The sequence below is a fragment of the Macaca mulatta genome, chromosome 2 (assembly GCF_049350105.2).
Source record: "Macaca mulatta isolate MMU2019108-1 chromosome 2, T2T-MMU8v2.0, whole genome shotgun sequence".
Lineage (NCBI taxonomy): Eukaryota > Metazoa > Chordata > Mammalia > Primates > Cercopithecidae > Macaca > Macaca mulatta.
The window spans coordinates 135,720,482-135,792,082 of record NC_133407.1 but is presented as its reverse complement, the minus strand read 5'-3'; the positions used below and the strand labels follow the sequence as shown (position 1 = coordinate 135,792,082).

Below are 71,601 nucleotides of genomic sequence, written 5' to 3'. Positions count from 1 at the left end.
ACATAGACATGGACTCTGATACCCTCAGGGCTAGCCTGGGGCTTGACTTTTCTCAGTACATCAGAGGTGCTAAACCCAGGCTGCACATTAGAATCCTCTAGTGAATTTTTAAAAATCTTGACGGCCAGGCATCACCCCAAATCAAGTCAGTCAGTATCTCCCAGGGGAGATCCAAGCATCATTACTTTTAAAAGTTCCTCAGTCAATTACTATGAGCAGCCAAGGTGGAGAACCAGTGCCTCACACTTTGCTGCCTTCTGAATTAATTAAACTGTAAGAAGGCTCAGCTTTGAACAAAAGGGTCTGCTTTGAACACTTTTGGGTGGCTGGTTACAAACCCAAGGGTGATGGTTCCTGTCTTCAAACACTGAGCATGTGCTCTGACATGGCTGTGCCTGGTAACACAGAGGAGTGCCTGGTAACACAGAAGAATCTGTGCTGACTGGCTCCAGCTTGCACTTCTCAGATAGCTGGTAGAGGTTCAGCTTCTGAGCCAGGGAACCAATAGGCATGGACCCATAGCCCAGACTCCAGGGATTCGGCAGGGCAGGTGGGGGGCAATGATCACCTCTGCAATTCTGCACCCCCAGGTCCCCAGATGCATACTCAGAAGTCCTGGACCCCTGGGCATCTGGTGAAAACTCTGGACTCTTCTCAGAAAAAAAAAAAAGTTTTTGTTTTACATAATAAGACTAAGGAGACTAGGCATGGTGGCTCACACCTGTAATCCCAGCACTTTGGAAGGCTGAGGCAGGAGGATGGCTTGATCCCAGTTGGAGACCAGCCTGGGCAACAGAGTGAGACATCGTCTCTATTAAAAATTAAAAATAAAATTAGCCAGGTGTGGTGGTGCACACCTGTAGTCCCAGCTACTTGGGAGGCTGAGGTGGGAGGATCACTTGAGCCCAGGAGGTCAAAGCTGCAGTGAGCCATGATCATGCCACTGCACTCCAGCCTGGGTGACAGAGCAAGGCTCTGTCTCTGTCCTCTCTCTCTCTCTCTCTCTCTCTCTATATATATATATATATATATATAGTATTTGTCATTCATTATTACAGAAACCCTTGAAGCAGGCTTTAGGGGTCCCATTTTATAGATTAAGAAACTGAAGTCTGAAGAGGTTAGGCAGCATGCTTGGGTTACAGAACCAGTGTCGAAGAGAGCTTCAGTACTGTACAAGAAATACAGTATATGTATATACACTAAGGAAAGAAATAGTTTTGAAATACAATTATCACCTGGGCCTGGTTGCTCACAACCTGTAATCCTAGCACTTTGGAAAGCTGAAGTGGACAGATCGCTTGAGGCCAGAAGTTCAAGACCAACCGTGCCAACATGGTGAAACCCTGTCTCTACTAAAAATACAAAAAATAGCCGGTGTGGTGGCACATGTCTGTAATCCCAGCTACTCAGGGGACTGAGGCACAAGAATCGCTTGAGCCTGGGAGGTGGAGTTTGCATGAGATGAGATTACACCTTCCACTCCAGCCTAGGTGACAGAGGGAAATTCTGTCTCAAAAAAAAAAAAAAAAAAAAAAAAAGAAAAAGAAAGAAAGAAATGCAATTATCAAGATATTAAAAATATATATATATACATATGTGCTTCTTTATGAATGGATTAAATTAGAAGGTCTGGCAGTGTGTCTCACAGCTACCAGAAGCTTGAAGTGGTGGTGACTATGCATAGTGTGCTGAGATGTCTGCAGCAACTGTCCTTCCATAGGCAATTATCTGTGATTTCTACTGGTGACAGTCACAGGTGCTGCTAATCTGACTGTAGTTTGTCACTTACATTTACAATGGAGACAAATGCTGAAATTTGGTTAGAAGTTAGTGAAAATAATGATTTCACCCAAGTCTATTGACCCTCTGAATTCTATCCACAGATCCTTGAATTTCGTGGTCCCAGGCTAAGAACCCTTGGGGTAGAGAAATAGAGCTGAGGGCAAATCGCAGGCTGCAGCTGTGCTGTGGAAGGCGAGTGCCACCGGGCACAGCATGTCTCCATCAGAAGATCCAATCCGTTTTTCTCCTAGGTCCTGGATGCTGAGGTTTAAAGGGGGGAAGAGATGTGTGTCCTGGGGTTAGTGGCGTGTAGGGAAGGGATTCAGAGCTTCTGAGAGGAGCATGCCAAGGTTCTCATCCTAGCTCTCTTTGACACTGGTTCTGTAACCCAAGCTTGCTGCCTAACCTCTTCAGACTTCAATTTCTTACTATAAAACGGGACTCCTAAAGTCTGCTTCAAGGGTTTCTGTAATAATGAATGACAAATACTTAGAACAGTAGCAGTGAAACTTACTAGTTAGGTGTGCCGTCTGTGTAATCTTGCATAAGCTCTTGACTTCTCCCGGATTTGGTTTCCTCATCTGTAAAATAGGCTACAAGTACCTGCCTTATTGTGAGGATGCAGTGCCTGGCACCAAGAGACAGCCCCATACACAGTGGCTGGACAGCTGAGGGTCCCAGGCAGCCCACAGGACTCCACACACAGCAGCTTTGGAGACTGCTTCCTTGGCCAGACTGTGCAGGTGACTAGTTGCAGGGGCCAGTCCTGGAGGGTTCTCAGTTACCTTAACTCCTCAGGTGCACCAGCCTGTCCCTGCAGTGAGGGCCCTGGCCAGGTATGTGGGGTCAGGTGGGGAGGAATACACCTGGGGAAGGGTGGTGAGCTGCTGTTGCTGGCTCCCACTCCCCTGGGCTGGGTGTCTCGGGACTCTGTACCTAGAGCCCCAGCCTCTCCCACTGTGTTGGCTCTGACTCAGCCGTGCCTGTAGGGACACCTGGAGACCAGCCAAGCCAGACCCCAGCTAGCAGGCACTGGAGCCCTGGATGTTTTTTAAAAAAGAACTCAGCTGGGGTGTCACCCTCCAAGCCTCTGCCCCTTTCAGTCTGGAGTCTCTCATTTTCCCTCTGTTTCTTTCTCTGTGAATGAGGCTGTGCCTTGTTTCTGTTTTTGTCTCTCAGTCTCTCTACCTGTCTGCCTCTGCCTCTCTCTCTCTCCATCTCTCTGCATTTATCTGTTTTTCTCTCCCATCCTCACTTTCCCGGTCTTCTCTTTATTTGGTCAGTTTCTCCCCACTGTCTGACTGTCTTTCTATCTGTTTCTGTTCATATCTTTGCTTCTCTCTGTCTCAATGTCTGTCTGTCTGTTTCTGTCTCTTCCTTTCTCCATCTCCCTGTCCCCTCTCCACCACGCATTTGACACAGGGCACTGAGTGACTGTGGAAGACAAATGTGTCCCAAAGTTTCCCTCCACTCCCACTTAGAAGGCAGAGCCTGCAGAGGAACAAATGGGACAGGGCACGTGAGCTCCTGGGACATCTGAGTGTACGAACAACCTTAGCGACGACTTCTGTTTCTGTTAGACTGTGAACTCCTTGAAGACAAGAGCACATCTGAATTACCTTTGAATCACCAATAACTAGCACAGGGCCTGGTGTGTTGCTGATGTTCAGTAAACATTTATTTACATGAGTAAGTGATAGAATGAAAAAAAGCACTTACACATTTTTTTCTATCAAGTAAAATTTACTCATGACCATTTTGGGCTATTGGTACCTTTTTTTTTTTTGAGGTAGGGTCTTGCTCTGTTGCTAGAGTACGTGATCATGGCTCACTGCAACCTTGACCTTCAGGGTTCAAGTGATCCTCCTACCTCAGCCTCCCAAGTAGCTGGGACCACAGGTGCATGCCACTATGCCCACTAATCATTAAAAGTTTTTAGAGACAGGGTTTCGCCATATTGGCGAGGCTGATCTCAAACCCCCGGGGCTCAGGAGATCTTCCCGCCTTGGCCTCCCAAAGTGTTGGAATTGCAGGTGTAAGCCACCAAGCCCAGCCTCTCTTTATCATTTTAAGTGAGTGCCCCCCAGATAGAGAAATCAAAGTCAGTTTTTAAACCTTATTTGCTTCTTTAATCCTCCTGGTGCCATCACCGCCCCTCAAACCTCCCATTCCAGAATATTCCAGAATGTGCCAGGCTGTTCTTAGTTGTAGGGTCTTTGCACTTTTGATTCTCCCTGCTAACCCCTGTTTATTCTTTCCATTTCCTCGTGGATATCCCATTCTCCCGGGAGCTTCCCTGACTGCCAGGCTGGATTTGGTTTTCCCCTTCTGTTCTTCCACAGTAGGCCATACACACACATACGTGATTCTCATCCGCTGACTTGCCCCCTCCCTCTGGACTGTAGGCTTCTTGAAGGAAGGGAGTGGGGCTTTCCTCACCTTATCTAGGACCTAGCATGGGCCTTGTAGTTCCTACAAGTTTGCCAATACGTCCTGAGCATCGTAACTCCTGGGGAATGGCTAGGAAGTGCCAGTGGCTAAGTGATAGCGCCTAGCTCTATCTCTAGTTTTTAGCAGTTAAAAGACAATCTCGTCCAAGAATGAGAAGACCACACAAAATGCAGGCGGAGGAGACCAGCCTGGGAAAGCCACTTCCAGGCACCCAGGAACACCTTGCTGGCTGTACCTGGGCTGGGGCAGGAGCCTGCACAATAGTTACTTGCCCTTCAGCTTCCACGTTAGACAGGTAGGTTCTCAGCCAGGCTGAGCCCCAGGCACAGAAATAACTACCTGCTCAGACTGGTGGTTCCACCCCCCCATCTCCTGCAATGTTTTTTCAACAGGAGGAAGTGAAATGAATTAATTATGAGCCGTGTGTGTTCACATGCATGCATTCTGTTGCCGAGCTGCCGAGCTCCCGTTCTTGAAATGTGCAATCCCAATTGCAAATGAAACACTCCCATCCTACCCCGTGCTCCAGAGGGTTTTCATAACAGCGCCTTTGTGGGCTCCCTTGAATGTCTGCCATGCCAAGGAGGCCGCACATTCCTCTGGCGGCTGCCTCGCTGGGCTTTGAGGAAATCTGCTGGCGGCGGCCCCAGTTTGCAGGAGGTGGGAGGGCATGTCGGAAACGTTGCTCTTAATCTGCCCATCTCCCCTTGAGCCCCCAGCAGCCCAGAAAGGAGGGGTTGAGATAAAGCCACATGCAGCAGGCAGGAGATTAAGAGCTGCTGTTTTTATCGCTGTTTTCAGAGTCTCATGTCACATGGGCATTAGCAAGCCGGGGCAAGCAGGGGGGCGCGCAGGGATGGGGGGAGAAGGGCTGGCACTGCCCAGCCCAGCAGCCGTCATGGCCCTGCCTGGAATCACTCGTGGGCAGCTGTGGTAAGGAGTGAAAGACAAAAATGATCCTGGATTGTGGCCTGGAAATATGAGCTTTGTGTAGAGGCTCGTGGTGTTTAACGTTCAGAATATTAAATGTAACTGTGATGATAATGACAGCAACTGACATTCACTGTATACGTACTAAATACTTTTCATATATGACTTAAACTGATCTTCATCATAAGTCTGTGGTGCAGGCACAGATCTGATTCCCATTTTTCAGAGGGAGCCTTAAAGGAGGTGAGGAATGTGTGGGGGGTCTCATGGTAGTCAGCAGTGGAGGTGGGACATGAACTCGAGGTGCCTGACCTCAGAGCCTGTGCATTGGTTTGCTCCTCCTTAAAGTCAGCATGGGCTATAGTGGACAGTACTGTTTGGAAGAGCACACGGGGGACTTCAGCCTGACACAGAACAGTGTCAGCTTCCAGCTCTGCAGCTTCCTAGCTGGGGGCCCTCGACAGGGTTGCTTCACCTCTCAGGGCCTCAGTTTCTTCCGTGTGATACTTGGAGAAGCACACCTGTCTCACAGGCTGCTGTCAGGATTGAAGAATATAGCGTGGATAAGGTGCCTGGTGGGCATCGAATTGCATCCCTCCAAAAAGATATGTTGAAGCCTTAATCCCCAGTTCCTGAGAATGGGACCTTATTTGGGAACAGGGTTGTTGCAGATGTAATTGGTTGAGGTCACTGGGTGAGGAGGGTCCTTTCCAGTGTGGTTGGTGTTCTTCTTAAAGGGGGAAACTGGGACACAGAGCCAGATACACACAGAGCTAAGACTCAGAGAAGATGGTCCTGTGAGGGCAGAGGTAAGTTATGCGGCCATAAGCCAAGGAACACTGACGATTATCAAGAACTGCCTCTGCAAGGTGGATTCTTCCCCAGAGCCTTCAGAGGCAGCACGGCCCAGCTGAAGCCTTGATTTTGGACTAGCCTCCAGGACTGGGAGAGAATGCACTGTTGTTTGAAGCCACCCAGTTTTTGGTACAGTCATCACTTGGTATCCATGGGGGATTGGTTTCAGAACCTCTGTGCACCCAAAATCCAAGGATACTCAAGTCCCTGATATAAAATGGCATAGTATTTGCATACAAACTATGCCCTTCTTCCTGTATACCTTAAATCATCTCCAGATTCCTGATAATATCTAATACAATATAAATGCTATGTAAGTACTTATTATATCATATTGTTTAGGGAATAATGACAGGGGGAAAAAAAGTCTGTGCCTGTTCAGTACAGATATAATTTCCCCCCCCCCCGAATATTCTTGGTTCCATGGATGTGGAACCCACAGATGCAGAGGACTGACAGTACTTCGCTATGGCAGCCTGAGCAAACAAAGACAGTGCCTGATGATCATAGAGGCCATCAATGCCTGCACTTTTTCTCCAGGCCACCCTGTAGTCACCGGAAGCTTGGTGTGCACACCATGGCTCTTACCTCAAGCACCGGTGTCTCCCTGCCCGAAGGTTCTCTCTGAATGCAGAGCAAGCCCAGCAGGGCACAGAGGAGGCTGCAGCTGCCAAGAATGAATGCCCTGTGAACAGCCCTCGGTCAGTGAGGACTGGGAGCTGTGGGGTGGATCCCCAGCCTCCCTATCTCTGGACAGGATGATTCTGAGTTAGAATCTCTGCAGCCTCTCAGAGAGGGTCCAGGGTGATTGAGCCCCAGTTGCTCACAGTGGTAACTCATTTATTAATGCCACCTTCCATCCTTATTTCCCTTCCCTTCTCTCCTATTGGTGCTTCCTAATATCACCTCCTAATGAACTGTTTGAACTCCAACCCTTGTCTCGGGGTCTGCTTTGGGGGAGAACCAAGAGAAAGACAGGTATGGGATGATACTCAGTCAAACGGCCCCTGCTTTCTCTTCCTGATTACAGTTTAAAGCCAGAGGCTGGCATCCTTGAGCTAAATGGACCAGTAGCTAGTCTTTGACCAACTGGGAAACTTTGAAGACCATAAAGGCCCCCCGCCCAACAGCTCTGACATCTTAGGGAGATGAAGATGACATCAACGATGATGGAGACAGCAATTTACAGGAGTGGGGGAAATGACAATCAGAATAATCTTGGGCACAGCCCTTGGGAGGCTGCTGTTTGGTGGGACTACTCCCCACAGAATCCCAGGGAAGGCTAAGCTGTTCCTTCTTAGGGGCCATTTGAGGCAGAGGGTCACCGGTGGGGAGCCTGGGCTTTCAGAAGGGAGCAGAGGCCAGGGGAGAGATGATGGGAGATTCTGGGGGAGAAGCTGTGGGCAGGATAATCTCTCCTGGTGACTCCTCAAGCCTTCTGGAAAGTTACTAAGCTGTGCAATTCATGCAGGTGGTGGGATTCTTGTAAAGCAAGTGACAGGGCCAAGGTACAGTCCAAAATGAGCAGGCACAGCAGACACAAGGGTAGAGAAGTAAGGTGGGCAACCTGTTGCGATTGTGGGATCATGCGTCATGCAGGTGGGGTGCAGGGGTCTGAGCCGAGTTTACCTGAATCCCAAGGGACAGAGTAGCACGGAGCAGACATTGGTCGTTTGTGGCTGCCCATCACTCAGAAACCCTCTTCCTCCATTTTAGGCAATTTCCCTTGTTTTGAGTCCAGCCTTAACAGGATGGAAGGAAGCAGACACACATTGCTGGACTCTGGCATTTCACAACATGACCTGCAGGGGCCTGCACATTGGAGGCCCCTACAGGAGCCCAGTGTTCAGAAGTAAGCACTCCGAGGACATGGCCACACAAAGGGAACCCCATCATCTGGCAAGAACAGCGGCCAAGGAATTCTGCCCTTCAGGGGCAGTCGAGAGGGGCCCCGGATAGTGGTTCTGTGTGCCCGAGGAGCTTTCTGCAATGACAGAAGACTAGTGTTTTCTCAGAAGTCCCCATGGTGTGGCCGAACATGGCTCCTGGCTGTGAAGCTTCAGAGTGGCCTTCCATGCATAGTCCTCCTGGGGGTGCTGTGCAGAGAGTGAGCTTATCTCCTCTAATATATTTTTTTTTTTCTGGTTAAGCAATCCTGAGTAGATTCTGTTATTTGTCCTTAACAATCCTGCCCAATATGGGTCTGAGTGACTTCTAGATCTCAAAAATAACAGTCAACATTTACTGAGGGTTTAGTAGGAGGCTGGCTGTGTCTTATATAGCTTGCATGCATTATTTCAATAGATTATCCCAACAGCCACATATGACAGAGTGGGGAGCCTGTGTGGGGAACTGAATGGCAGGCTCAGGGCTGTATAGATCCAAAGCTTGTTTTTTTCACTGTCTCTTGGAACCATTGGGCCTACAACTTTCTTCACTTGCCGTGATGGCTGATGGCCTTTTTCTGTGTACTGGGGCCCAGATAAAAATTCTCCTCCTTCCTTTTAATCCCTTTCCACTGCCCTAATGATGAACACCCATTGCTAAAAGAAAAGAAAGCTCACGTCTTAGGCTTAATGCATCAAACTATGGTAAAAAGGAGGGTTGGAAGTTGGGAAGAGAATCTTTATCTTTCCCACATTTAGCTGAGTAGTAACGATATCAAGTCAAGTCCTGCTATCAAATAGGAATCGCTCCTACCCAATACTCCAAAAATAGGCCATAATCCACACTGGTGGTCACCAAAGATTGAGCTCCATAGTCATTGCTCTTGAGCTCTTTCTGAGGCTGACGGTACTGCAGACGTACTGAAGAGGATTTTTAGACCCACCAGCAATTTAATAACAGCATGCAGAAGATAAACAAGAAGAAACAATAGCTAACGTATGTTGGGATCTTACTACCTGCCAGACACTGCACTCAAACCTTCTTTTATTTATTATTGATTGGGTGCTATTATTAATAGCCTCAATTTACAGAGAAGGTGCAGTTTGCCTGGGGCCGCCCAGTTGGCAAATGGCAGAGCCAGGGTCCAGCTGGGAGCAAGTCTCTTAGCCATCGTTCTGTGACACCTCCCAAAAAGTACTGCCTTAAATCCCCCCATTGATTTTAACTCACGTCTTGATTTCCGAAATGTTACAAAATGAAGGGGCATGTGTCTTGGAGGTGAGGAAATATGGAGGCTCTAAACTCATGGGGGAGCCCTGGGAAGGCTTCCATAATTTACCACCGCCTCTCCCTCCTCCTTATCAGGGAGGGAAGGGAGGTAAGGATGAGATGTCTTGGGGACTGATGGCTCAGCAGAACCGAATTCACCTCCATCTCTCTCTGAGGCTTCCGTTAGCCTGGACTGTGCCTGTCCTGGTGGTGAAGCTGGCCTTAGAGTAGAGACTGAACTGGACCCTGCTGGTCAGTGCAGAACTTTTCCTTAGCTGATGTAATCCTGGGTCTGTGCTGATTCTAAAACCCTAGAAAGCCTCCTCAAGGGGCTGAATCACACTCCCCTTCTCTTTTAATTATTCAGGACCTGACACGCTGACTGGGAATACATCACTCAGAGTACATGGCTGGTAAGATTAAATATTAGAGGAAACTCTTTTAATTAATTTTTAATGCGTTCTTTAGAACAATTCTTCATACCTAACCACACACCGAAACAGAATACTTAAAAGAAAAATTAACGTTTAGGATCTCAGGGGCTTGTAGGTCTAGACAGCCCCTATTTAGGTTGCCTCTAAGCTACATATCAGGGTGCACCAGGGACCACATCCATGGCATGGGATGAGCAGGTGTCCTGATTTTATTGGGACAGTCCCAGTTTATGCCTGTTGTCCCAGCGTACTTATTAATAGTGCCCCTTTCCTCTTAAAAGTCTTCCAGTTTGAATGGTAAAGCACGTGGTCACCCTACTTAAAGGCCATCACTCTCTCTTTCCTTGCCAGTGGCAGACATCACTAGTTGATCACAGCACCATTTCTGTGCTCAGTCCACGTGCAGCCCCACAACACATTCTCTATACAACGCTCTAGGCAGTCACTCTGAGCAATCAAAGTTGGCTTTGAGATGAATCATATTTTTCTTTCCTTAGAAAGCAGTTTACACTATTTTTTTTAATTAAAAAAAATTTAGCCACAAGGTTTGTACTCTGTTGCCCAGGCTGGAGTGCAGTGGCACAGTTACAGCTCACTGCAACCTCGAATTCTTGGACTCAAGAGATCCTCCTGCCTCAGCCTCTTGAGTAGCTAGGACTACAGCTGTGTACCATCAGACCTGGATACTTTTTTAATGTTTAATTTTGTATGGGTCTTGCATATTGCCCAGGATGGTCTCAAACTCATGCCCTTAAGCAATTATCCCACCTTGGCCTCCCAAAGCACTGAGATTATAAGCATGAGACATTGCACCTGGCTTGAATTATTATAGTTTTATTTCATCTTTATCTTTAAACCCTTTTTCCATTCAGGGCCTTACTTTTTTTCTATGGGACCATTATTGTCATTTTATGTGGTGCAATTCATTGTGGGTGACTATCTGAAGCATTGTAGAACATTCAATATCCCTGGTCCTGTTGGCACTAAATGCCAGTAGCACAATCTCTCCCACTCCACAAACCTGGTCTTTCTGACAAACAAAAAACAAAAATATGTCCACCCTGTCCTATTCTCATTTTCAAAACACCCCCAGGAGAACAGTACTGCCCTGGGTTGGAAATAAAGGCAAGTAATAAGAACTATACAAGTCCAAAGAATGTTGCTTTGGTTATCTACTGCTGCACAGTAAACCCCATTTTCTCCCTCCTCTCCAAAGAATTTGGTGATTTAAAACAACAATTTTTTTTTTAATCTATCTGCTCACAGTTTTGCAACTTTGGCAGGGCTTGATGGGCAGCTCAATTGGCACTAGAGGCTTTTCCATGAGAGCTCACTCACATAGCAGGCAAAGCCGTGCTGGTTGCCAGCTGTGAGCTCAGCTGGGGCTGCTTCAGTTTTCCTTCATGTGGGCTCCTCCACAAGGCTGCTTGGGCTTCCTCACAGCAAGGTGGCTAGGTTTCAAAGAGGAAGTGGGAGCTACTGTTCTCTTAAAAGTGAGGCCTGGAGCTGGCATGTAGTCATTTCTTCCATATTCCATTTGTGAAAGCAGTCACAGGGGTAGCCCATGTTCAGAGGATGAAGAAAATAGACCCCACTTCTCAGTGGGGGAATAGAAATGATTTTAATTTGTTTCATGTTTCTTTATATTATCTAATTTTGAGAATCATGATAATCTCAAAAAAAGTAGACTGGCAGATCCCTTGGATTCTCCCACTTTATAGGTGGTAAAACTGGGGCTCTGAGGTGTGACTTGCCCAGAGCAGATAGTAGTTAACAGGCCATGAATTTGGAATGGAAGGGAGAGCCATGGCAGGCTCTGAGGCATTCTTCTGATTTCCTTAGAACCAGTGTAGTGCAGGCCAAGTCAGACAGAGACAGAGGGTGTAACTTGTATGAGGATCTGTTTCTTGGTAGCTTAACCCTGACATTGCTGTTGGCTGCCTTAGCCTCATCAACTGTGCCTGGGTCCCCCAACAGTCCCAGGGTCTCTGTTTTAGTCTGTCTTTTGTTGCTTTTAACAGACTATCTGAAACTGGGTAGTATATAAAGAAAAAAAATATTTCTCATATATATGGAGGCTGAGAAGTCCAAGATCCAGGGGCCACATCTGGTGAGGACCTTCTTGCTGATGGGGACTCTGTAGAGTCTGGGGATGGCTCAGGGCATCACAGGGCGAGGGGACTGAGCTTGCCAGTCCAAATCTCTCTTCCTCTTCCTATAAACCCACCGGTCCCACTCCCATGATAATCCATTAACCCATTCATCCATTCCTGAGGGCAGAGCTCTCATGACCTCTTAAAGGCTCCACCTCCCAATCCTGCCACACTGGAGATTAAATTTCAACGTGCATTTCGGAGGGGACAAACATTCAAACCATAGCCGCCTCTTTCATTTACTTATTTGCCAAATATTTATCGAGTACCATCAGGTGCCAGACACTGTGTCAGACCTGGGGTATTGCGAGGTGAATGAGAAGTAAATGGCTTTGATGTCCCCATAGTCTTGAAGGGAGACAATAATGACTTGATGACACAAACCAGGGAGAAGCAACATCTGCGAGGAGAGCCATAAGGGGAGAGAACATGGGGGCTGCAGGCATGCATATTGTGGGAGCTGGCCTGTCAGGGGTGGGGGGAGGTGTCCCCGAGGAAGTGACACTTCAGCTAAGATCTGAAGGCCAGGGAACAAACAAGGAGGTGAAGCGAGAGAGGTTGGGGAGGCTGTTCCAGGCTGAGAGGCGCCATATGCCCTGGTGGGGGTTTCAGGGAGCTCGAGTGTGTTTGGTGGCTAATCACAGAGAGTGTTGAAAGAGGTCCGTGGAGGAAGGAAGGGACCAGATGGGGCAGGACCTGGTGGGCCAGTGAGGGACACTCTTCTGCTTGTTATTCTTGTGTGTTATTTTGAGAACAATGGAAAACATCTTGTTTTGGAAAGATTCTCCCAGCTGTAGCTTGGAGAATGGATTGGAGGGACAAAAATGCATTTGGGGAGCATGGGCCCCTCAGTCCCTGCTGAGGAAGCAACTGGAGATTGTGCAAAACATGCTGACCAAAGTAGTCTCTTCTCCACTCTCCATAATGCTTCCTGCCCACCCACCCCATCTTCTGCCCCACTGAGTTGTTAGTGGTTGAGATGGGGCTCTGCTCCACAATGCAGGGGCTCCCACATTCCGAGCATCTTGCTCTTTCCATATGCTCCAAAATACAAGGCCAGGAAGAGGATGAAGTGAGTAAGGTACAGGGAACAACATTCACCCAGACCTTCCTTCTTGGTCTGCATTGTGCAACCCAAAGAGTGAGCGCCTCCATAAATTCTGTACTTTAGGTGCCTCCCTGACCTCCCTCTGGTCCTGGCCCTACGAAGATAGTTTATCACCAGACTCACATTGTGCGGGCAGGAAGGGGAGAGCGGGTAGGGGAAGAGTGTACCTTCCTTTTTGGGGCATGACCCATGGTTGTACATTTCACTTCCCTACACATCCCGTTGGCCAGAACAGTCAACGGCCATATGTAGCTGCCAGAGAGTTGCAAACGTTGTTTTGATTCTGGGCAGCCATGTGCCTGGCTAACGTTTGGGCTTCTGGAAGGGTAGAAGGAGAAACAGATAGGTCTGCCCACGCTTCTGGATTAGAGAGGCTTTCCAGAGGTGGTTAGGGAGACAGGTGAGCCTTAAGGCTGCACAGATTGGATTCAAACTTCTTGCCAGCTCCTGGACAAATAGTCTTGGACAAGTTAATTTAGCTGCAAACCTCCTCTCTTCATCTGTAAAATGGGGATGGCCATAGAACTTATTACATACCATACTAGGAAAAGTTGATTCTGGTTATTAAATGTCAAACAAATTCCAGAAGCACAAGCTGAGAGAAAGTTAGGAACTCATCTAGCCCAGCCCCTACCCCACACTTTAAAAATGAGGCAATTGGGGATGGTGGTCCCAGCTACTGGAGAGGCTGGGGTGGGAGGATCACTTGAGCCCAAGAGGTCGAGGCTTCAATGAGCTATGATTGTGCCACTGCACTGAAGCCTGGGCAACAGAGCGAGACTCCATGCCAAAAGGAAAGGGAGGGAGGGAGGGAGGGAGGGAGGAAGGAAGGAAGGAAGGAAGGAAGGAAGGAAGGAAGGAAGAAAGGAAAGAAGGGAGGGAGGGAAGGAAGGAAAGAAGCGTGAGGAAATTGGGCCTCAGAGTGGAGCAGAGCTTCCCAAGATTACACAGTGAATGGGGGAAACTGGAGCCCCAGCTCCATGAGAAACCTACTTTCCTGAATGCCTGTTCTACAGCAGCTCCTTCTTGAAGGAGAGGGTGCTCAGGATTCATGTGGGAAATGAGTGGGTGGATGGGGACAGACTAGGGAGGAGCCAGGAGAGAGACTTGGAAACTTCTGGGCTCCAGCTACATTCAGAGGTAGCTCTTCCTCCCCTCCCCTCCACACCCTCTCCCTGTTGTACCTCGCCTCCTTCCTCCCTGCTCCTTTCTTCTTTCTCTCCCTCCTGCTCCTTCCTTCTTTCTCTCCCTCCTGCTCCTTCCCTCCTCCTCCTTCCTCCCCACTCTCCACCCTTCTCTCCTGCTGCCCTCTCCCTCCTCCTCTTCCTTCCCCACTACTGCCTCCTCCTTCCCGCTAGCTCCTCCTTCCCTTCCCCCATGTGCCCTTCTGTCCCTCCCTCTACCTACGGCTCATGATGGAAAGCCCCTGGTGTAGCACCTTGAGTGAAAAGATCCCCATAAATCCTATGCCCCAGCTCTTGGAGCGTTTGGAGTTTTGGCAAGTAGACAAACACTGGCGGCCTCTCCTACCCAGCATCCTGGAAGGAGGCCCTGTTGGCCACTGACAGGGCTCAGGCTGCAGGTTTCTGATGGGCCCCTTCTCTGCACACCTTCCCCTCCTATTCCTCAGCACCCTCCCAGATCCCTCCCACATTTTTTTTTAACCCCTGCCCACCCTTCACCTCTCTCTCAGAAGCTCTCTGGTGAGTAAGGGGGAAGACAGAGGCGGTGAAAATGCTTTCTGTTACTAGAGGAGATGAGAAGCTCTGTGCAGGGGAATCCAGGATGCTGGAAAGCTGGGGAATTTAATACAGAGCTGGTTTGGCTCCACCCTGGATCTTCTTTATGTTCTTTGAGTGAGTAAACATTGTAAACCCTGTTTGGATTTTGCTTTGCCTCCTTGGACAAAGTTGAAGCTGTTTCAGTGGGAAGATCCTTTCTCCCTCCCTCCCCTCACTTTCCCTCCCTCCCTCCCTCCCTCCCTCCCTCCCTCCCTCCCTCCCTCCTTCCTTCCTTCCTTCCCTCCTTCCTTCCTTCCTTCCTTCCTTCCTTCCTTCCTTCTTTCCTTCCTTCCTTCCTTCCTTCCTTCCTTCCTTCCTTCCTTCCTTCCTTCCTTCTTTCCTTCCTTCCTTCCCTCCTTCCTTCCCTCCTTCCTTCTCTCCTCCTTCCTTTTCTCTCCTTTCCACTCTCCTCCCATTCTCTTCTTGCTGTGTCCCAGCATATCAGCTTGTTTACTTTTTAGCTTTCTTTCTTCCCCCTCTTTTAAAAAATAACAAAATACTAGTAAACATTATGTAACATGCACTGCACTAAGCACCTTGAATGCACTAACACACCTAATCCTCTTCAGAATTCTATTATGTGGATACTATCAATATGCCCATCATATGGATGAGAAAACTGAGGCACCAGAACTTAAGTCACTTTGCTCCCCGCCCTCATGGCTGCCTTTTCTCCATGATCCCACGGCAGGGTATGCCCTCTAGCTTTCTCCTACTCCTTGTCCCCTTCCCTTTGTTGTCTTCCTGGGGCATCTGCATGTATAATGATTTCTGACACCACCTCCTTTTTGCCCTGTCTTACTGGGTGCTCCTTATGGGCCAAGAGAAGCCACAACTGTCTTTGCATGAGCTCTGCGGGCTGAGCAAAGCACATGGCTCATATGTGGAAATAGAAAGAAGGCAGGGGAACTCAGGCTGCAGTGGAGAGTCCTTGCCATGGCTTTCAGGTCAGTGTCTCAAATCCTGGGACACTCCATGGAGGGATTAAAGAGAGGAGTAAAAGACAGGAGAAAGATGGTGCAGGATGTCAGTTTGGGCTGGTAGCTAAGAACCACACGTGGCTATTAAGCTCTTGAAATGCTGCCCGTTGGAACTGAGATGTGCCGTGAGTATAAACTATGCACTGATTTCAAAGACTCGGTTGGAAAGAAAAGAGCACTGTACAAAATTCTAACTCATTAATACTTTTTGTATTGATTTTATGTTGAAATAAAAATAATAGGATACATTGGGTTAAATAAAATACATTAAAATGAATTCTACCCTTTTCCTCTATGGCTGCTAGAAAATTGAACATTAGGCCAGGCACAGTGGCTCATGCCTGTGATCCCAGCACTTTGGGAGGCTGAGGCGGGCAGATCACTTGAGATCAGGAGTTCGAGATCAGCCTGGCCAACTTGGTGAAACTGCATCTCTACTAAAAATATAAAAATCAGCCAGGTACGGTGGCACGTACCTGTAGTTCCAGCTACTCAGGAGGCTGAAACAGGAGGATTGCTTGAGCCAGGGAGGTGGACGTTGCAGTGAGCCGAGAGCACACCACTACATTCTAGCCTGGGGTGATAGGAGAGAAACCCATCAAAAAAAAAAAAAAAAAAAAAGAAAGAAAGAAAGAAAAAGAAAGAAAATTGAACATTATATGCATGGCTTGCATTTGTGGCTTTTGCTAGTTTTCTATGGGATGGCACTCTCTTAGAATGTTTCGAGCTACAAGAAGCAGCTGACTAGACTGCTAGACCTGACTAGCTGACTAGACCTGACTAGAGTCAAGTGCCATGAACAATAAGGAATTCATTATTTCACTGAAGTAGAAGTCTAGAGGTAGGGTGGGCTTCAGCATTGGTTAATTTAGCAGCTTGCTACACAGCAAGACCCATGGTTTTGCCATCTTTCTACTTCGCCAACCTCAGTGAGTTGACTGCCTCCTCCTCACAGTGTGGCTGCCATAGCTCCAGGAAACGTATGTAGACATGACAACAGCCAGTGGAAGGAGAGAGAGGGGTTCTTCCTGTGTATTTCTGCTGCCCATCAGCAGACATCCCCTGTCACATGTCATCAGCCTGAATGGAGTCACAGGCCCATGCTTAGACTGATCCCCAGCAAGGGGATGGGACAACCATGAGTGGCCAAGACTAATCATGGTGCACTCTGGTGCTGGGGTTCCAGATGAATCTTAGGGAGCAGCTGCCTTCTGGAAGGAAGGTAGACACCAGAACATCAGGGCTCCATGAACAGGAAAAGGAAGGGCTTCTCCACTAGGGATGTTGTAGGCAATTGGGAGAAGCATCTTATTGCCTTTGCCAGGTTGACTGTCTCATTTTGAAGGCGGCACGGGGATGTTCTTATGTAAAATGATGTTGAGTCGATGAGCCAAGAGCACATCTGTTATTTCTGTTTGCCCAACAGCTTTGCATCTCTCCCTTTTGGAAACTGTCCTTCTCCCACTTGGCAGGGCTGTCAGTGACAGAGCCTCAGAAATGACCCAGAATTGCCAGTCAGAGTACCCCATTAGCCAAAAGAGTGTGCTTATTTCCTTAAAGGGCCAGCAAAGATCTCGGGGAAGGCTCTGACTGGCCCAGCTTGAGTCATGGGCCCCGACCCTGACAGGGAAAGCCTGAGTCTAATGTCGCACATCTTCATTATGAGAAACTGTGATTTGTGAAGATGGCCTGGAAGCCTGGCCAGACCCTACAACAACTTCTCTCTTGCTGGCGAGGAGTTGTGTTCCTTTGGAGGAGAAGAAGCGTTCTGGTTTTTGGAATTTTCAGCCTTTCTGCTCTGGTTTCTCCCCATGTTTGTGGTTTTGTCAACCTTTGGCCTTTGATGTTGGTGACTTACGGATGGAATTTTGGAGTGGATGTCCTTTTTGTTGATGTTGATGCTATTCTTTTCTGTTTGTTAGTTTTCCTTCTAACCGACAGGCTCTTCAACTGCAGGTCTGTTGGAGTTTGCTGGAGGTCCACTCCAGACCCTGTTTGCCTGGGTATCACCAGCAGAGGCTCAGTTGGGAATAAAGAAATACCCGTCTTCTGCATCAGTTTCGCTGGGAGCTGTAGACCACAGCTGTTCCTATTCGGCCATCTTGGAAGCCTCCTGACTCTTTCACAACTTCTCAATAAATAAGAGATGACTGACTGTCTTTTTAAGTCCATTTGTCAGGAGCCAGAGGCCTGGACTAGAAACTTCACCTGATATCTGCCCCTCCTTGTGCCATAGCAAGTCACAGATTTTTCTAAGAGCAAATCAACCAAAAGTAAAAATAGAACCTGTTGATTTTCCTAAGAGGAAATCAACCAAAAATAAAAATAAAACCCGCTGCTTGAGGTGTTTGACTTAGGAATTCTTTCCTGGGCCTCAGAAGCATTGGAACTTTCAGTTTTACTCTTCTCACCAGCACCTGTTAGTTTGGAGACAAAGCTAGACTTCAGCTCTTGGAGGCAGGTGAGTGTAACAGTCAAACACATGGTCCCTGGAGCCTAATTGCTTGGGTTCAAATCCTGGTCTTGTCCCTTGCTAGCTGTGGGCCCCTGGGCAGTTTGCTCAACCTGTTTGTGTCTTCATTCCCTCTTCTGTAAAATGGGGAGAGTAATCAAAGTGCCTGTCTCACAATGTGGCTGTGAGAATGAAGTTAGCTAATAAATATCAAGGTCTTAGAACTCCATAAGTTAGATTCTGGGACCTCATATAAGCTTCTGTGCCTGGGTTCTGAGCTCATAGATGGTGGCAAGGATTAGATGACGTTCTGTGTGAAGCACGTCCTGCCCATAGTAGGGGCTGGGTAAAATGGAGCAACATAGTCTCCTCCTCACACCCTATGTAAGCACCTTTTCAAAGCGGCCCCGTGTTCCTTTACCCACTCAGTTCTTTTTCCTCCCAAAGACGATGACTTGCTTACTGAAAGAGCCTTGCCGAGCGCACACACATGTGACGGCATTCCATTAAAAATCTCTTTGCATAGCTCTAATGCAGTGAGAGACATTTGTGGTAGGTTGGACAGGGAAGCACTGATTTTGAAAGGAAAAGGGAACAAAGTGCTTTTATTCCCCGTTGAATGAAAAAATACTTCCAAGGCTCTGATGTCAAATCGTTTCCTCACTTTCTCCCGCAGCAATGTGCCAGAAACTCTGACAATGAACCGCTGTCTCCGACTAATTGTTCTAGTGGCGATGTCTCCTGTTTGACTTGATTTTAAACCGTGGAGCACGTCAAGAGGAAGCTCATTGATCTGCCGAGGGTTTGCGCGTTTCTGTCTTCGTGCATCTGTTGTGGGTGAAGAGAGCAAAGATTCTTCATTCAATCAAAGGCCCCCTTTGGAGATGCTGAGAAGGAAATTTCCTTTGGAAATTCCCAAAGGCTGGTTCTTTGGGGAAGTGAGAACTCTGCTGCTTCAACCTTAGCCTAGCCTGCCCTCCTGGTGGGAGAGACCAGCAGTGCCTTGGCTTCCAAAGAAACAGGAGACAGAGGGAATTTGTGGCCAGAAGCCCAGCCTGGTCATGTCCCCTGGGCCCAGTTGTTCCCCTCTCTTGTTTCCATATCTGTGTGTTAAGAAAAAGCATCTGAAACTTTGAAATAAGGGAGAAGATGACTGCGTGTCCTTTGAATGCCACATTAAAGCACTGTCAGACAGGCCCTGCCCAATGGTAATCTAATTCTTCAGGGCACGGGCCAAATCTGGCTGCTGCCTGTTTTTGTAAATAAAGTTCTATTGGAACACAGCCACACCCCTTTGCGTACAGATTGTCTGTGCTGCTTTCATTTTGCAACCACGGCTGCATTTGAGTGGTTGCAACAGAGACCATATGGCCCACAAAGCTGATGATTATTTACTGTCTGCCCCTTTATCGAGCATTTTTGCTGACCCTGCTCAAGGGAGGGGAATGTACTTTTGTGTGATTTACTCTTTACTACCGGTTCGGGCCCAGACTCTGGAAAGTGTGATGCTAATTTCTGGAAGATTGATAACTTGCAAATGATTTCAGTCCAGTAGTCATGAAAATGATTTCTGTCCAGTGTGAAGGATACCCTCGAAGAATACGATTTTATTGACCCGCAGGACATTCATCATTTCTAAATCTGACTTTGCCGTCTTAGTCCAGTGGTCTTTCTGTCCTCTGATGCAGTTACTTTGGTCTTTCCCGTAAGGCTTTGAACTGGCTTTCTTGTCCTGCTGGTCCCCTGACTCATAGGTTAAAGAAATCCTTGACATGTGCTCATTTACTATTTGTGTAAGAGTCACGTTTTTACTTTTTTGAGAATTATACATTGACATGAAGACATGGGAGCAGATCAGGGGTTAGCAAACTGTGCCCTCGGGAACCCTGAGTGTCTTGGGGAAACCCGAAGTCCCTTAGGTGAACTATAAGGAGATAGGGAGGAGAGAAGTTAGGGTCCCTTACTTCTCCATCAACAAGAAAAGCTCCACTTACAAACCTGCCTTCTATTTTGTGGTTTTAAACATAAAATTCCTTGAAAAAAAAAAAAAGAAAAAGCGTTTTGCTGCAAAGAAAAATGTGTTGCACCACCAGACAAGGTGCTCGGGAAGTTTTGGAGTTTCTGAGAACTGCGTGTGGAGCCAGCAGGGCTGTGCTCGGCTCTGTTGGCTGTTGGGGGCTGTGCATTCCCGGGCCGGGTCTGTAACAGGGCCCTGGTCTGTCTGTGGCTGGCTGGAATGCAGTGTATTTATGTTCCTTCAGAGGAGGAAGAGGCCTCCAGAGAGCCGGCTTGAATACCAACAATTCCCTCAGGTCTTAACAAGGAAAAAAAAGTGTGCTTTTCCTTCCTAATTGTGTTTCTTAAACAAATCTGAGTGCAGTTGCACGAAGCATGGTCTGTGGCATCCGAGTATTGACAATTTCTCATGAGAATATTCCGGAAACCGGCAGGTCTTCATGCATGCCAGAGAACTGCAGGACTCACCAGGTGCTGGGAGGGTGCCTGGCAGGTCAGGTGGGAGTAGGAAGAGAGGAAACTCCTCAGAGCTCTGTGTGTGTGAGTGTCCTTGTTTAATTTTGGGCTTATCCATTTATTTAAGATTTTGTTTTATTGTGGTGAGAACACTTACCATGAGATTTACCTGTTGCACTCTGGTGGTGGGGAGTCTTAGGGCTCAGTTTGGCCATTGCCTTGCTGGGAGCAAGCCTGTCTACCCGCTGGGTCTCTGGGGTCTCCTGAGAGCAGGGCCTGGATGGATGGGAGACAGGGGAGCAGCTCTCAGATTCTGAGACACGCTTGCTGGTATTTGCTTGGGTTAGGTGGATCTGTGGTATAGGCCTCTCCATTCTTGACAGATTGATCTTTTTTTCTTTTTAATTGATATATGTTAGTTTCACATAACAGAAAATTAACTGTTGCAAAGCATACAGGTCAGTGGCATTGAGTGCATTCACCTTGTTGAGAAACCATCACCTCTGTCTAGTTCCAGAACAGTTCCAATCACCCTAAAAGTCAGTCTCTATGAAGCAGTCACCCCCTTCCTCCATCCCTCTACTCTTCAACCCTGGCAACTAATCTGCTTTCCAGGTCTATGGATTTTCCTATTCTGGATATTTCATGTAAATTGAACCCTACAGTATGTAACCTTTTATGCCTCAGCATCATGTTTTTGAGGTCCATCCTTGTTGCAGCAGAATCAGTACTTCATTCCATTTCATGGCTGAATAATATTTCATTGTATGGATAGACTGCAACCTGTTCATTCATTCCCTTGTTGATGGGCATTTGGGTTGATTCCAAATGTCGGCTACTGTGAGGAGTGCTGCCAGCTTGTTCTTGTCCCACATAAGCCCTTGCTCTCTTGCCAGCCTTGTCACTGAGCACTCACACAGTGACACCCCCACCAAAGAGTCTCCTCTATTTCTGGGCATCCGTGGGGATGTTTCACACAATGGATGCTCTGTCCCAGGTGCCTGGAGGCAGCCTCTGCTGCCGATGCCCTCTGTGGGCAGACAGCTCTGCCACACCCAGCTGGCATTGCCAGGGGCCTTGTGCCCCGACCCACCAGGCTCATGCTGTGATCTACTGAGTGGAAGGCCTGTGTGTGGGGCAGGACCTGGTCGTGGGTGGTCTTGTTATAGGATGAGGACCTTGTCGTCTTGTGAGGGCTTTTGCTTCTTGCCTCTTACTCTGCAGATCTTTTCACTTTGGCTGGTCATGTTCCCCAGAAAGACATCTTCTAGTCTCAGAGGGATAGAAGAAGGGTGACAATTCATTCTGATTTACCTAGGACGTCCCTGGCTTTAGCACTGAAAATCCATCACCCTGGGAATGCATCAGTCTCAGGAAAATCAGGACAGTTGGTCATCCAAGATAAGAGCCTGCTTTTTTGGGAGGGGGGATGATATCTCATCATTCAATGTGTTGAGTTCATTTAATCCCCCTTCTTTGAATTAGATGGCTGAGTCTTACCTTCTGTTGTGCCCCTAAGCCCGGAATCCAGAGCCTATTTTCCTGATGCTGGCTAGAAGTTAAACTTCTTTTCTTCTGTGGGATTGGAGGAGAGGTAGTCACTTTGCTGCCTGGGGTTGAGGAAGGAACTTGGAGATCTAGATTCTATTTTTAAAGATTTTTGAAGCAATCCTCTTGCTTCCAGCCCCTCCCAACACTTTTTATTCAGAGCTGATGAATTCTTGATGTTTCCTGGGGTTCTGGGACCCAGGGCACTTTGCTTCCCATTGTTTCCCCTTTGTCTTGGTTCAGCTTTCAGCTCTGATACATTAGTTCATCCAACCTGCTTTGCAGCTTCCAAATACATATATACATACATACACACACACGTATGTATTTGGACATGTCTTCTTGCATTTCTCCCTTCTCTTTTTTACCTTGCAGGCTTATTTATGACTTTTTAGAAATTTATTTGCTGGCATGTGAGTGATTCTCAGGAAGGAGCAGAGAACAGCACATGTTTTCTCTGCCATGCCTTGCTAGAAGTCTCATTTCCTCAACGCATGAGATGAGAGTTGGGTCAGGCAGACGTGGTTTCCCATCTTGGCTCGGCTCCTGTCAGCTAAGTGGCCTTGGACAAGCACATTGACCCCATCTAAGCCTGGTTTCCTTTCTAGCCTGGCCTCCCTTCAAAGTAAGAAGAGTAAAGTGAAGAGTAAAGTGGGATGATAATGATAATAGACCACAGAACTTGTGGGCAGCGCCAAGCTTGGGCCAGACATGGGTGGCTGGGGTTAGGCTCTTTGAAGAAGCCCCTCAAGTCCGCATCTCCCAGGGTGTTCTACAACTTCCTCAGCTCCTTGTCTCCCTGCCTCCCTCTCTCACAGGACCTCAGAGCCCATCCAGCAGTCCCAAAGGGGCCACACTTTATTCCATCCCTGCTTTCAGCAATTCATTTTCTCTAGGACTTCAGAGCAAAAACTTCCTCTTCTTTCTGCCAAAGGGCTCACCAGCCCACCCTTTCCTCCAATAGCTGGATTTTATTTAATTTTTACTTTTTTTTTTTGCCCAGGCTGGAGGGCAGTGGCGTAATCTCGGCTCACTGCAACCTCTGGGTTCAAGTGGGTCTCATGTCTCAGCCTCCCGAGTAGCTGGGATTACAGGCACCTCCCACCATGCCCAGCTACGAATACCTGGATTTTAAATCCTAGATTGCGCTCAGTTTTGATACTTGTTGCTCCCCATCCCCAGCCTCACCTCTGCCCCGCACATCTACTCTTCTTTGACCCATTCTGGCCAAGCTCAAAGAAAGGCATCTTCTCCCAGGAAGCCTTTCCTAAGTCTGTCGGCCTTCACAGAGGTCCCCCTCACTCTGTGCTTCCTGTTTCTAGGCAAGAGCGGTGGAGCACAGTGCTTAGGTGTTTGGGCTCTTGAATTTGAGTTTGCGTCTCAGCTCTGCTATCATACGTACAAGCCGTGCTACCTTGGGCAAATGACTGCACCACTCTGAGCCTCAGTGTCCTTATGAGTAAAATAGGGGCTAATAATAGGACCTAACAATCTCTCTTGAGACTGTTCCAGAGATGAAATACACGTAAAAAAAATGCAGTGTGGTTAGAATACACACGTAAGCACTTGAGACAAGTTTATTACGACGTCTGTGTCTGCTGTACTTTGATTTTGACTTGCTTTAACTGCCAGGCTATATCTAGGGGTGGGAAACTTCTCTTCTTCCTTTTTTTTTAAAATACTTTGCAGCCCCACCCCAGTGGCCCGGGATGTCGTCATGCCCTGGAGCAGGAATCCAAAGATATTCTTGCCTGCTAGTCTCGCATCATCCACGGAGTGACCTTGAGCAGGTCATGTCACTTCTCTGAGTCATTTTGCTTTTGGCAGCTGGGAGACAAATTCCTGCTGAAGCAAGCAGAAAAGAAAGTGAAAAAGAGACTGAAGCTTTTCACAAATGTTTCTTCCCTTCTCTCACAAGTTTATTCCCCACCAGCCTAGCCAGAGATTCTTGTTATCTCAGTTAGATGGAACCCTTGGGGTCTCTGGCTCTCTCCGGCTTTCAATCCTGGCTTTACATGAGAATAAATTGGGGAGATTTTAAGGGTGCTTATGCCAGGGCCCAACCTTGAATCAAGGTGGCTGGAATTTTAGGACATGACGTTGATGTCAGAGGTCTTTAAAAGCTCCTAGTGAGACTCATGCTGCTGGCCTGTGGTCCACACTTCGAGTAGGGAGGCTCTAAACAACCCTCTTGTCCTTCCAGGAAGCATCTATCAGACATCTGAGTCAAGTAAAATGTATAGTTTCCTTTTACAAAGCTCACCCTTTGGTCATTGGATTTCTCCAAGGATGGGGAACTCCCTTCCTCCCAAGGGCCACATTCTGTCGTTGGACAGTGGCTCTGATGGTCAGAAAGTTCTGCTTTCCACGTGGCTACAGCCAGCATCCTGGAATTTCCATTCCTTCGTTCATGCTGAGGGTGGCTTAGGCTGGCCCAGGGAGGTCACCATATCTGCACTATCCCTCATCTGAATGGCTCTGTCAGGAGTCAAACCTCAGGGTCACTCAGAGAGCAGGGCTGTGAGGCAGCCTCTTGGGTTTCAAAGAGCCCCACCATTCAAATGCCCTGGATCCAGAAAAGAGGCCATCCCGCTAAGTGGCATTAGTCTAGTGTCTTCCCAATACACCTCCACTAGAATTTTCTGGACGATGTGTTCAGAATAACCCACTGAATCAGAATCTCCAGGGGAGGATCCAGGAAGCTTGCTTATTTTAACACTGCTCAGGTGAGGGTTATGATCAGGCGTATGCAAAACGCCTTTAAACTGATTGGATTAGCTAACTCTGGCTGCTGAATGTTCCAGGGAGCAGACTATAAGATGGGAAAGAGCCTGTGAGGCTTAGTGAGGGTGAGCAGGTGGGAGTAGGGGGGTCCAGGCCTGGGAAGAGCTCACATCTGGGCCTGGGCCATCAGCAGGTGGTCTCCCAGGATGACGCTGGTATGTGGCTGTTGTAGCAGAATCCTTTACTCCCTCTCTCCCTGAATGGGTTCTTTTCTTTCAACCTTATCAGTTCTTGGGAAGAAGAGGAGGCAGAAAACACTATTTGTATCTCACTCATGCCTAGAGAGTCCTGTTCTCTGGGAAAAGATTTACTCTTTCAGGGTCAGTTCCCTGATTGGTTGGTTTGTTTCTCAACTACTGCAACAAGAAAATTCACCCTCAATTAAACAATACAGTCCTCTGTATTAGTTTGCTAGGGCTACCATCACAAAATGCCATCGACTGGGTGGCTGACACAACAGAAATGTATTTCTCATGATTCTGGTGGCCAGAAGCCCAAGCAAGGTGCCTGCAGGTTTGGTTTCATTTTGAGGCCTTTCACCTTGGCTTGCATTCAGCCACCTTCTCACTGTGTCCTCACATCGTCTTCCCTCTGTGCGCATGCACCCCTGCCTTCACATCCTGCATTCAATTTTCCTTTTCTTATAAGGACACTGGTCACATTGGATTAGGTGGATTAGGGCCTGCCCTACTTTGAAGGCCCTGTCTCCAAGTATGGACAGTCACGTGCTTTAGGGCCTACTTATTTGACCTCATTTAATCTTACGACCTCTTTAAAGACCCTATGTCTGAATACAGGAACATTCTGAAGTGCTGGTAGTTAGGACTCCACCATGTGAATTTTTGGAGAAAAATTCAGCCCATAGCATTTTCCTAGGGCTTTGTAAGTGGGTGACTGATGGCAACGTTGAGAGGGAGCCTGGGAGGAGCAGTTGTTAAGCAGGAGCAGGGAAGAAACAAAGAAACAGGGGCTGGAATGCATAACCCCATCACTGTCTTGCTTTGGTTACCTACTTGTTTTTATTTGTTTATTTATTTTTGTTATTTTTTTTGAGATGGCGTCTTGCTCTGTTGCCCAGGTTGGAGTGCAGTGGCACAATCTCGGCTTACTGCAACCTCCGCTTCCCAGGTTCAATTGATTCTCTTGCCTCAGTCTTCCGAGTAGCTAGGATCATAGGATTATGCCACCATGCCTAGCTAATTTTTGTATTTTTAGTAGAGATGGGTTTCACCATGTTGGTCAGGCTGATCTCCAACTCCTGATCTCAGGTGATCTGCCCGCCTTAGCCTCCCAAAGTGCTGGGATTACAGGTGTGAGCCACCGCACCCAGCACCTACTTGTTTTTAATTTCTAGACTCTCCTGCTCAGTTCTATTAGTCTCTAAGAGTATCCTACTCTTGTTTAAAGGATATGTTATCTTTTCTTTCTGAGGATTTTATTATTTATTTTTTTTTGTAAGATGGAGTCTCGCTCTATCATCAGGTTGGAGTGCAGTGGCACTATCTCGGATCACAGCAACCTCCACCTCCTGGGTCCAAGTGATTCTCCTGCCTCAGCCTCCTGAGTAGCTGGGACTACAGGTGCCCACCACCATGCCCAGCTAATTTTTGTATTTTTTGTAGAGACGGGGTTTCACCATGTTGGCCAGGCTGGTCTCGATCTCTTGACTTTGTGATACACCTACCTCAGCCTTCCAAAGTGCTGGGATTACAGGCATGAGCCACCATACCTGCCTGGCCTGAGGATGTTTTTGAAAACCTTCTTCTGCTTCTCTGTTTCTCCCTTTCAGTCTGTTTTGGGTTCTGTGAAACTGGAAATACTGTTCATATGTCTAGCGGGATGCAGTTGTCTAATTGAAAATCCTGTGGGTGGGCATTTTTTTCCAAAGTGTCCCTGATATGGTTTGGCTATTTTCCTACCCGAGTCTCATCTTCAGTTGTAGCTCCCATAATTCCCACGTGTTGTGGGAGGAACCTAGTGGGAGGTAATTGAATCGTGGGGGCAGTTTCCCCCATAGTGTTCTCATGGTAGTGAATAAGTCTCACAAGATCTGATGGTTTTATAAGGGGAAACCCCTTTTGCTTGATTCTCTTTCCCTCTTTGTCTGCCACTATGTAAGATGTGGCTTTCACCTTCCGCCATAATTGTGAGGCCTCTCCAGCCATGTGGAACTGAGTCCATGAAACCTCTTTTTTCTTAATAAATTACCCAGTCTCAGGTATGCCTTTATCAGCAGCATAAGAAAGACTAATACAGTCCCCAAATATCAAATTCCTTGGGTCTTTGCTTTTGGCTCAGCCAGCCTCCCTGGGGAAGAAGCACCTAAGGGTCTGCTTGGGGGTTGAGTGTGTATGTGTGTGTGTTTGTGGATTGGGGGCCATATTTGCAGGATGCTGAGGAACTAGATGATGGCACTCTGGAGCTGAGATGGAGACAAGGGTCTGAGCCTCACTCTTCAATGGACAGATACTCACTTACTCCCCTGTTTTCAGTACAGTTCCTCATTCCTACCCTTAGTAGGGTCTGGTGTCCCCTAAACCAGCATCCTTGGCATAGCATCTGCTGAGAGTCAGCTACCCACTTGCAGCTGCAGAGCTGGGGCACTTGCCTGGTAATGTGGGCCTGGGAAGAAGATAGGGAAAGGGAGAGTTTAAGCTTGTAATGACTTTCAACCACCCTCCCCAGCCTGCCTCCCGAGGTACCTGGTACCTCCAGTTCCAGAAGCTTCCAAGATTCAGCAGTGCATGATCTCTGCTTATTTGCTCCTGTCTTTGCAGGCACTTATCAGAGAGGAGAAAGCCAAGATCCAAATTGGCTGTCCTTGTCTGTCCATTCTCCATCCCCCTAAACTTCTTGACATTTCCTATTTGCTGTTGTTCCCTCTCCTGTTTATGTCTTATTTGTTTATAGCTTTTTCATTCCTTCCCCCTGACTCTAGTGAGTTTTGAAGACTGAGCAGAGATCACCATCTATGTGGTTAGCTGGAAGTTCGCTTCCTCTCTTAGCCTTAGTCTCCTCCTCTAGAAAATGGGGCTAGTAATAGTTTCCACCTCAAAGTCTGTGGGAGTTAAGTGAGAGAGTGCATGGAGAATGCTTAGCATGGGATCTGGCAAAAAAAAAAAAAAAAAAAAAAAAAAAATTCCAATAAATACTAGAAAAAACAACCAAACACAATTATTGGCCTTACTCTTGGATCCTTGGAAATTCCCAGAAACAGTGACATAGCTCAAACCACAGAGCAGAGCTTCTAGCTCAACATTCTGCTTGCCCACTTCTGATGCTTGTCTTTCCCCCAATACTAAAAAAAGAAGCAAAACTTGGCATTTACCCACAAAGAAAGGTAGACCAAAGCAACACTCTTCAAACTTTACTGTGTATTCCTATCACTCAGGCTGTTATTAAAATGCTGATTGTGACTCTGTTGCTTTGGGGTGGCTGAAGAATTTGCATTGGTACTGATGCTTCCAGTCCTGCTGGTACACAGATCACACTATGAGTAGCAAGGGACTAACTGGTAGAAACTTATCCAGTTGGCCAAGAAGGAGCAAGAAAAGGGAAGATGTCCTCCTGGGACTCCATTGGCTGGTCTTTTAATGGGGGATTTTGTCCTTCAGGATTGAAACCTAGCGGGAATATTGTGGGTTCCTCTAAGTGGCCACAAGATGTCATAATGTCATTACATGAATTCTCCCAGAAAGGTTCAAGTCTGGGTGTCAAGTTACATCCCTTAAAGCAGAAAATGGAAAGTGGCAGCTATCTAATCAGTGCTGCTTCTGGGATCATCCTCAGTCAAACCTTCCTCCCCTAGGCCCAAGGCAGATGTCAGGCTGATGGCAGAATCTTTGTCTTACCACCTTTCCCAATCCGACTTTGTTAATAGAGTCATGGGAGAATCACGTGGTTCCTAGAGACAGGATCTGCCATGAGAGAAGACTGGCCTCTTTAGAAACATGAAGTTCAGAATTTCCTATGGTAGAGTTCACAGAACCACAATCTGGAGGGATGCTTTTCATAACCAAAGGTCTTCTTGAACAAATCAGTTGGGGAAATGCTTCTGTTCCATCTCCGTCTTTAGATGTCCTAGATTCTGAAGATGATCATGTCAAAGGTTTTGGTAAGACCTGCAAGAAACCAACCTGGTTGATATCAGTTACTCCTGTGCTTCTCAAACATCTTCAGCCATGTCACTCCTCCCTGCCATGAATACCATTAAAACCTACAAAGTATTTTAGGTTTTAATGCAACTTTAGCAGAACAAGTGGTTGTACTTTCACATTGGAAATGAAGGCCCCCGTGGTGCACTAAGGGTAGGGTAGTAAAGAGAGATGAGTTTGAGGCCACCTGGCTAGAAATATGAGCTTTCTGCATTTCGGAAGCATCAGACAAACAACATCATCTCTACCATGATCATGGCCTTGTTACTTTCTTCTTCCTGTTACAGCTGTCTGACTTTATTTATTCTCCCCAACCATTAGGTGAAACCGTAAGAAATTGCTGTTTATGGAGGTAGGGAAAAATCAAATGTCAACAATTTCACATGGCTCCAGCTGGACTAGGGCTTGGCACACTATGGTCTGTGGACCAGTCTGCCCCAGCCCTGTGTTTGTGAATTAAGTTTGATTGAAACATAGGCATCCTCTTTTGTTCATGTGTTGTCTATGACTGCTTTCATGCTTTGCTGGCAGAATTGGGGAGTTGCCACAGAGACCTCCAGGCCAGTAAAGCCACATTATTTACTATCTGCCCTTTTACAGAAAAGTTGCTGCCCCCAGTGTAACTGGTAGGTAGCTCCTTGAGGAGAGAATCCACAGATGAGAATCATTTTTGTAGTTTTTCTGCTCCCTGCAGCAACACTGCAGCCTGTAAATAGTAGGCGCTTAATAAGTATCACAGTCCATTTTCTGCTGCTGTAACAGAATACCACAGACTGGGTAATTTATAAAGAAAAGAGGTTTATTTGGCTCATGGTTCTAGAGGCTGGAAGTAAAAGGGCATGGTGCTGTCCCCTGCTTGGCCATCTGATGAGGTCCTTCTTGTGGCATCATAATGTGGCAGAAAGCCTCACATGGTGAGGAAGGGTGTGATAGAGAGAAAACTCATCCTTTTATTGGGAGAACGCTTCTGTGAGAACTAACCCACTCCTGTGTTAACAGCATTAATCCATCCGTGAGGGCACAGGCCTCAAGACCTATCACCTCTTAAAGGTTCTAACTCTTAATACTGTTGGAATGGCAATTCAATTTTGACATGAGTTTCGGAGGGGACATTTGAACCACAGCAATCAGTACTAGATATAGAAAAAAGCCATGAGTCTTCTTCCTGGAGAAGGATGATACCTGATCTTTCATCTTCTTCTCCAGACCTTTGGCTTCTGTATCTTGACTCACTCCCACATGTTTGGCAGGCAAGCTCCTACTGCTGCCAGTGAAGTCAGCTTCCTCCTTTTTGAGTAAAAAAATTATCCAAAAAGTCTCTAAGAGCCCTTGGACATCAATCAGCTTGCTCTTAGAGCTGTGTGGATGAGGATGTATAAATGAAGCAAACATATGGATTATATTTCCATTGAAATACACCCAGGCCCCGAAATTAAATGGGAAAGAGCTTGGCAAGGTCATTCCATTACTTGACCATTTCCAAAACTGTTTGAGGAAAGTCTGATATGTTTGATAAACCTCAATCACAGTGTGGAATTAACCTTTCTCTCCCCAGACTAGGCCGGAAGCTCAGAGGGAGTGGGGAGAAGGCCACTAGATTGAACTACTCCTTCCAAAGCTTCTTGACTCTGACTCAACGAATGATTGGCAGCTACTTGTGTCCTTTAGGGATTACATTTTTTTAGTCCGCCATGGATGGGCAAAATGGGGGCAACGGTATAATTTGCTGGAGGGGTATTCTCTTTTCCCTTCTGATAGATGCCTAGTGTTGTTTAAAAGAAAAAAACTAAATTAAAAAAATTGATTACACACCATCCATGTTTATTGTCAAGAAAATGAGAAGAGATAGATGAGCAGAAAGAAGAAAATAACAACCAGTCTGGTGTCATTTGACAGTGATGAGGCAGCCAAACGGTCATTGTATGCTTACATATTTGAGCAGAGCTGGGGGAAAAATTGGGGAATAAGAATGATCTTGCTTAAAGTGCAAAGTACATTTGGAGGCTGAGAAGACATGAGCGCATTCTTAGGGCGGAGATGAGGAACTAGGGGGGTGGGAGGCATCGTTCCCTGATTTGAATTCTGTTTGCAGCCTTTCAGGTTGGTAATTTGGAGGATTCTGCCCTTTGCCCTAAGCCACTGTGCCTTGCAACTCTGGGGCGAGTCAGGAATTTGTCTGTCTGCACCAGGAAAACCGGAATTCCTGTAACTTTTTGTGGGCCAATTAGACTTTGAAAAAACTAGTATTTTTGGCAACACAATTGAAGGGACAGGGCTGCTGGTAGAATAGGATCATTTACTGCCTTGACTAGCAAAAGTCTCACTCGTGCTTACCGGTAAACACAGGAAATGGGAGATGGGGAGGCTGACTTGCCCCTCACCTGTGCTTCTTACTTTGTACCGATTGCAAGGTGTACCTCTGTTACATTTTGGTGCAATGGAAGACCCTGCTGAAGAGTTACCTTACCCTCAAACGGTTTCCAGACTCTCTTTCCCTTTATACCTCCCCCTCCAGAGGATTGAATGCTGTATAATTCTCTTCCCGTTTTCCTTGCAGCCAGAGTGGCTGGGCTACCCAGGTATAGCCTGTGAGTCTTCTTGGTGCAGCATTTGGGAAATCTTCCTTTTTCCTGCACAGAAGTGATTGATGCTTTTATGCTAGTGCAAAAGTAATTGCGGTTTTTGCCATAAGGCCAACTTATTCCCAGCTTGAGCATGGATGAGTTGCCTGGAGCTGAAGCAGCTGTCTTGTGTCCACAAGAGAAAGGCCTAGAGAATCACAGAGGTTGATCCTGAAATCAATGAAATCAGTGTCAGCGACTGCCTTCCTTCAGACCTTCTGTTAGGTGAGAAAATACCCCATTTTCTATTTAAAGCAGCATGAATCAGGGTTTCTGTTATTTGCAACCAAATGGCGTCTTGGCAGATGCACCACATGACCCGCTCAGCTTGGCACAGAGACAGATGCCCATCATGGTTTATAAGCTTAGTTGTGGCAAAAATATACTTTATATTTTGTTCCAAGTTTGGTGACTGTATCTGGGTCTCAGCAGGGAATTGACGATATACTCAAATAGTGTAATTAAAGAAAGTTTAATGAAGGCACCAGTGGAAGGGTATTGGAAGATTTAGGGAAACCACAAGAGATTGGTTACTGCCCTGGGGCTACCAGCTGGGAGCTGTTCTCACCCTTAGGCTAACAGGGCAAGGAAAGGAGCCAGAAAGAGGAGCGAGAGAAGGCTGCCTGACAGGAGTGTGCCCTGGGGTGGAGGGATGCTGCCAACTTGCAATGCAATAAGCACCCTGGCCTCTCTCTTTCCACCCACCAGTCTCCTGCCAGTAGTCCCCTCTTCTCCATGGGGAGTATGTTCCCAGATCTCTAGTGCATGCCTAAAACCGTAGAATAGTACTGAACCCTACATATATATATACACATATATGTACACACATATATGCACATATATGTACACACATATGTACATAAATACACATATATATACACACATCTGTATACATATATATATAAAATGCACGATTTCTTTTTCATTCTTCACAGTTTCATAGATGCAAGATTCATTCTTACCATAGATCTTAGCAGCCTCACCATTCATTTTTTTTCTCTCCTTATGAAATCATGAACTTTCATCTTTTCACTTGAAGGAAGCACTTTATAGTTTCTCTTTGGCATACCTGAATTGCCAGCATCAATACTCTTGCACTTTGGGGTCATCATTAACTAAAATAAGGGTTCCTTGAACACAAGCACTGGGATAGCGTGAGAGTCGATCTGATCACCAAGAGGGCTACTAAGTGACTAGAGGGTGGGGATTGTAGACGGCGTGGATCCAATGGACAAAGGAAGGATTCATGTCCCAGGTAGGCTGGAGTGGGAGAGCACAAGATTTCATCATTCTACTTGGAATGGTGCACAATGGAAAACATATGAATTTTTTATTTCTGGGATTTTTTTCCATTTAATATTTTGGGACCATGGTTGACTGTGGGTAACTAAAATCATGGGTAAGAGGTGACCACTGTACTAAGAAGAAGCCAGAGGACTCCGTACAGGGCGGCCTCCCAGAACACAGAGCAGGGTAGAGAAAAATGGCAGGTGAATCTGGAGGGGCACGCTGGAGACTCCTGTCTCATGAAGGGTCTGAGGCCCACTCATGAAGGGTCTCAGGCATTCCAGGGAGCTGTGCTCCACCAGTTCAGAACCGCTGCTCCAGCTCCAAAAGCTTCGCCTTGAACTTGGAGTGCTCTTTGCTCTGTGTCTTCTCTCCAAGAAGTGGCCTCCACCCTCTGGCCAGTGCCCCATGACTGCGCCTCCAGCTTTGCCTGGCCTGCGGCTAGGGAGGCTTTTTCTGAAGCTGTTCATGGCTGGAGATCCACTGAGCTGACTGCCTGGCACAGTTCAGGATGCTAATCCAGCTGCGTGGAGTGCTCTGGAATCAGGTTGATTTTTAAAATTCTGATTCTATTTAAATATCTCTGGGGACTTAGATCAAGCCTGTTAAACACAAATCCTTGATACAAGACCAGAAAGGAAGGAGCAGTTCTGTCCTATGGACGAGAGTCTCACTTTCATGGTCTCATGTCATCAGTGACACAACACACACCCATTTCACCCATGTGGGGAAAGGGGAAAGGGAAAGCAGCTTGCCCAAACCTAACTGAAGCTGGTTCCAAGGACACCTCCCTGGCTGGCCCTGTCCTGCCTACACTACTTCCCTCTCTCTCACAGGTGCTCATGCCATTGGGAACTTACTCCTTGGATTTTCTACCTCACCAGGGAGCCTCTGTATCCTCACTTTACTGAGAAGGAAACTCAGGTGCAGAGAGGTTAAGTGACTCACCAAGGCCATAGACTCCTAAGTAGCATCTTCAGAAGGAAAACCCAGGTCTTCTGATGTCAAAGCTTGTCTTCTTAACCAGTTGTGTCTAGCTCCAGTTTGCTCAGGAGACCCCAGAATAGCATGCCAGAAGCCCCTCTCAATGGGGGTGTGAGCTTTGGGCTTTTTCTGGCCTGAACAAAAGTTTACTTTGCACTCAAAAGACTCAACAAAAATCATCGTAACTGTGGTAGAGAATAGTCGTTAAGAGCACTTGGGGTCAGGCGGACCAGGCTGAGTTCTTAACACCCTTTGAGCCTTGACATTCTTGCCTCTAAAATGGAGCCATACCTCCCTCAGGTTGGATTCCCTCAGAAGCTGATCCTGGGACAAGGATTCCAGTGCGAGTAGTTTATTTGGAAGATGACCCCAGGAACACTAGAAGGGGCATGGGGAAGTGAGTTGGGGAGGAGAAGGTAGCCAATACTAGGCATATTATCAAGCAAGTCACCACAATGGGCGACTGGAGCTTAATACCCTTGGGTACACTGGGGGTTCCTGAAGATCCCACAGAGAGTTATCCCACTCAAAAAGCAGAGGAGCTAGGGTATTGATCTTGCATCACCCATTGGCTGAGGGCTGCTCTGGAGTGATATTAATTCTTGGGGACCGCTGGCCTGCTAGGTGAGGCAGCAGAGCCAGTGAGAAGAAAGCCTTAGGCAAAGCAATGCAGGTGTTAGCAAGTGAAGTTGGGCCAGAGTGCACATGTTGGCAGGGGAAGTCGGGCCAGAATGCACCGTGTTTAAGGAGCCAGGCGCTGTTAGTGTTTTGGATACCTGCCCCATAGAGTTGTGAGGGGGCCATAAAATAATGCCTGGCACCTCATACATGCTCACTACACCAGGCCCTTAGATTACTCTTATTATTATTGCCATTACCATTCCTGTGACTGCTACCAACTCAGGGCACACTGAGCAGCCAATTTGGTGCTTGCCATGTGTCTCCTGCTGATGACTTTTGACATCAGAGTCTTTTGCTTTAGCCACACATTTTATTTTCCCTAGTGACCATCCACTGGGCAGAAAGCTCTGAGCTCCTGGCCCATGGGATGAGAATTCTAGCCAGGTGTGTTTCCCAAGCACAGGAAAGAATTTGCCTGGTGGGAGGAAATTGGGCCTGGCCGTGTTCATGGGCCGGGCTCTGTTTTCTCCAACTCTTTAGAGAAAAGAGAAAAGCACCACCCCCTCCCTTACACAGCCAGGGCAGCCTCCAGCTGGCAGCCAGTGCCCGCGTGCACAGCCAGGACCTGCGTGCAGCTGCCCCCTCCTTGGGCTGCCTGCCCTCCTGTTGTTTCCCCGAGGGCCCCAATAGAGCAAGGCCCTCTTTGGGAGCTGCCAGAGGGTGGGGTGCTTCCTCCAAGCCCTCCTCCCTTCCTGTGTACCTTCTGCTACTTCCTCTTCCCACCCCACACCCCCCACCTTCCTATTTCTTTGTCATCCTTTCTCCTCTGGGCTCCTTGGGGAGGGGTGGGGTTTCGGTCAGGATTATTCCCACTTCTCCCCTCAGAACCACTGGCTGGGTTTGCAGGGTGTTGAGGGGGGCTTTTCCCTCCTCCTTCCTTTGGGTCTGTTCCCTCTTGTGTTTGCTTTGATCTCCAATGGATGCCGACAAGTGGACGGGCCCACCCACTGATGTCTTTCAGTGTGACTGAAAAGAAGCGTTTTCATGTTCTTGGGGCTCGTTGCTCTTGCTGCCTGCAGAAGGGAGCAATGCTGGCTGGTGATGGAGCTGCTGGAACCGTGCAGATGGAAAGAGCTGGCAGTGCTGGCTGAGTTGTTATGAGGGAGCTGATGGTGGGGATGTGGGTTTGCTGTGGACCGAGGGTTGGAGGCAGGCAGGGTGCCGGGGTGGGGTGGCAGCCGGTGAAATTGGACAGATCCCCAAGAAAATGTAGCAGGCTGTCTCAGGAGGGATTTCCAGGAGCTGCTGTCTGGAAGCTTCCCAAGTACCTGCCATTTAGGAGGAGATGCAAATGAGGAACAGGCCAGTGGAGCACTTGGGTTCAAGTTCTGAATATATTACTACCTGACTAGGCCTTGAGTAAATAAATGAATAAATAAATAAAACACTCAGTCCTTCTGTGCCAGCACTTTCTGGGTCTTAACTGGCTAAGTGGACACCCCTTCCACTTAGTTTGGGAGTTCATGGTATCAGCTCTTGCTGCATAAAAAGAACCACCCAAACTTAGTGGCTTGTAACAACCACCATTTATTTAGCTCATGATGCTGTGTGTGACTCACAGTTTGAGCTGGGTTCTGCTGGGTGGTTCTTCAGCATTGACTAGGCTCACTCATGCATCTCTGGTTAACTGCTGGGGCTGCTGAGGGCTGGCTGGTCCAGGCTGACTCAGCCGAGACAGTGTCTGTTCCATGAGCTTTTCATCTTTTAACAGGCTACCCCAGGTAGTTTCTGGAGTCCAGGATAGAAGGACACAAAACCTTTTCAGACCTAGACCTAGGCCTGTCATGGTGCCACTGCTGCATCATTCTGTAGGTCAAAGCAAGTTACAAGGCCAGCCCAGACTCAAGGAGTGGAGAAACAAATTTTACCTTTTGATGGGAAAAGCAGCAAAGTCACATTGCAAAGGCTTACTGCAGATACAGAGGGTAGAATAGTTCTGGCCACTTTTGCAAACAGTCTGCTACACTTATGAAATAACAGGCTCAAGATCACTTGGAAGAGCAGAAAGTCTTTAGTGCAAAGAAAGATGCAAAGGGCAGAAAATCAGCTTAATCCCACAATCCCAAGGAACACATTGAGAATATATTTGTCTGCGTAATCCAGTCATTTCCCAGACTCATGTGATGGTGCTTTGGGTGGAGTAGGAACCAGAATTTGAATGACCAGATGAACAGAATTAGATGAGAATCCTTTTTCTGGTTGTCTATTTGCAGCTTCTAAGAAGTGAAGTCTCCTGACTCATCCACATTTGAGTTTGGACATATGCTAATGGGACTAATGAATTTTGATAGCTTGGATGGTGGTCCAGTTTTGGGGACCCCCATGATGGGGGATGGTGTCTTGCATGGTAAACCAGATGTCTGACAGCATCAACATCACAGGGAGAAGGAGCTCTGGGTACTGTATATTGAATACTAGAACCTACCCTACCTCACAGTAGGGCTTTTTAAAAATATGTGTTTTCTGGAAAGTCATAGCTGTCAATTGAAGGGGAGACATCTCTAAACTCGAATGCTTTAGGGGCTTAAGCAGCTTTGCTGTGTGACCCCTCTAAGTGAGTGTGATGCAGAAAGCATGTCATTCATTTCTTCTAGTTGATGATAGGACTTGCTGGCCACCAGGAGCTGGTGCCAGGAGAGATTTGGAGCTCTGGAGGATGGTGGATTTTCAGCTCCAGCAGCATCAGTAAGGAAGCAGCACAGTTTCAGTGCAAAGAGCTGCAAAATTCCAGCCTTCCTAGCCTCATGGCACCTGGGTCTCTTTCACAGATGCACACAAACAGTCTTGGAGCCGGAACTGGCCTCCAGAAATGTCGACCAGTTGTCATCCTCACTAGCAGTCTACCGGTGTTTATTTCTCTTCCGCTTTTGCCAGCTCTGGACATTCTCACTAAAAAATAAAACAGCAAATCCTGCATGGTTTTACGAAGTCTCTTTACGCATGCATACGTAGAAGCCGAAGGGTCCCGAAGCCGTTCTGATTGGGCAACAATGTGGAAGACAAATGATGTCAGTCACATTATGGGGCGTGGCCAACCGACTGCCATCCTGCTTGAGAGGGCCAAGCAAGCTGCACACATTTTAATGTTCACTTGGGAGAGCGCTCCTCTCTTCCTCTTCAATTACCCAGCATGGCTACGTGGTGCTTTTCACTCACCAAGGCCTGGAGGTTAATTACTCCACAGGGTGCCTTTTACCAGCAGGAGGTGTGCCTTGGCAGTCCTCAGCCCTGCACGTGGCCTGCCCAGATGGGTGGCACATCCCGCCCTCGCTGGCTGCTGGGTTTCAGTTTGTTTTTGTTTATGTTGGCTCTGTTTCAACAGAGCCTACAGATGTGGTCAAACTGGAAAGGGGGTGGGGGACTAGAAGCAAAGGGGGGAAATAAAGGCGCCAATCATTTCTGATATCATCTGATCTGACCAGAACTTTTTGAAGGGGGCAGTGAGAAAAGCCATGCTTGGTCTGGGCCTCTGCAGCTTTCTGTTTTTGGTCTTGTCCCCATTCCAGCCAAAGAGTGGGAAGCCCGGGCACTGGGGCTCACCTTAAAGAGCCCCCACAGAGCTTGCTTGAAGCAGCTCTGATTTCCAGGCCACAGGCAGGAATGGCTTGGTTCATTGGCCTCTTCTCCTCTTGGGGCTCCGTGGGACTGGCTTAGTCCTAATGAGAGCTGGCAGACAGAAAGGGAGCAGGGTTAACAGAGAGCTGACTGCCCCTCTCCACGCAGACTTTTCACCTGGCTGGTAAAACCCGTCCCAATTAGCTGCCACAGCAAGACTGAGCCTGGAGCTCACAGCCCGTCCTGTCACCTGCCTTCCCTGGTGGTGGAAGCAGAAGCAAGACTGGGGGGGAATGACGAGTGGGTGGGGGGCTGTAGGCTGGGGGTGTGTGGGAGGACCCAGTTCCGGGAAGAGGCTGCACATTCTCTGGGGTTTCCACAAAGCCCTGGGGATCTCTTGTGGGACAAACCCTTGCCCCAGCAGGCTTGGGGAGGAGCAATGAAAGAGTTAAGTCCCCCACTTCTTCACCCACCTCCCTGCTCCCCTATGACTGTTCCAATGGCTCCCCTCTTCCTTGTGGGGCTCCTGCGGCTTCCACAGGGAGCCAGGCAGGGCCCTGCCCCTGGCTACATCTGTCAAATGCAAATAGTTGCTAAAGTTATTTAGTGTGTCCTCACGGCTCCTTTTTGTCACTGGTGTTCCCTAGGCAACCGCTGCTGGAATGCAGTCAACTTCTAGAGGTTCTTCACAGGCAGGAATAGAAAATGGCTCTTGCTCACTTCTTGTTTGGGGTCTTCTCTGAGTGGGATCCTTACACTGGGAACTAGAGTCCTTGTTTTCTTATTTGAAAAGAGGACAGAGAGAGAAACCTGAGCAAATTGCCCTCTAGAAGTGGAGGAGGTGGAAATTCAGGATCCCTTTGCTACTTTCTCTGGATGGAGGTGACCAGGGCTACAGAGAATGGCCTTCAACATGTTTATTTCCTTCTGCCAAGACCTTCCCACAGGAGCGACCTTCCCACAGAGCAAGAGAGGTTTCTCTTTTCTTTCTAAAGATTATACAGATCAGTCAACTTTATCTTAAAGCTGTATTTCTCATATAAGCAAAACATTTCTTATAAAAATTTAGAAAATACAGATAAAGTATAAAAAAGGGAAAAATCCCTATACACATTTCCCATAATCCCATCATCCAGAGATGATCACTCTTAACATTTTGATTACATGCTTATATTTGTATAAAAGTCTTATACAATTTACCCCCGAACTCAATGGTTTTACAGTGGTTCTCAGAAATTTTTGGTCTCAGGACTCTTTTACACTTATACAGTCATTAAGGACCTCAAAGAGCTTTTGTTAGGTCAGCTATATCTATCAATATTTACTGTATAGGAAATTAAAGCTGAGACAATTTTAAAATGAAGAATGCACACACATGTATTCTATTAACTTTCAAAGCAATAATGGTATTACACATCATATAACCTATGGGAAAGTCCACTGTACACTCATGAGAGTGAACAAGGCAAATAGCATGCTAGTAGTATTACCAAAAGAGTTTGGACTTTGCAGACCCTCTACTAGGGCCTTAGGGACTCCCCAGGAGTTCCCAGACCCCACACCATGCTTTGAGAACTGCTGATTTTAAAATATTTAGAATTTACTATTGCTTATGAGACCTCTGGTCAGCTGGAGGGCTATTTTGATCTTGACTGAGCTCACTGGTGTGTCTATAATCAAGTGTGGCAGGTGGGTGGCTCTGCTGAACTTGGTGACTCCCTTATGTATTTGAGGGTTAGCTGGTTAGAGTCAGATCGAAGATGGCCTCAGCTGAGACTGCTAAGCTCTCCTCCATGGGGTCTCTCATCCTCCAGTGGGCTAGCCTGGGCTTGTGCACACGTCAGTGTCAAGATTTTGAGAGCTGGAACAAGAGCGAGAGCAAGAAGGCTAGGAGGGTGGGGAGGGGGAAGAGAGAGACAGAGAGAGTGCAGGAGTGCTCATGGCTTCTTGAGGTCTGAGGACAGGAGCACTGTCAATTTCTCTATATTCTGTTGACCAAAGTGACTCACATGGCCAGGAGATGCAAAATAGACTCTACCTCTTTTTGGGAATCGTGGCAAGTCACATTACAAGGGGCATGGATAAGGGGAGGGGAATAATTGTGGCTATTTTTGCAGTCTACCACATACCTTATGTTTGCTTAATGGCTGCATTCGTTTCCATTGAATGGACATGCTATAATTTATTCAGTCCTGATGGCTGGACATCGAGGTTGATTTTAATTTTCTCCTAATACGAATGAGGCTAGAATGAGCATTCTTGTGCATGAATTCCTAGAAGGGAAACTGTAGCAACAAAAGGTACGAGCTCCGTTAAGGTTCTCCATCCATTCTGCCAAATCTCTCTCCAGAGAGCCCACACTAGTTTATGTTCTCACCAGCAAAGGAGGAGACTGCCTGTTGAGAGACTGATTGCTGCAAGTGTGTGTGTGTGTGAGATCAATCACTTGTTAAAAACTGTTCTTTACGCCAAGTGTAGACAAGGCCTGTGGTCCTCAGTAATTAATTCTGCGGAGTGAAGAGCTACTCTTCAGCCTCCTTCACAGAAATGGCCACAGCTTGAAGAGACTGCTGGGGAGGAGGCTTGTTGGTAGACTGCTGGTTCTGAGTCCATCTATGGGCACCACTTTCCTTTCTAGCCCCTCACTGATCTTAAATAGTTATTTGTTAGAGATTCAAGATGCATCTCTTCCCAAGAGAACAAGAACTATCTTTTTTAAAAACAAAAACTAAAACAAAAACTGTTTCCCTTGGGGAAACAGTTTGACCTTGGTCGTGTGATGGTGAGGCTCTGTATACGGGCCAGTTGACTGAGGGCAAAATCCACAAATCTGAAGTTATCCCTGTGTGCCTTACCCACTCATATGGTTTGGCTGTGTTCCCACCCAAGTCTCATCTTGAATTGTAGCTCCTATAATCCCTATGTGTCATGGGAGGGACCTGGTGAGAGGTAATTGAATCACAGTGGGGGTCTTTCTTAGCTGTTCTCATGTTAGTGAGTCACATGAGATCTGATGGTTTTATAAGGGGGAGTTCCCCTACACAACCTCTCTTGCCCGCCACCATGTAAGATATGACTTTGCTCCTTGTTTGCTTTCCACGATGATTGTGAGGCCTCCCCAGCCATGTGGAACTGTGAGTCAATTAAATCTCTTTCCTTCATAAATTACCCAGTCTCCGGTATCGTCATTAGCAACGTGAGAACAGACTAATACACCCACTCTTCCCACTGTTCCACCCCATGATTCCTAGTGTCCACAAGTCAACAAACTGCTTAGTCCACATGGCCCTGTATGATGTTTTGCTTTATTTCTTCTTTATTTCTTACCATGCCCCTTATGTCTTCTCAGACCTGTGGCGCTGCAAGCCCCTGCTCACTAGTTTCCAGAAGAAACCCTGTTGAATAGTTTTCACTGGACGCCTCTGCTTCTGCTATTCCCTCAGGCAGAATTCCTATTCCAACCCTCTCTTTTTTCCATTCTTCATCTAGCTAATTAATAAGCATCCTTCAAAATCCAGCCAAAGGAACTCCAAACGTTCACTTGTGAGGCTGTGTTGAGACTCTCAGTCCCTGAATTGACTCATCTAGTAACAGCAGCTCTGGAGGAGATGTGGGAACCCTGGTTCTTGCTTTATCCTAGCTGTGTGACATTTAGCAGGGCAAGTGACCTCTCTGTGCTACAGTTTTTCTCTTCTCTAAAATGAAAATGACATTAGACTCATGTTTCATTTCCAGTTACTGCATTAATAGAAGTATGTGCCATTGTAATTGCTACTAATGCAAAACAAGAGTTTTTTTTTTTTTTTTTTTTTAAAGTCCTACCTTGTGTTTCCTTGAAAAGCAGAGGATAAGACAAGGGTTTGTATGCAGATAATTTATTTTGAAGAAGTAATTTTTAGGAAAGGGTGTTGGGGGCTGGGGGAGAGGGCAACAGGGATTGCAGTCCAATTTAGGTGCATTAATGAATGCGATACCAATGTGAGCCTGGGTCCCTCTGAGGAGCAGTAGAGAATGCACCTCAGCATGCTCTACTCAAGACACAGAAGACTTAAATATTTTTCCCCAAACAAGTGAAGCACCGTTGGGTTGCCACAGCTCTGGAGGGAACAAAAAGGTGGGCTGTAAGAGTGTGAAATGGTGCATAAAAGATGTCAGACCCAACGCTAAAGTCTACCTTTGCATCCCTGAATCCCGACCTCTAAGCACTGTGCCTGGCATGGAGCGGGCATTAATCCACATAATAAATGTGGAATGGAGGGAAAAGTTCCTGCTGTATTTGTTCATGGCCCTCAGCCACTGGTTACAGTGGGGAGATGTTTATCTTCTGCCTTTTCTTATTCTATGGTATTCATGTCTCTTCGGGGACTGGAAGGAGAAGCTGCTCTGCTTATGGGATGACATTGGTCAGGCTGACCTTGGTGATGGGGTTGGGTTAGGTGAGGGCTTTTTCAGTTGTATACTCCAGGCACCTTGTGGAAAAAGCTGCAAGGTGGGTAAGGTGACCTGGGTGGATCAGCAGACATTTCTTCTTCCTTTCCCATCTCCCATCCTTCCTTTGTTTCCTGTGCTCCATTTACTCTGAACCTAATACCTGAGAATCATCTGAAATAGCAGCAACCAGCCTTTGCAAAGCACGACATTTGGCAAAATGTGTTCCATGGAATTCCAGTTCTGTTCTCCTCCTTCTCATCAACCAGAGCAATTGCACTTTTGCCTCTTTTATATACTGAGATTGCATATGTGTATCAGCTGGGATTTCGGTGCAAGCAACAGAAACCAACTTCTTTAACTAAAAAGAAAAGAAATCTATCGGAAGTGTTATGCAAACCAGAGGTCTATGGCCAAAGAAGTTCGGGAAACAGGGAGTTGAGCAAAGTCCATAGGTCTATCTACTGGGGGACTTCTCAGGATCTTTAGTCTGCTAATACAAATCTCCAAGAGAGAAATATCTTTTGCAAAGTTTTCCAAATTTATTACCTCAATTCCAAGATGTGCTGATTGTAAGATGTATCCAGAGTTTAGTAATAGCCTTCCAGGGTTCAAACCAAAAGGAAACACTATCACATCAGGTGTGCAAATTGATTTTAAGAAGCAACTTGATTTCATAACTTTGTTTGTTTGTTTTAAGGCACCATATGCAGAATACTTACTATGTGCCAGACACTACTTTAAGAGCTTTTAAATAAAATGACTCACTTAATCCTGTCTTTTGAGGTGGATGTGGGGCCTGAGAATGCACTTCTCAGATCTCTTATTGCAAGAGCATAATTGACCAAGGGCCCTGGTTGCTGCATTCTAAATCCACCTCCACATTGGGCAGGGGCCTTGCTTTCACAGGCTGCTCTCAGCCAATGACTGAGCATGTCAGGGATACTGAAGTAGGTCCCTTCCAGGGAGATGCAGGGCTCCTTTGATGGTTGACTTTGTCTCAAAACTTCCTCAAAACTTTGCCAAAACTTTCCTAGAACTGCACTGCAATGGAAGGCTATTTCTACCCAATCTTCTTCCTTCCCTTTCTTTTTTTTTTTTTTTGTAGGAATTAGGTCTACATTTGAGGTTTCACAACTTTTCCAGCCTCCTCTGACTTCTCCCCACACTCTTTCACAGGTGTTTCCCCAAACAAATGTCTTGCACGTCTAATCTCATCTTGAACTAACACAGTTGGATCTTTTCTTTCATTTCTAGTTTATAGATGGAAAGTTGAGGACCAGAATGGTTAAGTACCTTGCCCAAGGTCAGATGGCTAGTAAGTGGCAGAGCTGATCATCAAACCAAGGTAGTCAGATTTCAGGGGACTTGTTATTCACTTCATGACACAGCCTTGCACTTACTATTAATACATGAAAAAGCAAGAAAGTGCATCCTAGGATCTAGGAAATTAGAGATTTTATTAAGTGACTCATTGTTTTTAAAACTTTTATTTTAGGCTAAGGTATACATGTACAGGTTTGTGATACAGGTAAACTCATGTCACAGGGGTTTGATGTACAGATTATTTCATCACCCAGGTACTAAGCCAATAGTTATTTTTTTCTGATTATCTCCTTCCTCCCACCTTCCACCCTCAAGTAGGCCCCAGAGTCTGTTGTTCCCCTCTTTGTGCTCATAGATTCTCATCATTTTGCTCCCACTTATAAGTGAGAACATGCAGTATTTGGTTTTCTGTTCCTGCATTAGTAATGCTAAGGATAATGACTTCCAGCTCCATCCATGTCCCTGCAAAGTACATGATTTCATTCCTTTTTATGGTTGCATTGTATCCCATAGTGTATATATATCACATTCTCTTTATCCAATCTATCATTGATGGGCATTTAGGTTGATTCCATGTCTTTTCTATTGTGACGAGTACTGCCATGAACATATGCATGCACATATCTTTATGATGGAATGATTTATATTCCTTTGGGTATATACCCAGCAGTAGGATTGCTGCGTTGAATGGTAGTCCTGTTTTTAGGTCTTCGTGGAATTGCCACACTACTTCCTACAATGGTTGAACTAATTGACACTCCCACCAGCTGTATATAAGCATTCCCTTTTCTCCACAACCTCACCAGTATCTGTTATTTTTAACTTTTTAAAAGTAACCATTCTGACTGGTGTGAGGTGGTACCTCATTATAGTTTTGATTTGCATTTCTTTAATGATCAATGATATTGAGCTTTTTCTCATATGCTTGTTGGCCACGTTGATAAGAGCAGATATTACACTTGATCTTAGCCAAAAGGCTGTGAAGCAATGGGACTCATTTTTTTACAGAACATCTTGTCGGTGTAGGATGCTGGGAGCTATGCCTTGGGAAATGCTGGCAGAGTACTTTGAGATGTATATCTGTCACTATGACCTGAAGGTGTCATGGTACCAGTGTGCCTACATAGGCCAGCGGACTGGAAGACCAGAGATGAGGAATGGGTCTGATGCCGTGAAGGAGCCCTCCAAGGCTGTCTGTCCTGCTGCTGCTGTTTATTGTGACCTGGGAGAAGTACAGGAGAGAACACTTTATGTCCTTGATCTCTGCATGGCCCCTGAGTTTCACTGTGGTGTCTCCTTGTCTCCCATATTCTGGCGAGGCAGCTACCGTGGTGTGGTAGAAAGGCCGTTGCTCTGGGAATAGAAGACCATCACTAAGCAGTGCTGAGATCTTGGCGAATCAGCAGACTTCTCTTGCTTAGCTTTCCTCGCTTCTACAAAGAGGATGGGATGAGACCAAGGGTTTCACACTAAGTTCTTTGAGGCCTTGGTGGCACTCTGGAGATAACAGGGAGGCTATTGTTAGGGGTATGATTCAAGGGAGGAGCTCCTGCCCACTCTTCCCCATTTCAACAGAGTATCTCTATTTTTATCCATTTTAAATATTAGGGTTCTGTGAGTATCAGCAAGCATTATTGGTTGCAAACTATAGAATCAGACTTCCCTAGCCAGAGAAAGGAAACTAATTAAAAGGACAGTAGAGGTAGAGAGAGTTATTCAAAGATTCAATAAGATGCTGGAGGACCAGGCTTGGGGTTGGAGGAAACAATGCCAAGAAAGTTCTGAAAGGCTGGATTGGGAACCCCAGCAGGTGGGCATGCTGCCATCATGCAGGCTGTCTTCCAGCCAGGCCATTAGTCTTGGCTTTCTTGTTAAGACTGAATCTAGGGAGAAGGCTTTCAGTGGGCTGAGCCTGCCTCTGGGGCAGGAAGAGAAGCCACTACCTCTTGGACTTTCAAAGTGGGCAGTGGTCACCCAAAAATCCTTCCAACCAAGACCTCACACAGAGACATGAGGTGTTTTTCTAAGAAGTAAACCAGGTTCTCTAGGAAAAAGGAGTAGATGATCAACAGTCCCAAATAACAAATATTCACTCTCTGCATATGATTTTATTGGCAGAAGAGTTCTATTGTACATTCATTTGGAAGGCATCAGGCTAAGGGCCCTTCCCACATGACAACTAGAGAAATTCATCCCATTCAGCTGTTCAGCCTCCAGCCAGGAGAGGAGGGGACAGGAACTCTCTGGCTTCTTGACCACAGAACTGCCCCACGTGCCACTGTAAGCCCCACTTCTCCTGACAGCTGGTGGGGAGACAGCAGGAAGACCACTGTCTTGGCTTGGGTTCTCCCAAGAAAGCAGAGCTACAGAACAAAGGCTTGCATGCAGGTAGTTTATGTTGTCCCCACAGAGTGGGGACAGGGCAGGAAAGAAAGCAATGCAGGATACGTTATTGAGCCCATCATCACTGTGGACCATGGAGCTCAGGGCTGCCAGGACCCTCTGAGAAGCCACATAGAAGAGTCCTAAGAATTGTCTAGCTGAAGAACAGAGAGGGAAGGAATTGTATACTGGCTCCTGCCCTCCATGGGTCAAAGATTACCCATGGTGTGTTGGGTTTGGGTAGGCAGCAGAACAGCAGAGTGCGCTCCTGCATGGAATGGCAGCCGGGAATCCCCAGGGTGAAAAGTGAGAGATGTGGGCACACGTGATGGCTGCAGCATCGGCTGGAGGCAAAGCGTGGGTGGGGAGGGTGGAGGGCAGGGCACCAGGGGTGTTCAGTGCAGCAACCCCTTGGCTACTTTCCTCTGCCTTATCCCTCTTTGAGGGACACAGGCACATGATGTGCCTGATATTCAGGTCGCAGGGGGCTTCTGCACAGTTTGCCTGTTGGCTGGCGGGCATTCCAGCCAGTGAGGAAGGGGTCACCTTTGACTCCACACAGCATGGCATCTCTCAGAGTTTGGGGACCGACATTTCATCAGGGATCTCACCCTGCTTCCCAGTGTCTCTCCCTTCGAGTCTGTACATTCATCCAAAGGCAGTCTGTATTCCAAGGGGGAAATCTGCCTCCTGCTTACCCTACAAGCTGGCTCTGCCCCAAGGGTGAGGTTTAGTGTGCTGCAGCCAAGGACTTGCAGTCAGCGGGGACAGAAAGGGAGCCTGTGCCGTGCTCGGGCCAGGGCAATGGAGGCTTGAGCAGGCGAGGTCCTGGCTTTTGTGCAGGCTGCCTGTAGAAAGGGGGAGTAAGCTTGCCAGTGAGCCTGGCTGGGCCTTGGCCAACCAATTTGTTGCTTGAATTGCAGTATCTGAGGCCTGCAAACGGGCCTCACTAGAGGCTTGAGATATTTTTATGAGTTTTTATTTTTAACATCCATTTGCCTCTGGCTCCCTTGCCAGTTGACATAGGTCAGACTCTCTTGTGACATGACTGTTCACAGTCCCAAAGGCCCAAGACTTGCACTGTAACCCCTCAGTGGAAGAGATTGCTATGGTTATGATTTTATTTTCAATAAGTGTTCATGAATGATCTATTCCACTTACCAACACTTATCAGATCCCAGGCACTGTGCTAAGGACTTAACATACCTTCTCTCATTTTCCCCTACATAATTCCCTACTCATCCTTCGGATCTTAATTGTCCCTTCCTTGGGGGATATCTTCCTTGACTCGTTTCACCCCTGCTGCCCCCATCCCCTTATTATGTGCTCTGATTGCACCACGACCCTTCTGTTTGTGGTACCTGTCTATCTCTGTTGACATTTTACTTTTATTTGTGTCGTTTTTTGATTCATGTCTGTCTCCCACACTGGAAGAAAACTCGGTGGCCCATGCTCACCACCACATCCCACACCTAACACAGCGCCTGCCTGGCACATGGGAGACACTCACTAAAATGCATATTGAAAGAAATAATGATGGACTATCCTTCTCAGAACCCTACGGGGTACATTTTACACTGAGGCTCAGAGAGGTTAAACAGGCGGCCCAGGGTCACACAGCTGGTAAAGGTAGAGGTAAGATTTAAATGTGTGTTCATCTGGCCTCAAAACCAGGACTTCACTGATGTGCTCTGCAGCCTTCTAGCATCCCTGCCTGGTTCCACCTGTGAAGGGCAGAGGGACCTGCCCCAATCTCTGGCCCTCTTGTTTCACCTCCTGCCTCTCTCACTAGGGTCCTGACTTCCGCCCTCTGACCCTTCCAGCTGCGAATCCTGCCCCTTGCAAATGCGTCTGTTGCCATTCGGCAGTCTCTTGGCTGGCAGTGCAGGTCTCCATCTGCTGTGATGGCATGGTGCCTGCTCACAAGATGGCATGCTATTTTTACCCAGCTTAGGTGCCAAGCCAGCCAGATGTTTCTCAGCAGCAAAAGGAGGTTGAGCATTGCTAGGGTGTGGAGGGATGCTTCCAAATGTCAGCTCCTCGGGGGCGCTGAGGGGAAGTGGCTCTGGGACGGGCAAAAGAAGCGCTTTGCCTGGAAGTGGACACCTCCAAGAAGTGTCATTCCTGGCACCTGTCTGGGGCTCCAGCAGTGTGCCAGGAACTGGCTGCTGGTTCTGAACTCATGCTGGGCTGGGATGAGTCTGCCACAGGGAGGAAATGCTCTGGGTCAGTGTTCCCAGTGAGTGCACATGCTTCTTCCTCCCACTGCGGCCCTGGAGTCTCTGGACCCAGATGGTGACACCTGGAGGGCTTCCATGACTGAACTGGCTGCTTGGAAAATTCCAGGTTTGGCTGGCGGCTCTGGTCTGGAGGAACCGGAGGAGCTGACCGGATCAGGCTGAGTCCAGGCATTTGCTGTGATCATTTTCCCTCAGAGCACATGGAGCCAGAGGTCTGGCGATCCTAATCCCTGCTCTCTCCTTCCTGTAGGGGGTGACCCTCAGTTGAGAAATACCCGCCAAATGATAGTTAGAAGCAGGGGTGTGCAGCATGGCCCCGCTGGCCCAGCTCTCTGTTTTCCTAACTTCTCCACTCCTGTGTGACCTTGAGCAAGTCACATCCTCTCTGAACCTCAGTTTCCTCATCTGTAAAATGTCCAGAGCCCCTCCCGCCAGATCTGGAAGTCTTTGTTGCAGTGAGTTGTAGGGAATCACAGTTGTTGCCAAGCTTTGCTGACGTTTTCCCAAAACCAGCCATCCTCAGACCTGCCGTGGGGGACAAGCAAACTGCTCTTCTGCCCTGATGTGTTCAAGTCCCATATCTAGATGCGAATCCCATTTCCTCCCCCAAGGAAACATTTCAGAAACCTCAGACCCCCTACAAGAGGCTGCCTCCAAGTCCAGGCTTCCGGACAAAAGACCCCCTTCTCCAGGAAGGATGGGAGTGCATGTGGAGACAGAGGAAATGCTTGCAGCTGTGGCAACCCAGCTGAGACAATCAGACTTCAGGGAGGGGTTTCTGAGGCCTAATTGAACACACCAGGCTGGCAGTGCTGGGTATGGCCTAGGAGATGTCAGTCCTGGATAGGCCAGGAGGCCAGGGCTTCTCAAACTTGAATGTGCATCTGAGCCCCCTGTGCATCTCATTCCAAGGCAGATGATTCAGTCGGTGCAGGTGGGGCCCTTGTGTCTTATGTGGTGGGCAGAATAACAGCCCCTCAAAGATTTCACTTCCTAATCCCCAGGACCTGTGAATATGCTAGCTTACACGGTAAAGGGAAGTTAAGGTTGCAGATGGAATTGAGGTAGCTGAGTGGCTGACTTTGAGATGGGGAGATTATCCTGGATTATGCAGGTGGGCCTGGTGGAATCACTGGGTGCTTACGTGGAGGAGAGGGAGGCAGGAAGAGAGGTCAGAGTGAGAAGGACTCAACCTGCTCTTGCTGGCCTTGAAAGTGGAGGAAGGAAGTCACGAGCCAAGGGATGCAGGCAGCCTCTAGGCGCCGGGGAGAGCGAGGAGGTGGATTCTCCCCCAGAGCCTCCAGGATTGCAAATTTGAGATCCTGCCAACACCTTGATTTTTGCCGAGACCCATTTCAGCCTTCTGAACTACAGAACTTTAAAAGAACACATTCATGTCGTTTGGAGCCACTAAGTTGGTGGTAATTTGTGACAGCAACAGTGAGAAAACTCCTACAATCCACATTTCTGCCGAGCTTCCTGGTGGTGCTTCCAGGACACACTGTGAGTAACAAAGCTTCAGGCTTCTTGAGGGTGGGGCTTCCTCCTAGGCCAGGTGAGGACCTGGATGTGGGAGAAGGCTGTTCAGTGGCTTCCGTGAAAGCTGGCTTTTGACACTGTTTTGTCTCTGTCCCCTCGTTTCTCCCCTTGCGTAGATTATTTGAGGTCTCTTGGTTGTTTCTTACTATGTTCCAGGTCAGGAGTTCCTGGTTTGTGGGCTGGGTGTACTGGGGGAGTTACTGTAAAGGCCTCTGTTCTCCTGATGAGCACTGTCTGTTACCCAAACAAATGAGACCACCTCATGTATGCATTTCTTTGTTTCAAATGAATGCAGGTGCCACGAATAGGACCCTACTGGTGGGGGGTGGTTTAGAAAAAAGGCTCTGTCCTTTGGCTGAAATCTAAGTTCTATGAGCACCCAGGTGTCCCTGTGTAATCTGGACCCTCCCTCCTCCTCCCAGCCCACCTTGCTCTTTTCCTTTAATCACACACAAAGCTCCAGTCCCAGTGGCTTCTTCCATCCTTGAACATGGGTCCTTCCTGCTTTGACAGACTCAGGGGCCTCCTCTTCATTCTCTGGACTTGGGTTAAGAACTGCCTTATCAGAGGGGCCTTCTCTGACCACCCTGAGAGAGAATGGTTCACCTGATACTCTTTCTTAGTGTTCCGGGTTAGTGTCCTTTGTGGCATTTATTACAGTTTGTGGCTGTGTATTTATTTGAGGGCTTTGCCCATGGCCTGTCTATCCCTTTGGATTAAGCTCAACGAGGGCAGGGCCTCAGCATTTTATGTCCACCCATGCCTGACACATTCAGCACGTGTCATGTGCTTAATACAAATTTGTTGACCAGGGAATGAATGAATGAATGAATGTATATCTAAGCCCTCATGAGGAGAATTCCAGAGTTTGTCTTCTTTCCTTGATGCTCTGAGCCTCCCTCTGGACCGCTTCTGATCTGTCTCCTAGACTGCTTATCCTTCTCATAAAATAGGAGCCCTGTTGTTGACAAAATCGGTCCCTGCTTCCCTTAACATTTCCCTCCACCTTTTTTGTGTCTCCTCCCCATCTCCATTGTTTATCTCTGCCACAAGGAGCATGGTCTTTGCTGCTCTCTTCTCCGTTTGATTGGTTGCCTCCTAAAGGAAAAAAAAAAAGACACATCCTTGGTGCCTGGACATCCTTTCTCCCATTTTAATTGTGAGTCAGTAGGGTTTTTGTATGGGATGGAGCTGAATACTGGTATTTACTTTTGTTTTATTCCCAGAGTTTGTCTTGTTCATGTGAGTACTGGCAGCTGCCAGAAGAAATACTCTGTTTCTGGTCTCCCATCTTGGTGGGGGATGTGCAGGCTGAGAACACAGGAGCTGACTTCTACTGTACCAGCTGAGAGTGCAGGCTAGACTGCAAGAAGCACCTCCTTGCTGATGGAGTGGTGAGAGAGCAAGATGCTTCCCCAGGCTGCCAGGGAGCAGTTGTTCCTGGAGAGGTTTGGGAGAGACATGACCCTGCTGTGTGGGGCTGGAGGCAGGGAGTGGACAAGATCCAGGCACGAAGAGCTGGGGTAATGGCTGACTTGAGTTTACTCTTTTTTTTTTTTTTTTTTTTGAGATGGAGTCTTGCTCTCTCGCCCAGGCTGGAGTTGGAGTGCAGTGGTGCGAACTGGCTCACTGCAACCTCTGCCTCCTGGGTTCAAGCGATTCTCCTGCCTCAGTTCCTGAGTAGCTGGGACTACAGGAGTGTACCACCACACCTGGCTAATTTTTGTAGTTTTGATGGAGACACTGTTTCACCATGTTGGCCAGGCTGGTCTCAAACTCCTGACCTCAGGTGATCCCAAATTGCTGGGATTTTATCACCTAGACCATGGTGCCTCGGCCTCCCAAAGTGCTGGGATTACAGGCATGAGCCACTGTGCCCGGCCAAGTTTACTCTTTATACTTTTCTTTATTGGTGACATTTTCTACCATGAGTCGGAATTATTAAAAATCTCAAATCTGTGGAGATGAGAAAAAGGAAACTGAGAGAGGTTTAACTTGTTCAAGGTCATACATCCAGAAGAGTGAACTCAAGTCTGTCAGACACCAAATCTCAAATATTTCTTGCCGCCTAGCACTTCCTCTTGTGCACCTGAAAACTTTCCACCATGCTCTACAGGTATTTGTGTATATACGTTAATTCCTAAAAAGAGATGTTTAGATAGATGTGACTTGGTGGATCTAGGACTGCTTCCTGGAGGAGGTGCAGTGTTTGCATGTGTGTAAAGGCTGTGTAGTGCCTATTTGAAATTTGTCTTCTCAGCATCCATCCCTCCTGCTTCCAGCATTAAGGCCTAATTTGGTTGGTGGCAGGGTAGATGCACCCTTCACCCATTTTCAGTCCTTCTTGTCTGGGTAGGGCTCTAAGCCCAGCTCCACGGGTGGCATATAGGGCCTGAGCCTAAGTCAATCGGTGCATCCCATCCCTCTGGCTATAGTGATTGGTTCAAGGATAGGGATAGATCCTAAGCAGGTTCAATCAGAGCAAAACTCAAGACTTTTGAGGGAGTTGCCAGAAAATGTTTTATTTCTATCCAGCTGGAACTAAACTTGGGAAGATGTGAGGTTGGCAGTTTGGTAGCCATATTTTCAACATAAGAGAAGACTCTGGAGTGGAAGGCCAAGCAGGAAGATGGATAAAAATTAGTCCTAATGTCACAGTTTTATCCTTGATCCAGCCATGCCTGAAGCTGGACTTACCTTTAAATTTTTCAGCTATATGAATCCATAAATTCTCTTTTTGCTTTCTTAAGTCTGCTTGAGTTGGTTTTTCTGTCACTTTTAATGGTAAGACCTCTGGTTGATACAGACAAGGAAGAAATGGCAGCACATTGTAGGTTGGGGACAGCAGTACAGAGAAAAGCACATGGTTACCAGGGAAGTGTGAGCATGAGGAAGTCTCGTATCTCATCTAGCCCACCATGTGTATCCAGCTGGAGAAAAAAATGAATAGAATACATTGTCTTAGAATATAGTAAGACAGGAAAAGCCTTGCCCCACAAAAGGATGAAGAGTATGATGCTGTTTGGCCAGAGGCTTAGTGTCTTGGAGCGTTAATTGGTGTTTTGTTGGGGAAGGGGTTGTGTGGTGCAACAAATTTGAGGAACATGGGAACAAACAAAGCTATAAAGCATTTGCTACCAGACCTTTTGAAGCCTTTACAATGCTAAGATGTATTGTGAGCTCCGAGAAGGAGAAAGAGAATGTGTATGTTTCTAGAGCTTATTTTTCTTGGATCATCTCCTGGGACCAGCATTGCAAAGAATATACTTTGAGAAACTTTGGCTTAAAGAGTAGTTACTGTTCAGGCTGCAAAGAAGCCGCTTTCCTGGCTGAAAAACTCCCCAAAGGCATGAGCAGTGATCTAGAACTATGGGCAAGATTGAAGTGACATTCAGGAAAGGAAGGTGGCTCTTGATTCAAGGGCCCCAGAAATACTTCCTGTCCTTCAATCTCCCTCTGGTCAGCTGGCAAATTCCTCTGAGTCTAGATCTGGGCTTGGAGCAACAGCTTCCAGAAATTTCTGTTGAAGTACAAACACAGAGCTGCTTGCTTGGTGGCAATATCTAGTCTGCATTCATTCATGTATTCATTCAACACCTACTGAGTTGAATTATTGAGTACCTGCCGTATGCCAGGTACTGGTCTAGGTGGTAAGGATCCATCAGTCAATCAGACACAAGTTCCTGCCCCTGTGGAGCTTCAACTCTAGCAGATGGAGGCAGTTAGGAAAGTACGTATTCATGTAGATAGTACGCTCTGTGATTAAGTGCTAAGATCAATAGCCCTGGCCAGGGAGATTGGGAGTGCCAGAGAAAGGATGTTAAGTAGGGCTCCCAGGGTGAGCTTCATGGAGAAAGAGATATTGGAACAAATCCTTGGAGGAGGGAGCCATGAGGCCATCTGAGAAGGGATGTTCTAGGCACCATGAGGCCATCTGAGGAGAAATGTTCTAGGCAGGGGAATGCCAGAGTGAGCGCCCTACCGAGGGTGGGAGATGGGAGCAAAGGAGTGCCTGCCTGGTGGAGGAACAGCAAGAATTTCAGTGCATCTAGACCCAGTGATCAAGGGAGAGAGGAAGTGATGTTCAGCAAGGTAACTGTGAGGCTAGGTCCCAGAGAACCTCACAGGACTTTGGTTTTCATGCTGAGCAGTGTGTAAGAGCCATTGCGGGGTTTGAGTAGAGGCACAAGAGGACTTGACTTAGATTTTTAAAGGATGGCTCTGGCTGCTTTGAGATGCAAGTGCAATGGCCAAGGGTGAGAGCTGGAAGACCAGGCAGCAAGCTTTGCAATTTTCCAAGAAAGAGATGACGGCTTGACCCAGGGCCTTGTATGAGAGTGGGGAGCAGTAGATGTATGCCGGATGTATTTTGAAGGTGAAACCAACAGGATGTTCAGACAGATAGGATGTGAGGAGTGAGAGAAAGTTTGAATAAAGAATAACTCTTGGCGCATAGAATCGGAGGGATGGAATTGTCATTCATGGAGATGGCTAGGCCTGCACTGTGTCTAAAAAAACCAAACCAAACCAAAACAAAAAACAGTAAGACGATGTTTAAAAATTGGAAGATTCTACTTTTTTATTTTAATTCACATTTACAGCCGCTCTTGAACAATGGAAAGATCTGGTAAAACTGGGCTCATCTTCTGCCTGACTCCGGTGGCCTGGAGAGGGCTGGAGCTCCTCCCTAGATGGACAGGTGCTTCTCCAGTTTCTTCCTTTAACTCTCCAGCCTGGCCCCTTAGGGGTTTGGGTGGGAGAACTTAAGGATCAGTAATAAATAGCACAGTGGTTCTTAAACTTAAGTGTGCATCAGCATCACCAGAGGGCTGCCTAAAACAGCTGCTGGGCTTGTGATTCGAGGTCTGAGGTTACGTCTGAGAAACTTTGATCCTTACAAGTTCCCAGGTGACACTGATACTGCTGTCTAGGACCCATACTTTGAGAAGCTCTGAAGAGGCATGTTCTCCCATTGGCACCGCTAATCACATGCTTGCAGACAAGGTTCCTCCATGAGCTGGGAATGGCCTACAAGATGGATGCATTTTGATGGTGATGGGAGAGGAGAGTGACAGCTCAGATGTGTGGACATCTAATCAGTCATGAGGTATTTGAGCACTGGGGTTGCTTCAAGGTTTGTCAGGGCTGCTAAAGGCAAACTTGGCTTGCTTTCTGGTTTTTGGCAGAAGCTGGCTCTTCTGGGTCAGGGTCACTAGCAACTGGGGCAGGGAGCCAAGGCCCCAGGGGGAACCAGCAAGACCCTAGTGGGAGACAGTCTCTTCCCAAGAATCTAAGGGAAGGATGAACAATTCTCTGCAGCCTGCCCAAACTGCTTGCATAAGCTTTCTTATTTACTTCAATTAAGCTCCAGGCTCATTATGCAGCCACAGTGCTCACCCTTCCTCAGGGAGAAGCAGAAATCACATTTCCATCTGCTTCTCCAGCTTGGAGAGCCCCAAGCATGGGGACAGTGGCCACTCCAGGGCTGGCCTCCTGGTTACTCCAAACATGGGAGGCTGGAGAAGAATTCTGGAGCCTCTTTAAGCTGTTCAAAGTAAAGGTTGTGGATCTGGCCTGTGTTGAGGGCAGCAGTGTGAGAGCAGGATAAGCCACTTTTTCTTTTCTTGACAAAGAAAATATTTCTCTGTACATCTGGTTTGTGTTTTTCTTTAGGGTTCTGCCAGAAACAATTGTGAAAACAGAATGCAGCCCAAGATCGAAAGAATCTATCCATTCCTCTGGAATTCTCCATCTGTCCTGTTGGACCCCATGTTAAGATTTGAGGAATTCCTCAATGTGAAGTCATTGGGCTTTAAAAATATGGCAGGCAGAGTCTTTGTTTGGTTTGCCAGTACAGTTTCTCACCTTCAAATGTTGGCTTCAGGCCCTTCGTCCACCTAGGATGCCCTCCCAATTTCTACCTTCTATGATTCAGCCCACTCATTCACATATCAAGGATTTATTACACTTCTCTGTGTCAGACTCAGGGAGACGTTCTGGGGACAGATCTGTGGTGAGCTGAACAGTTGCCACCATAGTGAAACTCACCCCGTGGGAGGGGTGGATAACAGACACACATCCTCTTACCAATTAAAAGAATTACTAGTGATGTTTCCTAGGAAGCAGAGATTCTCTAATATCTGTGGACCTGTTATTTTCCATTTTCTCATTGACCACAGATAGATACGTGGTCCTGTTGTGCATGATTTGTGTGTACATTTCACTCATGGACAACACGAGTTTGAACCGTGTGGGTCCACTTACACCCAGATTTTTTTTTTTGTAACAACAGTTGGCCCTCTATATGGGCAGTTTCCACACATTTGCAACCAAACATGGATTGAAAATACAGAATTTGCAGGATGTGAAACCCACATATATGGAGGGCAAAGTTTTCATATCCTTGGATTCCTTAGGGCTGACTGCAGGACTTAAGTATGCATGGATTTTGGTATACGTGGGGGTTCTGGAACAAATCTTCCACAGATACTGAGGGACAACTGGAGTTTGTACCATGTGAGTTGGGCAATATTTGAGCTGGTCTAAATCCTGTTCCAGGAGAGAAGTCCCCTGATCACTTGCTTAGATGTCACAGTGATGTCAAGCTGCAACAAAAGTTTCTAAGTACTCAAATTCCGCATCTTGACATGAACACATAATAATCTGTTGGTGGCCCAGCAACTGGTCCACACTTTGAGTGGCACTTTATCAACGACAGGAGAGTGTGTTAGGAGAGAGAATACTGGGGGCTGGCAACCAGCGAAGGATGCTTGAGGAATTGACACCTGAAAGATGAGTAGAGGCAACCAAGGTGGGATGTAGAGGGGTCTGTGTTCCTGGGAAAGGAACAGCATATGCCACAGCCCAGAATTGGAAAGAGCTTGGCCTGTTGAGGAATGAAAAGATCACCAGAGGTGGGGGAATGTGTATTAAAACTGAGAGTTGGTTAGAAATGTAGTGCAAGGCTGGGCGTGGTGGCTCACTCCTGTGATCCCAGCACTTTGGGAGGCCGAGGCGGGCGGATCATGAAGTCAGGAGATCGAGACCATCCCGTCTCTACTAAAAAAAAATACAAAAAATGAGTCGGGAGTGGTGGTGGATGCCTGTAGTCCCAGCTACTTAGGAGGCTAAGGCAGGAGAATGGCGTGAACCTGGGAGACAGAGCATGCAGTGAGCCGAGATCACACCACTGCACTCTAGCCTGGGTGACAGAGCAAGACAAAAAAAAAAAAAAAAAAGAAAGAAAGAAAGAAATGAAATGCAGAGCGATGGAAGGGCATGGCGGTGGGGGAGAGTGATCTGCTCCCATTTTCATTTTGAGAAGGTTCCTCTGGTTGTGATCAGAGCACCCTTGTGGGTCAGTGTTTTAGGGTAAGAGTTGGCACTAGTGGAAGAGGGAAGAGGTGTTGGAAGCTATTATAGAGACTTGGGTGTATAGTATTCTGCTGGGACTGCCATGCCTTGAATAAAGTACCATACACTGGGTGGCTCAGAGTAGCACAAATTTACTGTCTTACAGTTCTGGAGGCTAGAAGTCTGAGATCAAGGTGACTGAAGGATTGATTCCTTCTGAGGGCCATGGAGGAGAATCGGTTCCACACCTCTCTCCCAGCTCTGAGTGGCTTGCTGGCAATCTTTGGTGTTCTTTGGCTTCTGCTGCATCGCTCTATCTCTGCCATCATCTTCACGTGGCATTTCTTCCTGTATGTGTCTCTCTGTGTCCAAAATTTTTCCTTTATATAAGAACACAGTCATGCTGAATTAGGGGCCCACTCTAATGACCTCATTTTTACTTGATCACCTGTAAAGAAAGATCCTATCTCCAAAGAAGAGCACATTCACAGTTCCTAGGGGTTGGAACTTCAACACCTTTTTGGAGCATGCACTTTGATCCATAACAGGGTGAGAAAGTAGTTACTTACATCGAGTTGGTGGCAGAGGTAAGACAACAAATGAGATGGATCCAGAAGATATTTTAAAGTTGAACTTAACAGGACTGGGTGACTGGCTGGTTGTGTGGAGAGGAGAGAAAAGTCTTAGAGCTATGCTTCCCAAACTTTAGCATGAGCTCACTTGGGGATTGCTATGGTCTGAATGCTAGTGTCCCCCTAAAATTCACATCTTGGAATCTAATACCCAATGTGATAGTGTTAAGATGGTGGGCCTTTGGGAAGTGACTGAGTCATGAGGGAGGGATCCACTCTCATGAATGGGATTGGTGCTCTTATTAAAAAAAAAAAAAAAAAAAGCTCAAGTGCCAGGCACGGTGGCTCAAGCCTGTGAATCCCAGCACTTTGGGAGGCCGAGATGGGCAGATCACTTGAGGTCAGGAGTTCGAGACCCACCTGGCCAACGTGGTGAAACCCCATCTCTATTAAAAATACAAAAATTAGCCTGGCACGGTGGTAGGTGCCTGTAATCCCAGCTACTCGGTAGGCTGAGGCAGGAGAATGGCTTGAACCTGGGGAAGGCGGAGCTTGCAGTGAGCCCAGATCGAGCCACTGCACTCCAGCCTGGGTGACAGAGCAAGACTCTATCTCAAAAAAAAAAAAAAAAAAAAAAAAAAAAAAAAAAAAGACTCAGGTGTGCTCTGTGCCCCTTCCACCATGTGAGGGTGCAGCAACAAAGCACCATCTATGAAGCAGAGACCAGGTCCTCATCAGACACCAAATTGCTGGTGCTTTGATGTTGGGCATTTCAGCTTCTAGAACTGTGAGCAACACATTTCTGTTGTTAATAAATTACCCAGTGTAAGGTACTTTGTTCCAGCAGCTTGAACAGATTGACAGGGATTTTTGTTAAAGTGCAGATTGCGATTCAGGAGGTCTGGGCCAGAGCTTGAAGTTCTGCCTTTCTAATAAGCTGATACTCCCAGTCCGTGAGCCCTTTCAGTAACAAGAACACAGAGTCTCACTGAGCAGTATGGTAGTCAGTAAGCACACGTGACTATTAAGCATTTGAAATATGGCTGGTCTAAACTAAGATGTGCTGTAAGTGTAAAATACATACTGGGTTTCAAAGACTTAGCATAAAAAACATCATAAAATATCAAATTTATTCTTTTTTAAAATTATTGCATTAATACTATTTTGAACTATGCAGGGGTCAGGTAAAATATATGACTAAAATTAATTTCACCTGTTTCTTTTTATTTTTGGTGTGGCTACTAAAAAATTTGAAGTTACGTATGTGGCTCGCATTATAGTTCACATAATGTGTCCATTGGACAGCGCTGGCTTACAGGGCTGATAGTTGATTGGCTGAAATACCTCCTCCTTCTGAAAGCTTCTTGACTACTCCAGCTGAAGATGTTTCCCATAGGCATTTCTTTTTCAAAAACTATTTACATGTCACTTTGCATCTCTTGCCTTGCTCTGTAGTTTTTTTGGGTCTGTGTCAGTTTGCAGCTAGGTTCTAGAGCCCCTCAAGGGCAGACACCCTCTAGTTCTGTCTCTCCCACAGCTACCCCGCTAAGCCTGTCATTCTCTTCATAATGCAACGATTGTTGACAAAGCAAATTCCAGTGAGTCAGGTTCCTCTGTTGGCCATGCAGTTGCTTCTGGAGGGAGTTTGGCCGAGTGTTGCACTGCAGAGGCCAGAGTGGAATTTTGTTCCCTGGACCTGGTTAATGAGGTTTGGCAGAACCGCTGCTCACAGGCTGAAGGAACGCCATTCCCTGGACAAAGGGAGGAAGGCAGAGGAACTGGGGACCTGTGAGGGAAGAATTTCCATGGGCCACCATTCCTTAGGTGGCAGGGTCATTGCATTCAAAAGCCTAGGCAAGTGGATGGTTTTCTCTCTCCTGCTTCTCTCTTTCCTGTGGTCCCATAGGCCCAGAGTGTTGTTCCAAGGGAAGAGGCCCAGTCATCTCTTTCTCTCTCCTCAATCCCATTTCTTCCTTTCTTTCACCTAGGAATTGGGCGCTCTCTCTCTCTCTGTCTCTGGCTGCACTTCACCAGCTAAGGAGTTGCACTGGCTTCTGCTCTCCTCTCTTGCTCACCCACATTGTGAGGTAAGATCTGAGATGCAGGTTTGCTTCAGGGAATCTTGAGGGCAGGGTTCTCCAAATGCAGACCCTGAGATGGAGTTTGGGGTGCAAGATGTTTATTAGGGATCAAGTCTTCTGAAGGGAAAGGAAAGGCAACAGGATCAGGCAAGGGGAGAAGTCAGAGTGTAGCACAAGCCTGACAAAGCCCCAGGCTCAGCCAGCCAGCAGGGGCAGGGAATGGGGAGTGGGCATCGCCTGTCACTGTCCCCATGCTGGGCTGAAATGGCCTGGTCTTTATACCCTGCCTTACACAATGACTAGGTGTGAGCTGCCTGGATGAAGCAAGACCTCGGGTCAGTACTTCTGCAGCTGAGGCTGCCTCTGAAGGAGCTGACAGTTGAGGCTGCAGCTGTCCACATCCCCACAAGGCCCTTCTCTAAAGAGTGGCCTCTGCATGTACCACAGAATCTACAGCAAGGGCTTGGGTAGAAGTAGCTTACTTGGGAGGTGATCCTAATGATACAGGAGGGGGCTGGTTAGAGAAGGGTGGGGTGCTAGTGAAGGCTCCACCCAAGAGCCTGTGCCCATGGACATAAGTGAGGACAAGCACTCCTGTTTTTGTGCCCAAATGTTGCGTTTTCCAAGACCACTCTGGCCTTCCACACCCCCAATACTGTGCCCATATAAACCCAAGAGACCTTAAGTGGACACACACACAAGTGTCTGGATGACAAGAGGAGCAGAGGAGCGGAAGAGCACACCGGCAGACACCAGCAGATGCTGGCAGGCCATCCATGGTGGGGCGACATGGATTTCAGCTGGGGGCGGTCGGAGGAAAGTCTGACTGCTGGGAGGTCCAACTCCAGGAGACCACCTTCCCACTCCATCCTCTTTCTGGGTCCCCATCCATCTGCTGAGAGCTACTCCCACCACTCAATAAAACCTTGCACCCATCCTCCAAGCCCACATGTGATCTGATTTTTCTGGTACATTTGGCCAAGACCTGGGATACAGAAAGCCCTCTGTCCTTGTGATAAGGCAGAGGGTCTAACTGAGTTGATTAACATGAGCCACCTGCGGATGGCAAAGCTGAAAGAATGCACTGTGACACCCACCCATTGGGGCTTGGGGAGCTGTAAACAACCCTAGACACTGCTGTTGGGATGGAGCTCAAAAACACTCCCCATGACCTGCCCATCTGCATGCTCCTCCTAGGGGTTTGGACAGCGGAGCACAGAAGAAGGGAGCCACAGCCCTGTGGCACACACGCCCTGCCAGGGGGATAAGGGAACTTCTCCCACTTCACTAACAGGCACAGTGAGGGAGTGAGGGAGTGAGGAAGTGAAGAGGGAAGGGAGGGAATCAATACAGAGTGAGTTAATGAGCAGGTGACTGCTGGCAGCCACGGGCTCAATTCCATGGGGGACCTCTGGGACACCGCATAGGACACAGCACTGAGCAGTGAGGAAGCTGAGGCACAGATCCACCAACTCCACCTCGCTCCCTGTTCCAGAGATGGCCTTAGGCAGAGATGGGGGAAGCCTCTTAGGGCTTCTGCCTCTGGGGGCCTCTGGGGTGGGGCCCTGCTGCAGACCTGACAATAGTTAGGTCCAGTCGCTTAGGAAGAAGCAGTTCTTCATGTGCAATGACCTAGTTTACCAGCATTCTTTGCTTTGAGGGGTGGAGCCCCTGCCTGCTTTAGCCAACATTTTCCTGCTGTTCTTGAGAAGGCATCTTTCTCAGAGCCTCATGAAGTGGAGGGTCAGCAGCATCGGCAGGATTTAAGAATGCGTCACATCCAGCTCGATCTTTGCATCTGATAGATCCCTGATCCCAGTCAGCATTTCAGCAGGCAGATGAAAGAACAGGAGAGCCTGGAGGACAGGCATTTGGTCTGCCTCAGCTCCTCACATACAGCACGTGTTCAATCAGTTTCTGCGGCTGTTAAATTCTAAAGAAGAGGCAAGAGGAGGGAAGACGGGCATACAGTAGGGAGGAACCAGACTACGTCCTTCAAGCACCACTCATTACCAAGCCTTCATCCAGCCCCTTAGGCTAAGGTCCTGGTAAGTGTCCCAGTCCAGAGGTGAGGAGTGACTGAAGCCCTGTCATCCTGCCATTGTGAAACAGCCTGTGTTTATCAAATGCTTGCAGTGGGTGTCTCTCAGTGCTGTTGCTCTATGTCTTCAGCAGCCGCATTGCCATTTGAAAGATGAGGAAATGACGCCCAGGGAGGAGGATGAGCTCGTCCAAGGTTGGACAGCAGAGGTGGGATTTGAACCCAGATCTAGCTGATGTCAATGCCAGGCATCCAGCCACCCAGGCTGTATTTTGGAGAGGAGGCAGATAGGAGATGAGGAAGAAGTTTGGGGCCAAGGGATGAAGAGAGGAGACGGGGGCTGGGGAGCAACAAGGTGCTTCTCTCAAGAGCCTTGTGTTGCCAGAACTTAGTCCAGTGTTTCTGGCCAAGCTGTGAGCTCATATCATGTGAAGATTAGAAGCCAAGGCCAGTGAGGGCCATGTTGGTCGCTGACTGAGATGAATCCACTGTGGGTCAAAGGACCTATTGTTAGTGAGGGGCACACGAGTCATGAGCCTGGCAGACTGGCCAATGCTTCTAGCTGTTCTCCTCTTGAAAGAACTCCTTCTACTCTGGGGAGGAGATAAAGGGTCCTTGGTGAAGGAGGAAGTCCTCTCAGAGACCCCAGCCCTCTGTCCCCTGGTACTCCTCAGCTCCTGCCCCTTGCCCTGCAACCCCCCTGATGGGGAACACAACTTCTTTCTCACTCCTCACAACCAGAGTCTGGAACTGGAAATTGTGTTGTCTGTCTGACTCCCAAGGCTTCCCACAGTTCAGCCAGCCTCATTAAAAGAGGGGAACTGAGGTAAAGTGAAATAAAGCCCTCTCCATAAATGTTTCATTTTTATGAGGCCATTAGCACACTAATCTTCTATGGGGTTCTGCCAGCACCTCATATGCACAAGATTCTCAGCCAGATCCCAGGAAAGGGGCCAAGATGCAGGAACGAGTTCTTCCCTTCCCCTGATTTCTGTAAGTGTGTGAGTTGGGGAACTGAGATGTGATTGGGAGAGTGAAGGAAGGAGACAGGGCTACTGAAGGAAGTGGTGCTGTTGTGCAGGGAGTGAGGCAATGGGAAACTCCTGGGGCAGACAAGGCCCAAGGAGTTGGCACCAGAGCTATGTTCTGAGTGGGAGAGCCTGCCGGATTGCACTCTTCATGCAAAGCTGCCAGGGCTGGCTGGCACGCAAGACCCTGCTGTGGACAGATGGGCAGTGACCCAGGAAAATGGGTAGAGGAGAAGGGAGCAAAAGTGGCATTTATTGAGCATTTACTAGGGCCAGACCATTTATATTCATATCTCATTTAAGCTTCACAACAATGCTGTGAAGGATTAGCAGAGGTAGTAAAATAATAGCAGTAATAGAAGTAATGGTAGTAATAGAAATAACTATCATACTTCCTTAGTAAGCTAGGACGTGATAAGTATTTACCATGTTCCTAGCACTGTGGTGTTCCTTTGATATGCATTTAATTGATGAGTTTTTCCCAGGACCCCATGAGAGGATTCTCTGGGTTTTTCAAATAAACCCAGAACAACCAATGAACCCGAGTGCACTCTGCTTTCCTATGACAGCTCCAATAGTGCAGCATTTTAGAGAGGAGAAAACTGAGGTGTTACAAGTTTAAATGCCTTGTCCAATGCTCCACAGGACAACCAGGGTTTGAAGTGAGGACACCTGACTGGGTGCAGAGTCCCATCATATCCACGCTGCCTATTCATTTAGAGGAGGCGCTGCCTCATTAAAAGCTGGCACTATCACACTGCTGTTATAAACATCACTGACCCTGTGGTGCTGGGGTTAGCAAATATTTCCTGTAAAGGGCCAGATATTAAAGAGTTGAGACTTGAGGGCTGCACGGTCTACTGCACTCTGCCTTGTGTACCAAGAACAGCCGTGGGCAACATAGAAGTAAACAGGTATAGCAATATCCAATAAAACTTCATTTATGAAAGCAGGTGGCCAACATGTAGGGTTGCCAAATCCAATATTTTATTTGGTAAATCTGGCAACCTTAGGTGAGCCTGATCTGACTGTGGGTCATGGTTTTCCAGCTTTTCATCTAGTGAGTGTCTGTGGTTTTTTTTGTTTGTTTGTTTTTTGTTTGGCAATTTACAACTGTTCCCCTAGTACCCACAAAACATCAATAAAAAAAGAATTATCCTCACTTGACAGATATGGAAACTGAGGCTCAGAGGGATTAAGGAACTTGCCCAATTACATTCAAGTGCAGAACTAGATTTTGAATAGGCGACAGGTGTATTTGACTCTGCAGCCTCAAGCAGTGGATTGCACTTAAACGACTTGAGACTCTTATACAAATAGCCAAAACTCCCAGCTACCTCATGAAATTTAGATAGAAAGGAAAGACCCTCCCTGCTTCTGCCCTGATTCTTCTACCTCTGAAGCCAGGCTTCTATGTGATTTCACCTAGATTAATGGGGAAAGAGAGGCAGAGGATGAGGAGAATGCAGGGGGACTCCATACTTCCTGGTGACAGCTCTGAGCACTTGGCCTAGTTGCAACTTCTTTGTAGAGCATGTGGCAATAATTATTTATTTCTCTTCTCAGCTGACTTTGTGGACTCCAACAAGGCTAACACAGCAGAAGAATTACTAGGGGCTCAAGAACTCTGAAGCTAAATGGGTCTAGGGCAGTGGTTTTCAACTGAGGGGAGAGAGGGTGACCTTGCCCCCCAGGAGACATTGGCAATGTCTGGAGACATTTTTGGTTGTCACAGCTCAGGGTAGTATGGTACTAGCATCTCATGAGTAGAGTCCAGGCGTGCTACTCAACATCCTACAATGCACAGGACAGCTCTGCATAACAAGGAATTATTTGGCAAAGATGTTAATAATGCTGAGGTTGAGAAATCCTGGTCTACAGTGAAGCCATTGATGTAATGGTTCTGCTTAGGATGTACTTGCTCCCTGTCTTAGTCCGTTTGTGCTGCTATAACAAAGTAATATAGGATAGGTAATTTAATGATAGAAATTTATTGCTCACACTTCTGGAGGCTTGGAAGTATAAATTAAGGCACCAACAGGCTTGGTGTCTGGTGATAGCTCTCTGCTTCCAAGATGGCACCCTGCGTACTGCTTCCTCCAGAAGGAAGAATGCTGTGTCCTCACATGGTGGAAGAGATGCAAGAAACAGATTTGCCCTCTCCAACTATTTCACAAGGCACTAATCTTATCCATCATGACCTAATCACTTCCTAAAGGCGGTGATTTAACAGTATTACCACCTTTAGGAAGTGATTAGATCATGATGGATAAGATCAGTTAATAGCATCACCTTGATGATTTAGTTTCAACATGTGAAACTTGGGGGATGCATGCCCACCACAGCACCCCTCTCCTTTGGTTCTAGCTCCTCTGCATCATATTCCTTCCCTACTTTTTGGAGGTAGGAGGTATGGGAGCTTGACCAGTGAACGTTCTTCAGGGCAAGGACCCCTAGTTGTTCCCTCCTTCTTCCCCGTTCTCTACAAAGGGTACCTTTCCCTCCTCACCAGAAACTTCACCTCTATTTGCCAAACTTGATGTCTCAATCAGAGTCTAGGTAGAAATACCCCTTCAGGTATTTACAACACAGGGAATTGAATATGGAGAATTGGGGGAGGTAAGAAGGCAAGGGATAGACCATGCCACGCTTAGGCTATAGAGACTAGGGAAGGAAGTGGGGTTATGTCACCAGATTCCAGTGGCCAGGGTCACCTAGAACTCAGGGTCCACAGTGGGCTGTGCAGTGGCAACTGGAGCATGGAGAAAATGTTGCTGCAGAATGGATGGATGCACAGGGAGAAATCCTCTGGCTTCTCTCTTCATCCTGCCTCTGATTTCCCACCAATACCTCCAGTTGAACAAAAGCAGCTAGAAGGGAGCTCACCCAGGAACATGGGACATGCAGCCCCCAGAGTTAGCTTCCTTGACATACGAAGCAGAGCTAGGGGAGGGTGGGAAATGAATGTGAGGACACAGGCCCAGGACTGGCCTACTTACTTCTCTTCCTAGAAGGAAGAAGTGAAGGAATTCAGGTTGTGCATAGGGACCCTGGGCTGCCTTTAGACTTTCTGGAAAGAGGGAGCTTGAATTAAGAACTGAAGTGATCTAAGAGTCCCCAAAGTCTTCTCAGTGAGGACCCAGAGTATGAACCTTTTGTATGTCTTTGTTCAGAAAGAACCTGGAAGGCATTACAGATGCTTGAGTCAGCTTCCAATGAAGAGTTCTCAAAGTAGCAAGATCACCTGCATCAGAATCCGCCGGGGGCTGTTCATCATGCCAATTCCAGGGCCCCAGTTCTAGAATCAGAGTCTCTGAGGGAGGAAGAAGAGGAGATCAGGAATCAGCCTTTCAACAAAATTCCTCAGAAGTAATTCTCTACTCTGCAATTGGAAAACCACTGCTGAAAGGTCCTGCTCATGTTAGCACTGTTTTGGGGGACCTCTTTCCTCCAAATTTCCCATTTTGTTGATGAGCTATGTCATTGCCATTCTCTGTTTTGTAACAGTTTTCTTCAAGTGTGGGAGGATTTCCTGTGGTATGTTAAACTGATAAACTAGATTCTTTAAAAAAGAGGAAAATCAGCTGTTGGTTTTCTTTTCCCCCTTGAATGAATTGTACTATGTTTGTATGTGTGGAGGTGGGCACACAGAGGCAGGGAGAATAGCCTAACATCTCAAGAGAGTCAATTTCATGATCAAAGAGAAATTGTGAGGTGGATCCACTATTAGGTGTTCCTGAGCCTGAGTTCCGTTTCTTCCAGAGCCAATTTCCTCTCTCAGCTCTCCTGAATGATAATAAATGATAATAAAAACCACCTCATTTTCCTGAAAACCTGATATGTGGCAAGCGCTTTGATACGTAATTTCAATTCCTTACAAGGGCTCTGCAATGTAGGGATTACTATTCCCATTCTATAGATGAGGAATCAAAGACAAGGAGAGGTAAAATAATTTGCCTGAAGTCATAGAATTAGCAATGCAGTGGAAGCAGGATATGCAATATACTTTCACATGAAGCCTCAAAATAAATCCCCTTTTCTTGCCACTCTTCCAGGGGGATTATGAATCAGATTCATATTTAAATACTCAGGTGGCTTCCACTTCTGGCATAATGGTGTGAAGACCTCTGCTGACCTGTTCTCAGTGAAACTGGTGAGAACTGTTTCTTTTTCTTTTAACCTCTGGAAATGGTCCTAAAGGCACATAGCAAATGAAGAAACCCTTATTGAAAAAAAATCTACTGATATTCAGTAAGAACAGCAAGAGTCTATGATATTTGAATCAAGATCTTTTCCCTCCTTTCCTCCTCTCAGCCCAGCAAAACAGAAACTCCACTCCAGAGTGATACAGACAAGAAAACAAGGTTTCTTTTTCTCCTAGCTCCCAGTCAGAGAGTGATCTTCCCAGGAAGGGCAGGATGTCAGTGTTTCCCATTCTGTCCTAGCTCCTTGTCTCTGAGGCTAAGTGGTGGCAAGTGAGGCTGAGAGGTGGAGGCTCTCTTCCTCTGCCTAGCCCTCACTCATGGGACAGAGGCTCTACCTCAAGCACAGTCCCACTGAAAACACCAGGGCCTTAATCACTCTTGATCCAGCTCATGAGTGAGGGTTCCATGCTGCGGAGAGAAATAAGACAAGGTGACTTGGGGATGCTGCCCCTCCCTCCACCAAATCTTTAGCTCCCAAAGTGGGATTATTACTTAGATAAAAATGTGCCATTGATCCTGCCCACAGTACTAGAACCTGGGCTTAGAGATTTTGCCTGGGGTGAGAAGACCATAGAACAGAGAGCTCCAAATATCTCCACAAAGGAACTGACTTGATTAGCCACAAAGTGTGAAGAAGTTCAAGCCTAAGAGTCCTCTCAAAAACAGTGGAGGTTGTGTTCAAAGACAATTTGGAGACTGACAGATTCATTGTTGTCATGGGCTAGACTATAGGCCAATTTATTTGCCAGAGAGAAACGGGGAAAAGAAATAAATAAGAAGAACCTTCCTGGAGTCAGAAAAAATATCAAACATTGACCTAAGCAACTATTTCTTGAAAATGGAATTTGATTGGATCAGCCTGTGAAGCAATTTATACCCTAGGGTATGTTGAAAACACTAGAGCCAGTAGTGTAGCTTAACATTAGGAGTAGTCAAGGAAAGAGAAAGTCAAAGAGTCTGTCAACACTATTGTCATCCCAGGGTGACTGTAGGCAAACCCCAGGCTGCAATCCCTGAGGAGCAATATCAGAAGTTTTACTTACAGAGCAAAATAGACTTCACTAAAATAATCCAGCCAGTCACTAAACAAATACACAAGCAAATAACAATTACAACCTCCAAGGGAGGGTGGAGAGTACAGCATTGCTACAGTACCTGATCTAAAATGCCAGTTTCCAACAAAAAATTATAAGACATGCAAAGAAACAAAGTATGATTCCTCTCTCTCTCTCTCTCTCTCTCTCTCTCTCTCTCTCACTCTCTCTCCGTGTGTGTGTGTGTGTGTGTGTGTGTGTGTGTGTGTGTATAAGAGGGCAGGGATGGTGATGGCAACAAAAACTGCCTTTGAGAGTAAGCAGATGTTACATTTAACAAGAACTTTAAATCAGGCATTATATGTGTTCAGAGAATTAAAGGAAACTATGATTAAAGTAGTAAAGGAAGGTATGAGGACAATGTAACATCAAATAAACTATCAATAAAGAGATAGAAATTATTAAAAAGAACAAAATAGAAATTCTGGTTTTGAAAAGTACAACTGAAGTAAAAATTTAACTAGAGAGAGTCACCAGTAGATTTAAATCAACAGAAGAAAGAATTAGTGAACTTGAAGATAGATTAATAGAAATTAAGCCATCCAAAAACAAAGGAAAAAGAATAGAAAAATAACAGAGAGAAATGTGCAACACTACTAAGTACACCAATATATGGTATGCATAATGAGAGTACCAAAAGTAGATGAGGCGAAACATCAGGAAAAAAAGTATTTGAAGAGATAATGGCCAGAACTTTCCAAATATAAAGAAAACTTAATTGCACATTCAACAAGCTCAGCTAACTCCATATAGGATAAATGCAGAGAGATCCAAAACCAGACACATTATGGTAAAAATGATGAAAACCAAAGACAAGGAGAAAATCTTGAAAGCAGGAAAATAAAAATGATTCGTCACTTACAAAAGATCACCAATAAGATTAACAGCTGACTTTCCACCAGAAGCAATGGGGGGTCAGAGGCAGTGGGATAGCAAATTCAAAGTGCTCAAAGAAAAATAATCTGTCAATCAAGAATTTTTTATCCAGAAATGCTATCTTTTAAAAATGAAGACAAAATAAGGATATTCCCAGATAGACAAAAATTGAGAGAATTTGTTGCTAGCAAACCCACTTTATAAGGTATACTAAAGAAAATTCCTCAGCTGAAAGCACATAACTCCAGATAATACTTTGAATTCAAACAAAAAACAAAGAGCTCCAGCAAATGTAATCATGTAATTATAAAAGACAATATAAATCCATCTTTCTTTTCCTTTCTTCTCTTAAAAAGCAACTACATAAGATATGCATATGATGTGCTGTTGAGACCATAACCTACAAAAATGTAAAGTATTTGCCAATAACAGCACTAAAGGTGCTTGGGTTGGAGCAAAACTACATGGGACTAATGAAAGAATCACAGATGATAACTCAAATCCACAGGGACAAATGAAGGGAACCAGAAATGATAAAAAAGAAGGCTAATGTAACAAAAGTTATAAATATATACTTGCTCTCCTTTCTCACCTTTTAAAAAAGCCATAATGTCATAAAAAGTAATAACTATAACAATACATTGTTAGGCTTATGACATTTATGGCTATAATGTGTACAAAAATAAATAACCCAGAAAGGGGAAAAAGTAGAGGTCCATATAAATAACTTTTCTATATCTCACTGGAATTAAGTTAATATGAATCTGAAGCTGATTATGGTAAGTTATAAATGTATATAGTAAGCCCTAGAGAACCCACTAAGCAAACAGCTAAAAAAAAGTAGCAAAAAAAGAAATTTCATTAAAGAAATGAAAATGTTCCGTGTGTGTGTGTGTGTGTGTGTGATTTATTGAAAGGAATTGGCTTATGCAGTTATGGGGGCTGTCTAGGTTGGTCCAAAAATCTGTAAGTCAGGCCATCAGACAGGGCAGGCAGGAAACTACTATTGGGCAGAAGCTGGTACTGGAGTCCACAAGTGGAATTTCTTCTTCCTCAGGGAAACCCGAAACTCTGCTTTTATTACTTTTCAACTGATTGGATCAGGCCCACCAAGATTATGGAAGCTAATTTCCTTTACTTTAAGTCAACTGATGTAGATGGCAATCACATCTGCAGAATACCTTTCCAGCAACACCTAGATTAGTTCTTAATTTACCAACTGGGGACCATAGCCTAGCCAAGGTTGACACATAAAACCAACCACCACACCTCCCAAGTAAATTACTTGTGCCTAGATTTTTGCTTTAGAGTCAGCTTTTGGAGGAACCCTAACTAAAATAGCCCTCTTACCTCACTCTCCTCCTTAACTCAGCACAGCATGCGGTGCTGCCCCCAGTGGGGGCAAAACTCATTTTGAACAAAAGCAATTCCCATGACAGCCCATGCTCTCCAAACCCTGTGGCTTTGGTTTTCTCATCCAGAATGTTATACGTTTGGAGATTGTGTCAGCTCTCTCTTGGATGGTGTTTGCTCAAGCAAGGCCAAGTTTGACACATTATTTTGGCTGCCACAGCCCCCTGCATCCATAAGCCAGTGTTTTCTGTCATCACCTTTGCTAAGCGTCCCAGGATCCAACTAAATACAGCATCCCTTGAGTAGTATTACAGCTGTCTTAAGAAGGTATTCACAGGAAGGTTCCTGATTGAACATTTTTTTCCCATTCCCCTGAGCCCGGCATCAAATGTTTTTACTACAAAGCCTGACTCAGGACAGAAAAAAAGCAGATAAACATTGCCATATGTTTTTAAACCTTGTAGAATATTTTCTTTGAGTGAACTGATACTCCTCTCAAAGCTTCATATGAGGATCTCTTATCATTTATAGTTATTGAAAACAGAAGAAAGAAATTGCACTGGGGAGGCCCCATTCTTTCCATTCAAGACGTTTATAATTTATCCTGGAAAAATGCAACAGAGGCCTAGAGACTCTGAGGAGTGCATGCAGGGAAGGGGTCAGGAGTCAGCAAAATCTCGGTTATCTCCATTTACACTAACAAGAGCTACTAATTATTCTCAGCTACTCCATGCTAGGCATGTGCTAAATGCTTTGCATACTGAATCTCATTTGATTTTCAAAACTACCCAATGAGGTAGGTGCTTTTTATCCCCAGCTTCAAGATGAGGAAGTGGAGGTCCAGACAGGCTAAACAAGGGATCCCCAACTCCCATACCATGGACTGGAATAGAACCAGACCACAAAGCAGGA

The 71,601-nt window shown here is 46.7% G+C and overlaps 1 long non-coding RNA gene and 1 pseudogene across 1 annotated transcript; one reads left to right on the top strand and one right to left on the bottom strand.

Moving 5' to 3' along the window:
• Positions 1 to 44,778: 44,778 nt before the first annotated feature.
• LOC114676657 (U2 spliceosomal RNA) lies at positions 44,779 to 44,914 on the bottom strand (annotated as a pseudogene).
• A 6,464-nt stretch (positions 44,915 to 51,378) lies between these two features.
• LOC114676378 (uncharacterized) lies at positions 51,379 to 60,768 on the top strand. The gene is made up of 3 exons (XR_003727364.2): positions 51,379 to 51,480; positions 60,000 to 60,098; positions 60,720 to 60,768. It is a non-coding gene; the product is annotated as an uncharacterized LOC114676378 (long non-coding RNA).
• The last annotated feature ends 10,833 nt before the right edge of the window (positions 60,769 to 71,601 follow it).